Genomic DNA, 71679 nt, shown 5'->3' with positions numbered 1-71679 from the left:
TTCCTCTAGCGAATAGGAATTATCTGGTCTTGGGATGTCACGTCTTTCCAGTAAGTAGGCGAACTCTGTGGTCGACAACATTTTTTTTTCGTTCAGTGCATTAGAAGCTTGAAGGTTACCAAGAGATATAGAATACTGGCCCTCTGCTCAGCACTCGAGGCAAAGAAAAGGGGGTTAAGAAAATTCATAGCCCTTCTCATCACTCGTATAATATTCATCTCGACATGCGGCTCGCAATGGCAAATTATTTATAAAGGGAGATGAGGAAAGGAAGGAAGAAGAGAACGCAGCTCATTTCTCGCGCTGCCTATGAGCACACTTTTTTTTTGCTGCATTAGATATATCGAAGGTCAGAAGGTTACTCCAACTCAGAGATAGTGAAGATTACTCCCCTCTGTAATGGTGATTACCTTCAAGCAAGGCAAACGAGTGTTCTTTCCCATGGCTACTGAAAAGAATAAGTGACACACCTGACCGCTTTCTTTGTACTGCGTTAATATAGAACAATATATACTACTCCGCGTGAAGGGAATGATCTGTTTCGAACATTTGTTGGCCACGGCCCTATGATATAATTCCTTGTGATTTGAAAACCTCACAGCGCGAAGCACTGAACACACTTAACTGCAACTCACAGCCAAGGGCTACCTAACTATCCGAATGTTTTAACCACCGCTAGTTTTTTGCGGACGACCGAGGTTATCGATGGCGTCATAAGCTTGGCAGTTTCCGATCGAAATTGGCGATAGCATAGAGCGCGCAGAAGCACAGCAGGGCGGCGGTAATGAGGCACGCGGCGAGGAACGGCGAGCACGTTCCAGCTCTGGAGGCGTCCGCTTAGTCGCCGGTTTTGCTCTATTAAGCGTTCTGCCTTACCTCCGCTCATGTCAGGGCAGGGAATTTTGACCGCCATGCATTATACATCTGCACTATTGGTAAATGGGGTTTAACGTCCCGAAGCGACATGTGGGCTATTATAGACGCCGTAGTGTAAGGCTCCGCGCTTAGAACACATGGGGTTCTGTCACGTGCACTGACATCACAGAAGGGCGCTTTTTGATTTCGTATGCATCTAAATGGGACGGCCGCCACAGGCCCGCTAACACGGGATCAGCAGCCGAACAACCGCTGAGCCACGGCGGCGGTTCACATGACATATCTCCCCAAAAAGCTCAGACTTTTGATGCAGTACCTTTTCAGCCATTTCAGCCATATTGCGGCTTTGCCTTGTTTTGTCCGGGCAATGCGTTTTTTTTTGTCTGGAGCCGCACTGATGTTTCGTTTTTTTCCCTCTGTGCACCAAAAATAAACCGAATTTTTGCGAGTTTATCACGCGTGCACTGCCTTTTCCTGCGATCGATCGCTTGCAAAACCATGTGGGTGCAAAACCCGAGGCCTTGAGCTGTTAGCCAGTTGGCAATCTCTCACGGGCAGTGCGTCAGTAAGGCTCAGTTATTATCCTGTGGCCGAGAGCTGGATGGGACGAACAGGTCCTCGGTTATTTCGGAAGATGAAGGTCGAATCTAAGCAAGGCGGGCACTGAGTCGCCGATCCAACTAAAGGTTTCCGCCGTCACAATATACATATCCCCTACACTCTCCCAAATTCATAAGAGCGATGACAATGAGCAGGGCGCTTTGCCTGAGCTAAGTTGCGCTCTAAAGATTTTTGTCCTGAGTTGAAATCTTACATGCCAAGAAAGGTGCATCGGCTAGCACATGGTTTTGAGTTGAAGAAATAGAAAGAAAGTGAGCTGCACAGATTTTAGGGAGCGTTCTAATCCATCAGCATGTTACTCTGCGTATGGCACCGGGATTGCAAAGAAAAGCCCCAACAGTTAGCTATAAGAGGCATTAAAAGCGCTGACACCAAAATGTTTGAAACTTTTCCAGGAGTGCATGTCTAGAAGGTCACCAAACAAAAATTTGAATGCCTTGGTTTACTTGCGGCTGTTAAGGAAAGGGACTTAATAAAGGCTGTACTCCCTTTGGAGTTCACGGTTTCAATTAGACCGCCGTTTTCGCGGTTCTGACTCATTACATATCCTAAATGTTACCGATATATTGTTGTAAATGTAACAGTTGGATGTAGTCTATGATAATTTGCAGATAACAAGTAATGCTAATTTTATAGAAGAGTTGTTTACTTGGATGTTGATTATTATGAATCGTAAATTCGTCCTGTACGCATTACCGCCCTCTTTTATCCTGAGCCTACATCTAGGTCATTATTGAAACGTCATTTTGTATGCTTATTTATTATTATTGCCACGCGCCAAACGCGCCGCGAGGCCTCCGCGCTCAGTCGAAACGACGACGAAGCGGTGGTTGGCTCTCGGGGTGCTCTGGCTTTCCTCAAGTTCAGACGGTGAAGTATCTCGGTGTAATATACGACTCTACTCTCTCCTGGCGGCCACACATTGAGCAAGTTTCTGCAAAAGGAGTTCGGGCCATTGGCATCCTGCGCAGGCTTTGTAGTGCTAGGTCAGGCATGAGAAGGCATACGCTTCTGATGATTTATAAACTGTACGTCCGCCCAATTTTGGAGTTCGGGTGTGTTTTATTCTCAGGAGCTCCTGCCTATAAACTTCGCCCTCTTGTGCTTTTGGAGCGTGAGGCGTTGCGCCTTTGTCTGGGGCTTCCAAAATATGTCGCCAATGCTGTTCTGCACCTTGAGGCGCGAATGCCTTCGTTATCAGCTAGGTTTCGCCTTTTAACAGTTCAAACATTTTTAAAATTGTGCGACTCCCCTCTTCACGCTTCCAGTATAATATTTCTTAGTCAACCTTCCGCCTTTTTTAGTGCTGCCTGGTCTCGATTTCATACCCCGCAGATATGTTACGTGCAGTCCCTCCTTGATCGCATAAATATCCATTTCACTGATGTCCGCCAAATATATAACAACTCCTCATCTGTCCAGATTGAATTCGATGACATTTTCCCATCGAATGCAAAGCTGCAGCCCTTCCCGCTTCTTCAGGGTCTATTGCTGGACCACCTAAGGTCCTTTCCCTCTCATGTTCTTATTGCTACCGATGCCTCGCAGGATCGCGAAAAGGCAGGTGTGGGAATTTTTTCACCTTCACTGGATTGGTCTTTTTCTCTCCGTCTTCCTGACTTCACTCCAATTTTTCTGTCTGAATTATTAGCAGTAATCTTAGCCTTACGAAAATTAGAATCTACCGTTTCCCAGGTCGTGGTTATGACAGACTCTCTGTCCATTTGCTCTTCCTTATCCTCGCCCACTGACTCTCGGCCATTACGCCTCTTTAAGTTCCTGATTCCGCTGCATCTAAATTCGGTAAGGTTGCTTTGGGTACCAGGTCACATGGGCTTTCACTTAAATGAGGTTGCAGATTCCTTAGCAAGAGCCTCTCTCAGCGGCCCAATTGTTGCTGTCCTACCATCGTGTGCATATACAGCTGCGGTGAGGTTTCGCAGCTACACAATATTTCAGGAATTTGCTGCCTCGGCTCTTACATCGTCTCCCGAATATCAGCATCTTCTGCATCCTTGGAGTAGCAAAGACTGGCGCTCACGCAGACTAGAGGTCTCTTTCACGCGCTTGCGTTGCCGGGTTCCCCTTCTAAATTTCTACCTTCACAGATCTGGCCTGGCAGCTTCCCCACTGTGCCCTTTTTCTGCCGAACCTGAGACAATAGATCACTTCCTGCTGTTCTGCCGCCGCTTTTCTCATTTGAGGAAGCGTCTTTTGCAAATTCCATTTCATCAACTGGGCTTGCCTGTGTCTTCCGCGGTTGTTCTTTCCATTGGCGCTTCTTTGCTTGGACGAAGCGACAGGAGTGTGTGCTCTGCTGTGCAAAATTTTCTTCAAGAAACGCAGCGACTCCCATTCTAATTTCTTTTTCCTGATCTCTGTCAGTAAGACATTGCACCATTACAGGCATTGTGTACTATTATGCACATTAAGCAATTGTCCCGTCTTCGATCTCCAAGTTAACTGGACCCCTTTCCTTCCCTCTTCCAATCTATCAGACTACATACTATTTCCACTGCTTTTCCCGTCAAAAATTTCCTGTATCCAGTAATTAACCGCCTGTGTCTTGGCCACTCCCCCGTAGTGGGTATGTGCCAGCAACGTCTGAGGCCTTCCTTCCTTCCTTCCTTCCTTTCGGGTGCTCGTGGCCTCAGGCCTCAGGCCATCTCCTGGCGGGTGCCCTGACTGCTGTTCTGTTGACGTGGCTCAGCTACTCAGGCTTCGGGGCAGTGGCTAAGTACCTGGCGGTGTTGCGTTAGCTTGCTAAATTTCTCCTTCTTTTTGTCTGTGCCTGTTTGCTCCTGTTCTGGGGTGATTAGGTGCGGGACGAGAGCTTAATGTCGACTTCTTCTCCTGGCCAGGGGTTTTCCCCTTGGTCGGCATCTCTTCCTAAAGACCAGCTCCCACTTGATCTCTTTTTCCGCAGCGGTGTTTCAAGCATTCCAGTCGCATTAGTGCCTTCCGATGGAGGCGCTATCCGACTGATTAACCCGGAGGCAGTGCAGGCGGCCCTTCAGTCCACATCGAAGCACTTTATGCACATTACCGATGTCCGGCAGTTCGGCAGGGGTGGTGTTTTGTGCCGGTCGTCGGATAAAGACTGTATTGAAGATCTTCTAAAGTGCACGACCTTCGCCAGCCACCCGGTGAGCGCATTCATTCCGCCTCATCTAGCATGTTCCAAGGGCTTGGTCCGAGGGGTCGACTCTCGATTGAGCCCTGCGGAAACGCTTGAGAACCTCTCGCCTGCGGGAGTGATTGCTGTCCATCGATGCAGCAGGCTGGTTGACGGAGTAAAAATTTCTACGGAGTCCGTCATTGCCACATTTGCAGGATTATTTTGCCCTTCAGAGATTAAGGTGTGGCCATTGGTTTTTCGAGTAGATGCCTTTAACTCTCGGCCCCTTCAGTGTCAAAACTGCTGGCGATTTGGCCACAGCGGCAAAGCCTGCAAATCGGCCTTACGCTGCTGTGCCTGTGGGGAACGTCATTGCAGAGAGGAATGTCCTGAACAGCAAGAGAAGTGTTGTTTGTGTAGCGGTGCTCATCCTGCTGATTCGCCTGACTGTCCTGCACGAGCACAAGAAGTTCAGGTGCTCGAGCTTATAGACAAGCGCAGATGCACGCGGAGAGAGGCTTTTGCCGCAGTCAAGGAGAGAGCCTCAGCCTACTCTAGTGTGGCCGCCAAATGCCCACCCATAATGGATTCTAGTTTGTCCCAGGCTATTACAGCGGCAGTTGAGAAAGCTGTGGCAAATGCAATGGATCGCATTATGGAAACCGTGTCCACGTGCATTTCGCAGGTCATAGCTGCTCAGATGACCAATCTTCTGCAGGCGTCCACCACTCCGCTCTTGTCTTCTTTGGCTTCGGAAGCTACCCCTCCTTCTGTAGTAATCGATTCCGCTCCACAGGGCCAAAAACAATGTGAGCAACAAACTCAGCCCTCTCCTTCGAATAGCGTTATGGACGCATCCTCTATGGATTGTATTGATATGGAGTCTGATCTCCGCGCCCAGAAACGAAGTGGGTCTCCTCTGAATATTGCAGGTCCATCTTGCCCCCAGTCAAAGACAAAGAAAAGTAACGCAAGTCAAAACGCTAAGACCAGTATTCTAGAAAAGGCAGTCGCGGCTGCGGCACTTCCGCCAAGATAGGGTTCTTAAGTGTACTTCAGTGGAATTGTCGATCAATATTTTCAGCTTCAATAGATTTAAATTGCCTATGCAGTCAGCTTCTACCAGATTTAGTTGCTTTACAGGAAACATGGCTAACTCCAAATTTCAATTATCATCTCAAGGATTCTCATCCGTTCCGGCTTGACCGGTCATCACGAGGGGGAGGGTTGTTATTGCTCATATCTAAAAAGTTTTGCCACAGGGCATGCATTTCTTTTCAATATGCGGACAATGAATGTGAAATCCTTGCGGTTGACCTCAGTGTCCCAGGTCAAGAGCCCTTTACGGTAGCTAATGCATATTTCCCGTCTGGTGTGCGTGACACTCGGCCCCTTGACTCACTCATGTCTAGTAGCCGATCTCAGGTTCTATTACTTGGCGACTTCAATTCGCACCATGTGACTTGGGGGTTTAAAACAGACAGCTTTGGTTCTAGGCTATTTGATTGGGCTTCTGGCAACAACATGATCTGCAACAATTCCGGATTGCCTACGTTTGTTCGCAGTCAATGCCGCTCTGCCCTGGATTTAACTTTTTCCACCCCAGGAGTCTCCGTTATGTCTTGGGCGCCTGTTGACTGTGCAACAAACAGTGATCATCTACCGATTAGTTTCAAGTTTGCGTGTAAATTAACTCTTCCTGAGCGACATCAGCGCACGTTAATAAATTACAATTGCTTTAAAGACACTCTAAAATCAGCCCTCCAAATCACTTCAGACACTCGCGCTCAGATAAGTGCCGAAAGCAAGGCTGCACATCTATGTTCAGTACTGGACCATGCAAGGCAAAAGTCTGAATTTTTGGTTAAGAGAACAAAGGGTGCAATCGCGAACAATTAATGGAATTCTGAGTGCACGCGTGCATATAGACGACGGAAAGCAGCTTGGAAGAAACTTCTCATCAATCAATGCCCAAAAAATTGGCTGGATTATAAGTATGTTGCAGCAACATTTAAGCGCACTGTCGCCCGTGCAAAGGAGGAGTATAATACAAATCATTATGATTTCCTTTCCCAATCGGGAAGTAAACGAGCCATGTTTAATTTCATGAGGCGCAACAAGGTGATTCCTCCGACTGCCAACATTGAATCCCTCGTTCAGTCCCCTGCTTACATCGCAAAGGCCTTAGAAGATATTGCGTGTGGCCTAGAGCTTCGCTTTACATCTGCTTTACCTTCTCCTACTATATTCACATGCACCTCAAGTGATTTCACTGAGGTCTCTATGCCTGAGCTGTCGCAAATTGTTCTGCGCTTATCCCCAGCGGCTCCTGGCCCCGATAAGGTCACTTCATCTATGATCAAAATTTTGTTCAATGAATGTCCTGCAGGCCTGTTGGCTCTAATTAACCATTCTATTAAAGGTCCTTGGATACCGCATGAGTGGCGTCTTGCTGAAATAGTTCCATTGCTTAAAAAGCAAGGGGAGGGCTTAACTTTAGACAATATACGCCCTATTTCGTTAACATCGAACCTAGTGAAATTGGTGGAAAGGGTCCTTCTCGGCCGTGTCATGTCATTCATTTCAGAAAATGCTGTATTGAATCTATGTCAAATTGGTTTCAGGCCGGGTTGTTCAATTTGGTGTGCTCATACTGACCTTGAGAGTCGTATTAAATTAGCTCGCAATAGAAAACAGTTTGCTGCGCTTGTCACCTTGGATGTCAGTAAAGCATACAACAGCGTGGAGCACTCGACTCTATTACTAAGATTACAGGAACTCAACTTCCCAAGCTATTTTGTAGCCTGGATTTGTTTTTTTAGAAAATAGAGAATTTTACTGCTGCCAAAATGGTATTTCCTCAAGGAGATTTCCACAGACAAGGGGTGTTCCGCAAGGATCAGTTCTCTCACCTGTTCTTTTTAACATTTTTCTAAGCTCAATTCCATGCATTCAAAATGTGAAAACTTATGTGTACGCCGACGATATTGCATTTTTTGCATCAGCAGGTGACATTCACACTCTTTACCGAACCCTGCAAAATTACCTCAATGTTCTTGACAACTGGCTAGGAAGAATTCATCTGTCCCTTAATGTGAAGAAATGCGCATTGTTAGTATTTCCAGTTTCTGTTCCTGTAAACATCTGCCTGGTCTATAGAAATAACCTAATACCTCAAGTTCAGACGGTGAAGTATCTCGGTGTAATATACGACTCTACTCTCTCCTGGCGGCCACACATTGAGCAAGTTTCTGCAAAAGGAGTTCGGGCCATTGGCATTCTGCGCAGGCTTTGTAGTGCTAGGTCAGGCATGAGAAGGCATACGCTTCTGATGATTTATAAAATGTACGTCCGCCCAATTTTGGAGTTCGGGTGTGTTTTATTCTCAGGAGCTCCTGCCTATAAACTTCGCCCTCTTGTGCTTTTGGAGCGTGAGGCGTTGCGCCTTTGTCTGGGGCTTCCAAAATATGTCGCCAATGCTGTTCTGCACCTTGAGGCGCGAATGCCTTCGTTATCAGCTAGGTTTCGCCTTTTAACAGTTCAAACATTTTTAAAATTGTGCGACTCCCCTCTTCACGCTTCCAGTATAATATTTCTTAGTCAACCTTCCGCCTTTTTTAGTGCTGCCTGGTCTCGATTTCATACCCCGCAGATATGTTACGTGCAGTCCCTCCTTGATCGCATAAATATTCATTTCACTGATGTCCGCCAAATATATAACAACTCCTCATCTGTCCAGATTGAATTCGATGACATTTTCCCATCGAATGCAAAGCTGCAGCCCTTCCCGCTTCTTCAGGGTCTATTGCAGGACCACCTAAGGTCGTTTCCCTCTCATGTTCTTATTGCTACCGATGCCTCGCAGGATCGCGAAAAGGCAGGTGTGGGAACTTTTTCACCTTCACCGGATTGGTCTTTTTCTCTCCGTCTTCCTGACTTCACTCCAATTTTTCTGGCTGAATTATTAGCAGTAATCTTAGCCTTACAAAAATTAGAATCTACCGTTTCCCAGGTCGTGGTTATGACAGACTCTCTGTCCATTTGCTCTTCCTTATCCTCGCCCCCTGACTCTCGGCCATTACGCCTCTTTAAGTTCCTGATTCCGCTGCATCTAAATTCGGTAAGGTTGCTTTGGGTACCAGGTCACATGGGCTTTCACTTAAATGAGGTTGCAGATTCCTTAGCAAGAGCCTCTCTCAGCGGCCCAATTGTTGCTGTCCTACCATCGTGTGCATATACAGCTGCGGTGAGGTTTCGCAGCTACACAATATTTCAGGAATTTGCTGCCTCGGCTCTTACATCGTCTCCCGAATATCAGCATCTTCTGCATCCTTGGAGTAGCAAAAACTGGCGCTCACGCAGACTAGAGGTCTCTTTCACGCGCTTGCGTTGCCGGGTTCCCCTTCTAAATTTCTACCTTCACAGATCTGGCCTGGCAGCTTCCCCACTGTGCCCTTTTTGTGCCGAACCTGAGACAATAGATCACTTCCTGCTGTTCGGCCGCCGCTTTTCTCATTTGAGGAAGCGTCTTTTGCAAATTCCATTTCATCAACTGGGGCTTGCCTGTGTCTTCCTCGGTTGTTCTTTCCATTGGCGCTTCTTTGCTTGGACGAAGCGACAGGAGTGTGCGCTCTGCTGTGCAAAATTTTCTTCAAGAAACGCAGCGACTCCCATTCTAATTTCTTTTTCCTGATCTCAGTCAGTAAGACATTGCAACATTACAGGCATTGTGTACTATTATGCACATTAAGCAATTGTCCCTTCTTCGATCTCCAAGTTAACTGGACCCCTTTCCTTCCCTCTTCCAATCTATCAGACTACATACTATTTCCACTGCTTTTCCCGTCAAAAATTTCCTGTATCCAGTAATTAACCGCCTGTGTCTTGGCCACTCCCCCGTAGTGGGTATGTGCCAGCAACGTCTGAGGCCTTCCTTCCTTCCTTTCGACCTGGAACCTGGCTCTTAATTAAAAACTCTCAATCTTGGGTTCTCCCCGACGCCTACCTGCACAGCTCATCAGGTCGTGACACTGGTGGAGGTGCGACCGATGCTCCGTTCTCCTGCGGACGACTCGACGCGCCCGCCTCTTGTGACCACCCCTGTCCATCGTGCTAGCCGGAGGATCTGAGGCCTGTCCCCCGTGGTCTTCCCTCTTGCCGGCGCGCCCTCGACTTCCGCTCCGGTCATGGCGACGCCACTGCCCGCCGCGACTACGACTGTACCTTCAGCCAGCCCCACCTATCTCACTCTTCAGACCCCACGAACACTGAAGACCTTTCACGGTGACCAGTTCGAGGATGCCGAGGACTGGCTGGCTCATTACGAACGGGTTGCGGCTTTCAACTGCTGGGAAGACGCTACCAAGATGCGTAACGTGTACTTCAGCCTTGAAGACTCTGCCCGCACGTGGTTCGAGAACATTGAGGCTACCTTGTCTACGTGGGCGGACTTCCAACGTCAGCTCCTGACTACGTACGCCAACAGCGACCGCTGGGAGAGAGCGGAGCGTGCCGTGATCTCTCGATTTCAACTTCCAAATGAGGGTGTTGCAATGTACGTACAGGATGTGACGCGTCTTTGCCATCGCGCCGATCCAGCCATGAGTGAAGAAAAAAAGCTAAGGCACCTGATGCGCGGCGTAAAAGACCAGGTCTTTTCCGGCCTCGTTAAATAAAGCCCGGCCAACACCGTCGCGGATCTTTTGGCCGACGCCGTGCACATGGAGCAATTGCTGCAGCAGAGGTCCTATCAGTACACCCGGCAACTGCGTCCAGTGCCGACGCTGTCCACTTTGGACCGGCTCGACCACAGTTCCATCGGGAACAACTTCGTAGTTGACACTGTTCAGGCGGCGCAGGAATTTGTACGGACCGAAATACCAATGGATAAACTTTTCACACAACCCATTGCGGCGCACGGCCTTCCACACCCGCACGCATGATGTTGGACGCGATGCTCCCGTACGGCGATGTAGAGGTCCTCCTTGAAGCAGGCCACTTCGTGGAACAAGCAGAGCAAGCCCCTTCAGCAGGCCCGCTTACACATCAAGAACCAGCAATCCGCCGATGCCCGACACTCTAACCTTCGGCACAGGGACGTGCACTATGAACCGGGTGACAAGCTGTGGCTATGGACAGCCGTGCGCCGCAGTTGTGCGAAAAGCTTATCCATAGGTATTTCGGTCCGTACATTGTCCTGCGCCGGCTGAACAGCATCCACTACCAAGTTGTCCCCGATGAAACTGTGGTCATCGGCTTTCAGCATCAGTGGCCTGAATTCGTGCATGTAGTGCGCCTAAAACCGTACTTTTCGCGAGACTGAGCGCTGTATGCACGCTGTGTTTCGTACCTTTATCCCCTTACGTAACCCACTTGCGAACTTGACTCTCCTCACCTCTCAACTAGCGCGGATTGTATTTCACCTCACCCTTATTTTTCTTTTTTTTCCTCCTTCTCTCTCTGCACATAACCCATTCCACATCGAGAAGATGTTTGCTTTCACGGGGGTGAATAATGCCACGTACCTAATGCGCCGCGCGGCCTCCGCGCTTAGTCGAAACGACGACGAAACGGTGGTTAGCTCTCGAGGCGCTCTGGCTCTGTGACCTGGAACATAGCTCTCTAATTAAAAAGTCCCAGTCCTGGGTTCATCCCAACGCCTACCTGCCCGGCTCATCAGGTCGTGAATATATCTATTGTAATTTTGATCTTTTAGATTTTTCGGCTCTCCTTATTCACTTTGCCGTGGCCCAAATTGGCGCAGTGCTGTGGCATTCACCGGATTCGACTACAACTGCAGTACCACTGATACTGGTTGCAGGTAAATAACTTCACAGGGAAGTGGTCGGCGTTTTTATGCTGCAAGCTTGCTACACAGGATTTACAGAGCTGGCTTAGAGTTCCTGAGCGCCATCAATCGACGTGTGTTGACAGGTATAGAGTACAGTTTTGTGGCTGGGATTAGATGCGGCTCCTCGCTCTCATCAAAGATGAAGGAAGCACTCATGCGCGAGGCACGAGAATTTTGCTCGGCATGGTAAAATAAAATAGTTTCCCGTCTCTAAACCTATTGCATGGTCACATTCCTTGTCTTCGAGACGCAGTCTCTGCAGACGAATTGTCACCAAAATGCCGCCAACAAAGCTAAGGCCTCTTCTGAATACTTGTCCATAGCGTGAACCAGAAGAATTCAGATTCTTACGTAATGACTGCTTGATACAAAGGCAGATATGATAAGACGTATCAAGTCATGCTCTCTGAAATGGGAAGTATCGTGAGCAACCTTGGGTGCCTTTGAAATGGAAAGAAAGAGGAAATTTATTGCGCGACCGAGGCCCTGGTCGCTGAGAGGAAAACCCAGTGAAAACTATGAAACACCTGGGCCTCAGTTCAAGAAAAACACATCACGAGCTTTCATGCGATGCCGTAAAGCAACGAGCAACGAAGACACTTCTACACAAGCTCAATTTGTCACGTTCACTTGGGTGAGAAGACTTTCTTGTGGATGTGATGGAAAAATTTTATTTACAAAAGAGGGCTGGAGGCCTGTCCTCGTGGGCGGGGTCTTCAATGCCGCCTTTTGTGCTGCCCAGAAAACTAATACATCGGACTTGCGGGACCCGCCGCGGTGACTCAGTGGTTAGGGCGCTCGACTACTGATCCGGAGTTCCCGGCATCGAACCCGACTGCGCCGACTGCGTTTTTATGGAGGAAAAACGCTAAGGCGCCCGTGTGCTGTGCGATGTCAGTGCACGTTAAAGATCCCCAGGTGGTCGAAATTATTCCGGAGCCCTCCACTACGGCACCTCTTGCTTTCTTCTTTCACTCCCTCCTTTATCCCTTCCATTACGGCGCGGTTCAGGTGTCCAACAATATATGACAAAGATACTGAGCCATTTCCTTTCCCCAAAAACCAATTATTTTATCGAACTTTCGGGGAAGGCCCGTTCATTTTAAAGATGCTTCTGTGGTTATCTGAGAGAGCGCAGATGAACAATGGGAGCAGGCTGGTAGCGTTACAACAAGGAAGCAAGCGTCGGCGCCAGCGATTCTCAGTGGTGGCTCTGGTAATGCCTTCATTTCGTCCTCTTTAGGAACCCTCTCCTCTCCATGAACGTCCTTCATTCCACATTCGAGGAACCGTGCTCCAAGTCAGACTTTGCCACTGCGAAAGAATAAATGAAACAGTGACATATTCATTTGTCACACCTTTCCAAAGAACCAACTGCTCAAATAAAATAGAAACCAGAAACCGGCTTAGCACATTGATCAACCATAAGATACATTTAGAATAATGTGTACAGCTTCAGCTTATCGCATACCGGGTACCGCACCCCTCTAGTGCACAAGCGCAGGTAGCCCTGAGGGAGCCATAAAGCGCCATGTTCCCGTCAAAAGGGGTGCCCTGCCGCGTCCTGACCAATCAGCGCGAGCGCAGTGGCGGGGCGCAGTGCGGGGTGAGTGGCAGCGGTACGCATTTTGCTAAAATTATCTGTTACCTACAGTTTTTGTTAACGTAGAAACAGACAATAAAGTGAACATTTTTTGCAACCGAACGAGTGTTTTAGTTTAAAATCGATGCAGAGCAAGAGGCACACCCGAAGTGGTATGATGATCTTGTGGTGGGAAAGCGCTGGGCCTTAAAACTAGCCTCACAACTAAATTGACTGCCCAGTCGAGGCTCTAGTTGAATTGCACGCTGAGTGTGTAGTGAGTTGCAATGAGCGCAAAAAATATTTCGTTGAAGACGTGAGGATCGGCTCTTCGAAAAGAGGTTATAAGCATGCTTCTCAAATTATATTTTGTGTTCTCACCTAACCTCATTCCAAACTATTGCTTTGAGAGTGATACATACAGAGGCTTGCGATAATTAAAATGCGAATTCATGTTAACCTAGCCGTGTGACGGCACCGGTAACAATCTGAAATTTAATAACTTCCAGAGGTAGCCACCAATGGCAGCTTCATTGAAAAAATGTAAAAGTCGGGAAATATATAAAGGGAAAGTTGACTGCAGCATGAATAAGTTTACCTAACTTTCATAATTTCTGAGTGTCTCTGGACGATAAAACCTAGCGAAAATGCTCTGGTGCGGAGGCAGTCAAGACCGAAATACAAAATTTTTCCATCCTCTGCCAATGTAGGATTACAGCCACAGAAATATTAGGCTGGTTTTTGATTAGCGTTAGCTTGTGCATAACTTTATTTTAACCAACTTTCTGCGTCTCTTACAGTTGACACATCGATCTTGCTTTGAAAATATGTAGGAAAATACCGCTACTTCTAGTATGGTCATCAATGCAAGTTGTTATTTGAACAGAAAGGAAAATTATTTCCATTTTGACTCGTATGTCACAGGTGCTAAGCCAGGAATTACAGGGTTAAGAAAGGAGTCTCTATAGCTAGCAGCCTGCATTGATGGACAAAGCAGCTCGGGGTAATATCCTCATTTTAAGCTGAGTATTTGCTGAAGTAAACAATTAAAGGTTGGAAGGAGTGATCAAAGACGGGCCTGACTATCAGCATTGTAAGCAAGTAAAGGGGTATAACAAAAGATAATGGCCCTCTTATCCAGTGGCTTCATTCCCAAAGGCGATCGCATGAGCAAAATTTATCCTACCTTGAGCCAGTAGTTAAAAAAGGAGAAAGTAGGACAGGAGGAGTCGGAGGGCAGATCAGCTCCCATGCGGCCTATAGACGCTATTTTACTTCTGCCTTACATGTAGCGAAAGTTAAAATGTGACTGACAGTTAGGGATAGTAAAGATTAATGCTACTGTACTATGAAAACTACATGTCAATCTAGGCAGAAGAGTGCTGCTGGCCACGGCTAATTAAGAGAACATGAAACGTCGCATCTGGCCGCTTTGCTTTGCTGCTACGTTTTCCGGCGCGAGGAGAAAATATTTTTTTCAGAAATGTGTTGTTCACAGCCGGCAGCGTTGAAAATCGAGTGCTGTGCTGCGATTAAAAACCTCGCTGCGGTCAGAATTGAAATCGTTGACTGCAATTTGCTCTTTAGGACTGCGCAGGTATGCAAAAGCTTCAATTGCAGATTGTATTTTTCAGGCGGGCAAGTTCATCGGTGACATCATCAGCTTGACAGCTGCCTCTTAAACCTTGGCGGAAAGGATTTGTCGTCCTGAGTGAATGGGGCCTCACCACAAAGTGAACCCCCTCTCGTCCTCATGAAAGTCGGTCGTTGGATGTGCACTCCCGCGAGAAAACAGTTGGCGACTCAGTGCGGAATTGGCGATGGCATAGAACGCCCGGATGGACAGCAGGGCGGCGGTAATCAGGAACATGGCGAGGAACGCCGAGCGCGTTCGAGCTCTGGAGGTTGTCGCTTGGCCGCTGACTTTACTCTGGTTGCTCGCCATAGTGGTGCTGCTTGGGCTTGCGTCAGACGTAGTGAGAGACCCACTACCGCGCGTTGGGCTGCCATCGCTCTCTCGTAAGTCAAGGGTTTCTATTGAAATTTTAATTCTGCCGAAGCATATTTGAATCTGCCTAACTATCAAAAGTGAGTTTTTATATTTATATTTTAAATTAGGTTCATAATTTTTATTGTGAAGACCGATGTCCAGAGCATAATACATTCGGTGTCCTTAATTTAACACAGTCAAGCCTCTCATCATGAACTTCGAGAAAATGCGGAAAATGCTGCCTTTCTACTTAAGCGTTTTTCTGCCGGATTCTATAAGGTTGTTGTCATAGCCTTTTTGAAATAATATGCTTTGAATATTGAGCTCTAAGAGGCTTTAAGGCTCATAGAGTTTCATCCAATTGTTTTTTTTTTCAGTACCGCTCTGGACAGTTTCGGAAAAAAATTTTAAATCTAGATTTTTCTTGACCACGACAAAGCTTGCTCAAAGAGATTTGATTTCTTTTTGATCTTTTTACATTACATTTTGCTCTAAATGCTGCCTATCAGCGGCGGAATCACTCTTCTAGGCTACTATGTCGGCAATTTTTTTCTCAATGAAAACATGGTGATGCATGTGGACTGCATTAGTTGATGTATGGCGACCTCGTTACATGGTGGGTGCTTGCCGTGGTCTTCGTCTCGGCGCGAGCCCTTCTTCTGTGATCCCGCCCATCTCCGCTGCGCCTTGCTAATTTTGCCACTTCACGGATACAGTTTTGAGGTCGTGTGGTGCAACCACAGCACTCGCACGTGATGCGCCGCACCCCTACCGTCAGGCGGGAGCTCTGACCAGAGTTTGACTATGCGCCGAAGTGCGCAGGCTCTTGTCAGACGCTTACATAGCGCTGAGAGATTACGAGCAAACATTTGGCTGAGTAGAAATATCAACTGTCATACCCGGGTACATGGGGTAGTAACGGTGTACAAGAGGCGTATGTAAAGGTCCCTGAAAATATCTAGAGCGGCTGCACGACCACCATACTCTTTTCTGGGCAAAGTTATGAAATCCCAATCATGAAGGGTGCCCGACACATGATTTCTCCCCTACTATGCACCGCGTGTTTACAGGAGGCAATTACAGAAGGAGGCTAAAAGAGTTGGAGATGAAAGCTAATAAAGAAGGGTGGCTGCTTGGGCGAGTTAGTGTATCGTGACGAAAAGTAGCGCTCGATCAGACAGCAGAAAACCAAGAGCACACTACATGCACTAAGATGGTGTTCTTTTTGTTTTGTCCTGCCTGATTGAGCGCTACTTTTCGTCATTCTAAAGAAGATCTTTGCTCCGATTGGTTGCGAATATTGCCGCGCTAGGTAAAAATTAGTGTCAAGAACTCAATAGTAATGTTGATTAGTCTCAGAAGGGCACAAGTGTTCGCGATAAGCAGCGAAGCTTTGGATGCTGCGAGGGATAACTCTAGTTAGACCCGATACTAACCGCTGACCCCGGCCACGGCAGTGAAGTAAATATGGCAACAAGAATAATCTTTAGTTCCGTTTGCTGGTTTTCCTAAATCATTGAAAACGACTTACGAGTATCCCTGAAGAAGAATGTATACAACAGCTGTTGCCTGCCAATAGTCACTAATAAGGCGGGACTATTGAAGGCCACGTAAAAAGCTTTCAATTAAGCTGAGAACAGGGCAGCGGTCCATGGGTAGGAAAATTATTTTCCTAAATTTAAAAAGCAGGACGTAAACAGAATGAGACAACAGTAGGTATTGATATGCCAGTTTAAGTCATGAAGAAATGGGCTTGGGCAGGGCCTTTGGTGCGAAGGTAAAAAAATCATTGGTCATTTAGGGGAGTGGAATATACGTTTACATTTAAAGTCCACTTGAAGTTCCCGCAAAGCGACCGGTTCTGACACCAGCAGGTCATGATGAATTTTCGTCAACGCCGCATCCAAAACAGAAAAAAAGCAGTATTGATTGGGGTGCCCCATTTGGCCTCAGATTTTTTCACCATAGAGGACACGTACTATTAGAGACTGCCCTCGGAAAGTTTACAGAATGCCGAAGTGGGCTGGGTGTACAATTTCCGGCTAGAACAATCTACAGCTGCACATCAAAAATTCACCGCCAATTGATAGTTGGGTAATTCAACAGCATAATATACTAAGATATGTGCAAGGAACAACAAAATACCGGAAACTATCAACTTTAATGGCTACATAGCCACAATGGCCTCTATAAAGACCGCAACAAAATTGAAATAAGGATGGTTGTCACGCAGGGAAACATGATCTCTCTAATGCTATTCATCGCATGTTTTTAGGAGATATTCAGAGGCCGAGCCTGGGAACAGGTGGGAAAAGGCTTAATGAAGAACTTAGTAATCTGCAATTCCCTGATGGCGTTATCTTGCTAAGTCACTCACGTGATGAAATGCAAATCAGAATCATTGACTTCGACAAACAGCGCAGAACGCTGGATTTAAAACGTGACATGCAGCAAACTAAGGTAATGTCGAACAGTTCCGAACGGAACAAAAGTTGACAATTGGAAGAGAAACGGCTAAACTAAGAAGGGAATAAGTCAGCTTATGGCACGTGATAACCGTAAATCTGGACCACCTGGCTGAGCTAACTAGCAGAATAAGAATGCAGTGGAGTGCATTTGGCAAGTAGTCTAACTATTGGAATGGTGCCGCAGTTACTCTCACAATTGGAGTGGTACCGCAACTATTGGAATGTTGGCCGTTGAAACGCCACAAAAAGCGAAAATCGAAAGCTGGGTCATATCCCCTATTCTTTTTGACATTAATATGATAGGATTAACAAGCAAGCCCCAAGAAAGTGAAGAAGTCAAGCATGCTAGCTATACGCAGACGACGTCCTAATCTCGGTGACCAGGGTATCCTTATAAGAGCAACAAGACCTTCTGCAGAGAGCAGCACACACGGCCAAAGCATAAGCCGGACACTGCGAACTTGCGTACTTCCCAGAGAAATCCGAGGTGCACAGAGTTTGTAGACGACGGCATGATTTGCAAAACTCCATAGACACCTTCATAGGAAAAAAGAAGATCCCGGAAATATCGCAAGTTAAGATCGTTTGCATGTGAATACAAAGTAACCGTTGCATAGATCACAGAATACCACAGCTAGTAAGCACCACTGCGCAGATCACGACAATGATCGCACGCAGTTTGAACAGAAGACGAGGTATGAAGGAAGAGGACACATGCAGGCTATCACACGTGCTCATGGCTAGTAGGATTTTATATAGTGCCCCCTAAAAACACCGCTCGAACTGAAAAAAACAACAATTAAAGGAATTAAAGGAAACAACAATTAAAGGAAGCCTGCAAATGCGTTCTCGGACTGCTGGCAAACACCCCGTCGGAGAAATTCCTTGAACGAGGCGTAAACAGCACAGTGCAAAAATACATCGAGGCCCAACTTCCGGCGCAGAAATTGACTCATGCAGACACAAACGGGCATGAGCCCGCTGCATGTAGTGGGCATGAGGGATGATTGCAAAGAAATAAACAGCACTAAGAGTATAGCCAATGAGATAATAAAATCAGGGGGATAATTGAGACAGCTCGATTCTAAAAAAAAATTCATCCAGCACTACAAAACGACCTAAGAAAGGCAAGATCAGAATTCCTCCACAGTTCTTTCGCTGGTAGAAAACACGTTTTCTACGTCAAGGCGACCACATACAGAGAGCAATATGGCGTGGTAGCCAGCATGGTAGCCAGCAACATCCTCGAGGCTGAGAAAGTTGCAATTGCACTCGCCCTCTCCCAACACGGCGAAGAGACCACTACACAAATAATTAAGGACTCGAAACAAGCGTGCAAAAGGTACAGGAGCGGACGCATATCCACTGGGGACATGCATACTCAAGGCGAGAAAAATTACGTTTAGGAGGTACTTCATCAGGGTTGACACCAGGCCATGAGACTGTCGAAAGGTGCCAACGTGTAGGCACCTACGCGCGAGCATATGCCAACTGGAAGGCGCACATCGACGGGGAACTGGATACAGCCACTGGACGATATGTAGCCATTTTTGAACACCAACGAGCCCTCAGGTGTATCCACCCCCTCCCCAACAAAGATCTTATTAGACAGATGTCTGTTGCCCGGAGACGACAGTAGACTAATACATACCTCAGTTTGAGTCTACTCAGCAAATTGCATCCGGCAACATCTGAGACCAAATGCCCAATGCTTCAATATGTTGAATGGGCCTGTGAAAAACAGGGGCAGTGCCATTGAACAACACACACAACACACCAACACCGAAGCAGTGGGAGGCTGCGCTGCCCTGCGCGAAGCCTAAAGAAGAGTTCAAGCTGATGAACAAAGTTGCAAGACGGCAAAGGACACTAAGGTGTTACACTGTGGGTCCCACCTTCGCAGCAAGATCTCTTTAGAGCTATAAGTTTTTTTTTCACTCGTCAAATACTAATTTTGTTAAGACTCATTCCTTCCAGGAACAAATCATGAGCGGAACAACTTCGATCCTCACGTTGATCAAAGTGAAGCTGGTAATTTCCACGCGCACTCTCTTCAGTGTGGCAGTCAATCTGTTGCACTGAAATGTGATTTGCTGAACGTTTCTTGAAGCCCGGCTGGCGTCATAGTGTCTGGGCATTGTAGAGCTTTCTGGTGCATTATTAAGTACTTTTATTTTATTTTCTTGCATTCTATATTTCCTATGTGTGTCTTGACGCCTACTCCTGGCGAACGCCTTCCCTCCAAACTAGCAATGTGTTTTTAAATATTCATAAGAACTCTAGGATACATGCTATATTTTCCACCTTATATTTCCGCACAGCTTGGTTTTTCATCGTTTTTCGCGAGCAGTTATGCAGCTATGTTCTAGTGTTCCAGGCTAGAATACTACTGCCATGAATTTAATGACCGAAATTGTAAAAACGCTCCCATAACCCGATCGAAAGCAAAAAAACAAACCCTCGGCTCAGTGATAGAATTACATCATTCGACGTCTTCTTTAACGCCCTTTTTGTGCATTACTCTGTACTCAACGCACGAGTTCCAGAAGCTGGTATAACATTTATCACGGTATTCGTGGTCAGCTGGTCCTCAACGCTAAGGCTACCGTTAGCACATACTCTCGGCAAGAAAAGTGAGTTTACAAAGAAAGGAAGAAAGCGAGTTTACACCTCTATTGCAAGAATCATAAAACAACATAAAGAAAATGACGAATACCAGAGTGTCTACACCAACTATAGCTTCTCGACTGTGGTAACCGCTACTGCTAAGGGTAGTTTACGAACATAATAATTTAAATCGGCTGTTGTAGCCTGTTTATATTTTTATCTTGTCTCTTGTATACATCGCTTCGGTAGAGAGCTGGAAATAATATGCGTATGTTACAAACAGCGTTTCAAACTCGCAGGGCTTCATAGCCCTCGTAGCCGCACATTAGTGCAAGAAATTATGTATGTGCAGCCATGAATTGTTCATACCCGTCATGTCTCATGGGAGGCTGATGTCCACGTTTAGATAAAAGCATGTCAACACTTGCCATCTTCCTCATGAGCGCAAATATGTCTACTGCAGGACAAAAACCTATCAAATATCACCCCATTTGACCCTCTTGTGGGCCAGCGGCGGACACCTGACCTGGCTGAATTTATCTCTTCCACTTACTTTACTTTCTGCCGCCCTATGGAAGGCTTCTTTCCTTTGGAATAAATTGCGTTATACTCAAGGACAATCGATTGCCTTGCTCTCTCTTCATGTGCCCAGCATGTACCAATAGTTAAACTAAAGCATAAATACAAGCTGCAATAAATAGGGCTGCATTATGTAACTGCAAACGAAGGTGAAACGCCGACACATTACGTCGCTAAGACGAAAGAGACAAGGCAATAGTAATGCCAAGCCACGCAGCAGCGGACAATGAGAGCGCTACCTAGTGTGGAAATACGTATGTGGCCAAATTAGGTGCCGGAGCTAACGCGTGGCTGAGCTTGAAGAAAAGCAGCCGCCAGAGTATCCAGGTAGACCATGCGCGCTGCCAATCTCGCACCTCGAAGAATGGTAATGGGCTCACGGGGTGGCACGTCCAGTAGTGCAGAATATGTTCAATACCCGAGTGTGGCTGCGTCGATCTTTGAGCCATGCTATATTATGGGGTTCCTTGCTTACACTTTCATGCTTTTACTAGTTTTCCATGATAAGAGAGAAATTTTTTTTGAATCCCATATATTCTTTCAAATATTTCAAAATCACATTGATCGCACTGCCATGGGTGTTATTATTGAATTCGGCGAGCTTGCAATGTAATTCCCCTTCGAGCAGAACATTATCTTTTGTATGTGTATAGAATACCTATGTAAACATTGTCTTCTGTCAACGAAGAAGGCTAAATCTGTTCTATCACCAGCGTATTCTTTCAGCAGGTTTAATTCAACCACCTCAACGTCTCACAGGTCCCAAAGCGACTCAGGCTATGAGGGACGCATTAGTGAAGGGCTCCGGAAATTTCAACTACCTGGGGTTCTTTAACGTGCACTGACATTGCACAGTACACGGGCCTCTAGAATTTTGCCTATATCGAAATGAGACCACCGCGGCCGGGATCGGACCTGCGTCTTTCGGCTCAGCAGCCGTGTGCCATACCCACCGAGCCACCGCGGCGGCACAATTCCAAAGCTTTTAAAGACGAGAATGAGAAGTGATTGAAGGCGATTATCATGGCTTTGTGGCGATTAGAGTGAATTCAGCCGTATCTTTTGCTAGTACTTCCAGGCAGCAGCCGATCGCTGTACAGATGGCACTACTCTTCCAGTGGCATGGTGGTGGCCACAGGTGTTCCTTGTGTTTCTTGCAATTATAATTCATATTTACGAACATGTGCTATGAATATTCGGCAAAATATTTACAACCAGTCCAATCAGAGTGTTTTGTTTGAAAACTGTACCGAGTGCAGTGCGGTACTAACCCTGAAGCAAGTATACGCTTAAACAGGCAAGAAGCCTAGTACTTCCAGGAAGTACCTATTCTTTGTGACGTTAGTGCACCGCAGCGGAAGATAATGGATGCGAAGTAAGTGGCGGACAGAATTTAAACACGAAAATGGGCCTTCTACGACGTGCTTAATGCGGGCTTCCTGATACATTCCAGTCAACTTCGATTTTATATGAAGTAATGGCCGATCTACGTCTCTTGTTTGTTTTCTCTTTATCTTCCTAACCGTTTTTGCCCATGTGCTGTAGAGAGAGCTAGTTGCATGTTGTATTTATTGTGTATGCTTTCAATTTTTCATGCAAGACATCGAAATGTCCTGACATTAAATGTCAGATGGGCTTGCTGAGCATTAAATGTCAGATGGGCGAATGCACATACAATAATCTTGTCGGCAACAAACTGGGTATCAAAGGTAAAATGAATGAGCTTTATATAAAAGGCTGTCGTTTAACCGACAAACCCAAATTCCCACTTTTATCAAACCATCATTTTATCGACCAGCTCAAATGCATCGAATCGCTGCTTCCGTCAAGATCATCCCGAGTAGCAGCTCATTTCAGTCTGATCCAGAATCATGGACGTGACCTGTACCTTCGTAATAGCCCTGTCCTGCGTAAAAAAGGAACACCTCCTATCAGTAAAATATTCGCAATCACATCTACCCCTGCAGCTTTCTGCTACCTCCTGCTGGATTTGCATCTGATGGGGATTCGCTTCGTTAGGGTTAGTGACCACTGGTTTTATCTTATTCAAATCTGAGGCCGTGCGCATTACCATTACTTCTTCAGATTTTCGCTCGGTTAATATTAACTCGTAGCTGCACACAACCCTTTCGGCGAATTTCTCCTCTATGGGAGAGCAATAGCAAGGTAAATATTCTATTCTTTGTTGCTAAGAGGATAGTCATAGGCCTCGAACCGTGCCCCGACAATATAGGCCAAGCGCATTATTCTCTAATAATTTTTGGCTAGCGATTTCATCCTCACAGAATTGACATCACGCTAGATAGAGGCGTTCCCGTGCCACTTTCCTCGGCTCTCTGCATGCTGTAAACCGTTATCCTCTTTCTGGGCTTTCTAAATTTCAACTAAATGTCCTAAAATATATATTTTGCTATCAAAACACACTCATTGGGTTGTAATCATGAGTTGTATTTCTGCCCTCAGTAACCTAGCACTGCAATTTCAATAGAAAAAGGAGTTTAAAAATTATCTTTATTAACCCTTGTCGTTGCAGACACAATTTTGAATTGAAATGAAAAGTTTATTCGGCCATGTTTACAATATGCCCCCGGGGAGAGGCAAAAGGAGGAAGACAGAGCATGCCTCCTGACGAGGCCTACACCCTGGCTTACACATCAGGACACTGGTGACTAAATGGCAAATAACATTTACAATATTAAAAATCACTTCTCAAGAAAAGAACAGCATACTTTAGGGTAGCAAACCTGATCACAAAGACAAAAGATAAAGATAGTACTAAAATCTAAACAAAAAACAGAAACATGACATCGTTACGCCCGAACTGTCTAAGGACAAAAATCCAACAAAGATTATAACTAGAAAGACGAAAATCATTTGCAAAATTGATAACAGACACTGGAGGATAAATATACAGGCAACGGAAAAATACACATTGATAAAAAAGAACAGTACCAACTAAACTCAAGTAATCGCAAAATTACAAAGCAGGAAAGAACACTTTAAATTTCTTCTTAAAGGAGATAGAGCCGGTAGCTACTCGAGCCATTTCCACTAAACATGGGTGAGCATTACATAAGGCTGCAATTTGGTTAGTTATATTTTGTTCCGTAATTCGTTCTGGATCTTGTAGTAGATAGGGAAGCCAAGCAGAATTCGTATTGAATGTTTCTAGAAAGGTACATATTCTGGAAAGATATGAAATCCTCTTTAATTTTTTAAAACGTGTGAATCGCTAAGCTAAAGTTGTAACAGTCAAGGAAACTTCATGCATGAAAAGTTTTGAAGACATTTGTTTCATCAGTTGGACTTGTACACAAGGCACGTAAGGTTCTTTTCTGGAGAGCAAATATTTTATGTGAATCAGTTTTATTGCAGGTATACCGCATAATAGATTGCAATATGATAGATGACAGTGAACCAGAGCAAAATATAATTGCTTTTTAACCTGCTGGGGGAGAAGGTGTCTTATTCGATAAATCACACAAAGATCTTGCCATTTTCAATCTTATGTTGTTCACCTGATCGGTCCATTCTAGATCACTGCGGAAATACACACCAAGAAACCGAATGCTATGCACTCATGTGCATTCGTTTATCTTCTTCACATGTGTATGCGGAGCTCATTCGTAACATGTTCGCATAGGAAAATATTAATTTCGAGGCATCTGTACATGATGTTAGCCATCACACTAGAATATTTGTGTGATGCATGGCATGGAGATTTAGGAGACAATTGTCATTTTTAATTTCAAAAATTCGCTTGTGTTTATCAGCCAACAGCAAAGATCGCAAAGTCCATCTCTAAATGACATTTTAAAAACATCACTTTAAATGGATTTGTCGAGGAGACGTTTCGTACTCCACGGAAATATTTCTGTCATGTATGGCTGTCACAGTTGACACACCGGCCAGCAAGCTGCAAAAGGTGTATGACCTCAGGGTGCCGAAAGCAGCAATCGAACTTTTTTCCAAATAAGCGCAGTAATGCAACTTCACTTGCCGCCATTTATATGCTGGCTTCGCTTACCAAAAGTTTTACTGTTTTTTTTAATCTACATGAACAATAAAGCAGTGGTTGGTGTGGCATAGCGGCTCCGGCTGCTTTTTTCACCAATTCATAAAAACCACTGGGTCCGACGATGCACAGTTTAACATTACACAAACACCAACAGTACACAACATATAAAACAAAGTACAAGCGTCAGGAGAAGTAATAATAATGAACAAACATAAACGCTGTGAATGTTAACAGAACAGTAAACAATACAATATACATATGAATATATATGAATGAATGAAAACAAGGTTGTTTGCAGTATACACACCAAAAGTGAATAAAAAATTATTGAAGCACTCACTCACAAGAAATAAAAGCTTTTTTTGCAGCAGTCACAGCTAAAGCAAAAAAAAACAAAAATATTGAAGCACTCACGGAGAGGTAAGAGCTCTAACACTGAGTAATGAAATTCTACTAAACTAGTATTTCCCAAAGGTGCAGCTATATTTAAGGAATGATGTCAACGCCACAAGTGCTCCCATTTAGCAGTGCATACGTCGGCCAGGGCCCTAATATCTTTTGTAGGCTTAAGGGCCTTTTGTCAAGACCGCTCAAGTCTCTTTTCAATGGCGAGCTGAAGTGGTCATGCACTCGGCAATCCCCTAATGGGAGAGCCACATCCTCATTTTCTTGGCCACACCACACCGTGGGCTGTCTGCGCGGTAAATGCAATGAAGAAAGTGCTTCGTGTAAGCCGCTCCTAAACGCAAGCGGCGATGGAGCGTTTATAAACATCTGCTAATAGGTAATGAAATATTAAACCGTGGCAATGGATGGATGAAAAGAAGATCAGAACATCTCTGGTTTGGCTACAACTACATCTTTTCGTTTTTTATTACGCATTTGTTTCAAAAAACGACGCAGTGCACCTCTCTATAACGGAGGGCCAGAAGTGATGGAATAAGGAAATGCCCGGGTATCCATTGGAAAACTATAACATGCGGCTTTTTGGTAGCCTTGGCAAAATTTTTAAGAACTTTGTATAGCAATCTAGCTTTCCATGATATGAAACTAGCGCTGTTAAAAGATTTCAGTGTGGCGATTGGGAGTCGCTTAAGATTACCCCCATACGCGGTTCTCGCACCGATGAGGTGAACTGGAGAGACAAATAATTATCATAAATCTCAGCAGTAGTTGATTCTGCATATCCTTTTAAACGAACACTCGCCAAAGTCATAAAAGAAAAAAATAACCGTAAGAGAATTGACGTTTCGGCACCACTACGGGTGCCTTGTTCACAATGGGATGAAAAACGAGACGGGCTGCTGCTTATGTAGGGAAAACGTTGCGTATCGTGCGGATGTATATCTCGGGTAGATTGCCCTGCGTCCTGTTAATCGCTTGGCTTGTCATTTGTATGTGAAGGGATTCCTTGAGCAGACGAGTAGATAATGATTTTTCTTTCTCAAGTATGCGCGTGGAATCCCAGTCAATCAAGTGGCCCGTGTTTTGCTGGTGTTCGGCGAGAGCGTTAGAAGTCACTTTTTTGTTTTTGACGTCACGCTGGTGTTCTTTGAATCGTCTCCTGAAGTCCCCTGTTTCGCCTATATAGGCTGCACCGCATTCTTTGCAAGGAATTTTGTAAACTACCCCAGGGTAGCTGGTCTTTTCAAGCGGGTCCTTTGCTCGTACAAAATGGTTTCTGAGCTTGCTGGATGGAACATGGGCAACTTAGATGTCGTAGTCAGCCAGTATCCGGCATAACGTCTCGCTGACCCCAGGGGCATATGGGATGGCTGCACGTTTTTTCTTATTGGCTGCTTTTGCTTCGGCTTGAGGGGCCGCAGCGTGTCGTTCTTGTGATTGTAGCACTTGACGCGGGTATCCGTTCTTTGAAAGCTCCTTTCTTATGCGGCGGACTTCACGAGTTCTTTTGCATGGGCTTGAACAAAGCTTGAAGGCCCGATTGTAAAGCGCCGCGGCAACGGAGCGTTTCTGCCCTATTGGGTGCGCAGAATGAAAATTCAGGTACTTCCCTGTGTGGGTAGGCTTCCTGTACACGCTCGTCGTGATGCCGTTTGCTGTTCGTTCGATGAGGACGTCGAGGAAAGGGAGGCGCCCATTGCTCTCTTCTTCCATCGTGAACTGAACGCTCTCTTGAAATGAGTTCAGGTTCCGTAGAAATTTTTCCGCATCCTGTCGTCGGATGATGCAGAAACAGTCGTCGACGTACCGCAGGAAAAACCTAGGTGGCGGGTCGAACGATGCAAGCGCACGACTCTCTATCGTTTCTAGGGCCAGGTTGGAGCAGACTACGGAAATACAGGCTCCCATTGCTGTGCCGAAGATCTGCTTGTACATCGTCTTGTTGAACACAAAGTATGTGTTTGACAAGCAGAATTTTAGGAGCCGGCACAAGTCGTCTGTCTCTACGGGCATACGTTCTGGCAGAGACAAGTCGTTCTTCAGGGCATTCCTGCAACACTCGACTGCGAAGTCCACCGGCACGCAAGTAAACATGGACCTCACGTCGAACGACACCATAATGTGATCATCGCCAAAAGTCGCCGTCTTCAGTTTGTCAATGAAATGTGCCGAGTCTTTGACGTGCGTAGGCGTGTTTCCTGCCAAAGGCGCCAGTATCCGGTGGAGGTATCCCGACAAATTGTTCAGTGGTGACCGTGTGAAGTCAACAATCGGGCGAAGTGGTACCTCCTTCTTGTGTATCTTGGGCACCCCGTATATAGCTGGCGCCGAGCCGTTGTGACAAAGCAGGCGATTGTAAAGATAGCCGTTGTCGGGGGGGGGGGGGGGGGACGAACTTGAAAACATCACTAAGAAGTTTTTGCAGCTCGGACTCGATTTTCTTTGTAGGGTCTCGCGCCAGCTTGGCGTACGCCGTTGTGTCCTCCAGAAGGGCGTACATTTTTCGCACATAGTCGGTGCGGTCTTAAACGACAGTGGCGTTACCCTTATCAGCAGGCAAGATGACGATGTCTTTGTTCTTCTGCAGCCTGGTCAATGCTGTTTGCTCTGCGGGTGTGATAGTGCGAGTCTTGCTTTTAGCAAGCTTAGAAAGAGCTCCAATAGCACTTGAGCGTGCTTCGCTTTGTAAGCTGGGGGCGACCTTGCGTATAGCCTCTTCAACAGCGCAGGTCATGTTAACAGCATTTGGAGGAGCGCCAGTATTGAAGTTGAGGCCTCGGAGAAGTAGGCTGCGTTCATGCGGATCAAGCGTGTGCGAAGACAGGTTGCATATACTCGCTGTCACCGCGGCCTCAGGCGGACTGGCCAACAACTGCTTGAACTTGGCATTTTGTGCCATATGTTTCAATTCTTGATTCTTGGCGCCCTCACTGTTGGCATGCAGAAGAACATCAAAGAAGTCCGCGGGAATGAGCTTTTCCAGGAACTGTTGGGCGCAATAAATGTCATTCTCCAGGCGTTTGATTGTGCATTTTGTCTCGAGGATCCTTGCCTGCAGTAGTCGCTTTTCAGCTTGAGCAATACTTCTCCGAGGCCTCAACTTCAATACTGGCGCTCCTCCAAATGCTGTTAACATGACCTGCGCTGTTGAAGAGGCTATACGCAAGGTCGCCCCCAGCTTACAAAGCGAAGCACGCTCAAGGGCCATTGGAGCTCTTTCTAAGCTTGCTAAAAGCAAGACTCGCACTATCACACCCGCAGAGCAAACAGCATTGACCAGGCTGCAGAAGAACAAAGACATCGTCATCTTGCCTGCTGACAAGGGTAACGCCACTGTCGTTTTAGACCGCACCGACTATGTGCGAAAAATGTACGCCCTTCTGGAGGACACAACGACGTACGCCAAGCTGTCGCGAGACCCTACAAAGAAAATCGGGTCCGAGCTGCAAAAACTTCTTAGTGATGTTTTCAAGTTCGTCCCCCCCCCCCCCCCCCGACAAAGGCTATCTTTACAATCGCCTGCTTTGTCACAACGGCTCGGCGCCAGCTATATACGGGGTGCCCAAGATACACAAGAAGGAGGTACCACTTCGCCCGATTGTTGACTTCACACGGTCACCACTGAACAAGTTGTCGGGATACCTCCACCGGATACTGGCGCCTTTGGCAGGAAACACGCCTACGCACGTCAAAGACTCGGCACATTTCATTGACAAACTGAAGACTGCGACTTTTGGCGATGATCACATTATGGTGTCGTTCGACGTGAGGTCCATGTTTACTTGCGTGCCGGTGGACTTCGCAGTCGAGTGTTGCAGGAATGCCCTGAAGACCGACTTGTCTCTGCCAGAACGTACGCCCGTAGAGACCGACGACTTGTGCCGGCTCCTAAAATTCTGCTTGTCAAACACATACTTTGCGTTCAACAAGACGATGTACAAGCAGATCTTCGGCACAGCAATGGGAGCCTCTATTTCCGTAGTCTGCTCCAACCTGGCCCTAGAAACGATATAGAGTCGTGCGCTTGCATCGTTCGACCCGCCACCTAGGTTTTTCCTGCGGTACGTCGACGACTGTTTCTGCATCATCCGACGACAGGATGCAGAAAAATTTCTACGGCACCTGAACTCATTTCAAGAAAGCGTTCAGTTCACGATGGAAGAAGAGAGCAATGGGCGCCTCCCTTTCCTCGACGTCCTCATCGAACGAACAGCAAACGGCATCACGACGAGCGTGTACAGGAAGCCTACCCACACAGGGAAGTACCTGAATTTTCATTCTGCGCAACCAATAGGGCAGAAACGCTCCGTTGCCGCGGCGCTTTACAATCGTGCCTTCAAGCTTTGTTCAAGCCCATGCAAAAGAACTCGTGAAGTCCGCCGCATAAGAAAGGAGCTTTCAAAGAACGGATACCCGCGTCAAGTGATACAATCACAAGAACGACACGCTGCGGCCCCTCAAGCCGAAGCAAAAGCAGCCAATAAGAAAAAACGTGCAGCCATCCCATTTGCCCCTGGGGTCAGCGAGACGTTATGCCGGATACTGGCTGACTACGACATCCAAGTTGCCCATGTCCCATCCAGCAAGCTCAGAAACCATTTGGTACGAGCAAAGGACCCGCTTGAAAAGACCAGCTACCCTGGGGTAGTTTACAAAATTCCTTGCAAAGAATGCGGTGCAGCCTATATAGGCGAAACAGGGGACTTCAGGAGACAATTCAAAGAACACCAGCGTGACGTCAAAAACAAAAAAAAGTGACTTCTAACGCTCTCGCCGAACACCAGCAAAACACGGGCCACTTGATTGACTGGGATTCCACGCGCATACTTGAGAAAGAAAAATCATTATCTACTCGTCTGCTCAAGGAATCCCTTCACATACAAATGACAAGCCAAGCGATTAACAGGACGCAGGGCAATCTACCCGAGATATACATCCGCACGATACGCAACGTTTTCCCTACATAAGCAGCAGCCCGTCTCGTTTTTCATCCCATTGTGAACAAGGCACCCGTAGTGGTGCCGAAACGTCAATTCTCTTACGGTTATTTTTTTCTTTTATGACTTTGGCGAGTGTTCGTTTAAAAGGATAGGCTGAATTTCCCTCGCCAGACGGGTTTCCGCCGAACCCTCAACTAAGTAGTTGATTCTGTTCGGTGAGCCAGTTTACACTCCCGTCGCTCATACAGGTGCGGAATCACAAATGCACACCCTGGTTAATTTTCAAAACTGGAACCATCGGTATGCACATGTATGCAACCGGGATACCGCATGTGTATCTGGGAAAGTGCAAGTGGCAAAGTGTGTATTGATACACGGCATCATCTAGAAGTGCACTGACTTTTCTGAAATTCGTTTCTAAGGCTGAAAGAGGGACAGTGGTTCTTTTAACCTTCTTAGTTGAGATGCCAAGAGCGATTCTAACCTAGATCGGACGTTTTTTCTCACATTCTCACCACATAAAAAATGATTTCGTTAATCTGCTATATTTTTCATCTTCTTGTCTTGGTACTAATACTAATAAAGCATGTTGGAAATGGCGCTTAAGAGCCCAAAGTTTTCAAGCCATTTCACATTGTCCTGCATGGGCTATGGCAACCGTCAATCACACAGCTGCTTTTCATAAAACGTTTTTGCTTTTCTAGGCGTGCGCGGCTTCGACTTCGGAAGAACCAATGTGTAGATTAATTTGTTTTTTCAAACGTTGTGTGTTTTGTAGTAAACTACTGATTTTACTAACAATTACGTCTAATGGGCAGCTTTCAAAAATACGTTTCGATGTAATACCAACAAATCGCGGTATATTTTTATCGATTGCTCTTATAGTATCAATATATAAGACTAATATACTGTGAAGGGTTGCGCAATGAAGGTTAACGTAACTCTGCCCATCCACACTGTCTAAGTTGCCTGCATATATCGTGGAGAGGCGTGGTCGTTTGGTAGTCGAACGAAATTCCAATTTTTTTCTAATTCATGACAGAAACATGCAAGCCAAATGTACGGATCTCAAAGCACGTCACATGCCCATCCCACAAATACATACGCTGTCTCATAGTGATTGATATTTCTCACAACTTCGAAGTAGGCGAGTGTACGCTAATACGTGACCGCAATATTGCGCTTTGTTGATATTTTTCTTTTTTGGCTGTCTCTGCACACTCTCGTCTGCAAACTAATTTAATGTTCTCGCCAGACGTGCGCCTTGATTAGATTCCATTACGAATGAAAATTTTCTGACAGGTGTTCCATCATTGATTCCCACTGTTTCTTGGATATTGAATTGAAAAGTGCCAGGAGCAGACAAAATATACGAATCGCAAATTCTGTACGTCACATGTTCATCCCACAAATACATTCGCTGCCACATAGTAATAGACGTTTCTCATTATTTCAGAGTAGCCGGGTGTTGGTACCCCATGAGCGTAATATTGCGTTATGCTGGTATTTTTGTTCTTTGGCTCTCTCTGCTCTCCACATTTGTGCCTTGATTAAAATCGACTGAGGATAAAAATTACCTGCCGCGTGTCTACCTTTTATTTCTGTTATTTCGTGAACATTCAATTCAAAAGCGGCCTACTTCGTCCCCATAAACGGTATATAAACTCTACCTCGAAAATATTGGTGCCACATCATCACGTTAGTCCAACTGCGCTTTTCTGCGAAGCTCAAGTATTTAGACGGTAAGTAAATGACTGCTTTCGTTCATCTCTAAATGGATCAGTTTGTTTAGTGTGATAAAAGCATATAATCCCGCTTAGGTGGTTTCCTCATCCTTGGCGAGAAAGTAATTCTTGGTGATCCGTGGCCGCTAGAAAGCAAAATTTTCTGATGAAATGCAGCCGACTGTCCTTAAACTTTTTTCTCCCTTCACTGCAGAGATTGTTTACCCGAACAGTGTGTGAATTTATTCAATTTCACTGCATTTTTTTCTGGTCTCCTTCTCAACAAAGATACGTGCACGGCTCATGTAAAGCGTAAGGTGGGGCCAACTTGTAACACAAATAAAATTCTTCGTCACAGTCGTCATAGCTGTGATTCCCAAATGTGTGTAAACCTCTTCACATTAATCTCTAAATACAGATTTCTCCAGGCAGTTTTACCAGATCAATATCAATTTAATCCAAGCTACAACAATGTATAAACACACAGTGAGGATATTTGTTAATCACTTCCACTCCTCTTGCAGTTGGAATAAAATGGTACTTGTAATTTAGACGTTGATTTGTAATTCGCGTTCCTTAATGATAACTTAGATGAGGCGAAATAATAATAGTAGTGACTGAAGCAAGACCAACGCAGCTGCAGTTTTTAGACTCGGTCAGTTGCAAAAGATATATACATTTATGAAGGGCAGTTAAATGGTCTTCCAGGCTGGAACATCTGGCAATTACAGAACCGCCAAGTGTACAAGCCGGTGTTTTCACTAGTAACGATATTATAATTTTTCAAGAGATAATTTTGTACTTATTGCAGGCCCCCAATGTGTACGCCAAATAAAGAAGCACAACAACTAAGCAAATAAAAAATTGGTTTTTCTAATTTTTGTTTGCAGTCGCTTCCATCATGCTTGCTTTGAAATAAACAGCAATGAAAATATAGACGACAGCAGTGTTTTGTTTATGTGCCTTGTACGAAACACTAATTGTTAGTCGATGAAGGATTAAGCTTGCCGGTGTCAAGATAATTGCCGATTATAGGTAACAGGGTTAGCCTACGGGGTACGTAACACAGAACACTTACGTTATACCTTAATAAAAAATTCGTCAGATTGTTTCTTTTAAGAAATTTCGATGGAGCCGAACAACTGACGGAAGGACTAACATAGATCGGCTAGACAATACTAATAGAGGCGATTGTCCAGCGTAAATTTTTCTCTAGGGCTCAGTGTCTCGAATACAAGTTTCTAGCATACAAAGCAACAGAAAAGTCCTTCTACACGGTGCTGCATATATTAGTGGGTACTTATCCGGCTCTTATGTTTCGACAAGGGAAGGGGGGGGGGGGGCAACAGCGCCGCCAGTGGACGAGTGCGGTAGCGCGTGGTTACCATCCGCGAGCACAGAATCTCACATCTGGGACAGCAGTTGCTCAAACTAATAATGGAACAGGAAGTCCAATTCGTCCTCTAGAGACTGCCACTAAAGAGATGGCGGATGGAACTGAGGTTGTTAGTATATTTGAGATGGGTTAGGCATGAACGTTTGGGAAATGACCACAACGAATGGAGAGGATTGTTTTTCGTTTTTCTCGAATATTTGGGTCAAGGCTGTGTCAAGCAGGCATCGCGAACGCAAGTAGAAACGGACGAGTTTATGCTTTTTGAACAAAGTGCCTCTTTTTCTCACATAATTAAGAGAATTCTCGGATGCCATTTTCATATATTAGGGGGTTGCATTGCTTACATTAGCCTTTTAATTGCCTCGCAGTAAGTTCTGGGCCGCGCAGCTGTTGTACCAACCGAAGTGCCGACGAGAAATCGTAGGAACGTGCGCAATTTCGATTTGTTACGTTCTTGAACATGCGCAGTTTATAGATGCTATGCAGTAAAAGCTTTTGAATCTATGATCAGAGTGACGTATTTGCTGTAAAAATCACTGAAAAAAATCATCGATGGTGATAAATTACTAATACATTTCTGGTGAGCTATAAGAGGTATCTTCTACATTTTTACCTGGACGTTCAAAGCGTACACGTCTTGACAAGCATAACCAATCTCGCGGAAGCAAAAGTGGTTATGCCATAGACCACCTGTTACCGGGCTGGTTTTATCTCATCATACACATTCTCTTGTTCCCATGTTGCTTCCCGTGGCTGATATACATGGTCTGTATTGCTATATGATCGGTCCTCGTTTAAATAGAAGGGCAGTGGTTATTGCGGCACTGTCCTCTGCAATCCTCTGCCTAGTGTTCGTTGTTATGTTTAGCGTAAGCTGTGTAAGTTATGTAAGTTTAACGTAAGCTATGTTACCGAAGTTATGTTTAACTTGAGCCCACTAGCCCACTTGGCATCTTATTTGCAAATGCTACATTCTCTTCACAGCAACCATATACGTTAAGCGAATTTTAAAACTCGAGATTTTGCTCATTACTGCTCTGAACCGCAGTAGAGGAAACGGGAAGAATGAATTAATGGGCTGCTCAGAACAATATTCATAAACCTATATCGACGCGAAACTATACAAGGAAGGTATTTCACCTGTCTGAATCTTCATCACAGAAACATTAGAAACCTTTAACGAGTGATGTATTGCGCGCCTTTGCTCTTGAGCGATGACAGAATGCTCCTGGCACTAATAACCCCTTGAGCACGAAATTTTGCTAACTGCTGCGGATCGCATTGCCATAATCCCAATCTCATAATTTAGCATGACTCAGCTGCATTGCACCCAACCAGACTACTCACTACACGCTCTTAATGATTCGTAATGGAGCATTCATCGCGATTTAGCTGCATCTTTCTTTTTCCTGATATACATGCTAAGCACGAAGCGTTTAAGATGGAGATAAGTGATATGAATAAACACAGCGCTTTTTTAACTTTGCCTCTGCTCCACGTTTCATAGTCAAGCGCAAGATGCATTAAAATAAAGGATATAATTTTCAATAAAATTCTTTGTTTCTTCTTGCCTTTACATCCGTGTCTTGAAAGTAAATACGCTGCGAAGCAAAATGATGAACTTTTTAAATGTTGAAAGCTTCTTTCCTGCTTTCTTGCCGCTGTCTAAATCAAAGCTGTAGATCTCGCTATCTTTTATCATCATGTTCAAGAAAAGACGATCTTGCAGGTGGAGACATGTCACGCCTCTTCGGAATGAATCTTCTGGTTCTGGTGGCCGTTATGATTGGTACGTTAAAGTATAATTTAATTTGTTTTCCTACCCATTTAATTAAGCCTGGTATAAAGGTAATAATGCACGAAGTTCGCGGAAGGCTTCACTCGGAAATTACAGCAATAGTGTAGAAAGGTAGACAAAACCTAACGTGCGGTTTCGCCCTGTGGTGCTCTTACATTTGTTATATATCCATGCAACTAAAAGACATGTAATATGATTGACTAAGGTGTCAAGCGCCTATGGACAATATTCTTACAATAGCAATTTACTGGCTTCCTTTTTGTTCGCGAACATTTGTTTCGATTAATGTTTCGGTTTATGGGGCTTAACATCCCAAAGCGACTGAGGCTAAGAGAGATGCCGTAGTAGTTTTTCTGAGTATTTTTGGCGGCCTGGGGTTCTTTACCGCACTGACGTCGTACAGCACACAGGCCTCTGGCATTTCGCCTCCATCGAAATACGCCCGCGGGCGCCGTAATGAAAGCCGCGTCTTTCGGTAGTAAGCCGGGTACCATAACTACTAAGCCACCACGGCGACCCATGAATAAAAAAAGAACCCTCTAATTATAATTTACATGTTTTGAAAGCGCTGGAGTGTTCAAAATGTGACAGTTTCCCTGCATTGTCTAATTGTTGCTAACACAATCGTGAAATGCAGTGCTCCTGTGGTTGATAAGAAATTTCTTTTTTCCCTTGTATCAATCGTCGGCTGAAGGCGTCCACATGCCAGGAATGTTAACAAGTGTCAGCAACTGTTGTTCACTGCTTAAAAAGTAGAGGAATAGAATTTTTACTTTCGCCCTTAAGCCTTCGGCGCCCACGAGAGGCAAGGTGTTGAACCAAAAAAGGAATCAGCCAACACAAGTCACAGACTGATTTTTCGCACTGCACAAAATCTAGATCGCACGTTTTTGAAACCCAATCGCGAGGCGGACCGTACAAGACGTAAACAACGTTTGGTAAATTATTGATCGGACATGGACCTCAGCATAGGCCGTACAGGTCGAAAATACCTAGTTCATTACAAGAAACAGAAAGCTATGCAGCTTCGTGTTCCCGCTGCCACATCACAACCGAAGCTGAATTACCTCAGCAGCCTGTTCCTTCGTTTTTGCAAATTTCACAGAAAGCGCTCCTCGAGCCATGAAGAGATGAACAGGCAGTCTTTGGAGCGGAGGCGGCACGTGCTACTGGCGTACGGTACTGAGCGCACAAATTTGGTCAAGAAATTTTGTGCAGTGCCTTTTTTTTCGCGCAGTTGACAAAGAAAGGAAGCGCATAAAAAAACTGTAGACCTATGCTCACCGGCTTTGTTAATTAACCAGTAAAAGCTGTCATACATTTCGTTTATACATTAAGTAAATCCCACCTTTTCAATCTCTGCACTTTTCCAATTTCTTTCTGCTGTAAACGAGGAGCAGATTTCCTTCTCTCTAATTTGCCACCTGGTGGAAGCAGCTGGCAAAGGAGAGGGTTAAGTAGATAGACATGGGAGAGGCCTTTGTCCTGCAGTGGGTGTAGTCAGGCTGATGATGATGATAAGTTGTAGCCAGTGAACTCGTTGCTACTTTTGCAGGTGACGCTCATTTATTTAAAATAAATAATTAAATAAATACGCGCGGGTAGTAGACACTGCTAAAGCAAACGGAGGATTAACTACGGCCAGGCTTAGCCAGACTTTGAGCAACAATAGTCCCCTCCTTTTAATCATTAACGATACATTTTCCTGTCTTCGGTCCTTTACGCCGCCACATAAAAGTGCCTTTCCCCAATGGCTTAGCTTTTCTGCTGTCCGGAGTAAAATACGTGCAAGTTTCTAAGCGGTGAATTCCTTTCAACTGTCTTCGTGGAATAGATTGTTTCTCTTCAGAAATCCACTCTGTAAACGTTTGTGCTGTTGGTGAATGTCACTTTCTAAACAGCGCCCATCCTTAGTAGTAAACAAAAACATTAAATTCAGACATTGAAAATATTAACTTGCTTTCGAATTATGAAGCCCATCAGGTGGGACAGTAAATTATTCACGGAGTGCATGGGCGCAGAGAATGATCGTACATGCGTGGAGGTGTGATCAATAAAAATGATGACGATTTAAGCTTTTTGGAGGGTTTTTATTGCGATATGTTTAGACGAGTGTGTTTCCAATCAGTCACAGCCAGGGATCGTAAAAAACAGCTACGAAATATAACTAAAATAAACTACACACTTTTGCTGGCTGGTATAAAAGGAGCACTATCTGTGCTGCCAACGTTTTTTGTTAAAAAAGGGGTTCACGCATGAAAATACCCGATAAAAATATTTTCAATCATTTTAACAGCAGCCGCGAGTGTCGAGGCGTCAGTCGAGCAAGGCAGGCAATTCCCGCCGATATGCAACTACCTGCTCAGCACAGATCTCCAGCTGCTGTGGGTTCAGTTTGGCATATATTTACGCAACGTGCTGAAATAATTCTTGCAAGAAATTGTGTCCAAAACATTTTTATGCGTGAAAACATGAACACTTTGTAGGTGACGCGTTTGCGCTGGGGATATTATTCCAGCAGCGCTACAGAACCAACCGGAATAAAACTAATGCGCTTTCGGTCGATTTTTGCAGCGGCTTTGATCATGTCACCGAATACCGCCGAGGCATTCGCGGTACCTGGAGGCGTGTTGGACACCATCAGCAACACCTTAGGAAGAAGCGCGGAAGACATGGACAGCAAGAAGTGAAGCACTCCGTTGGCTGAACGCATGCGTGTAATGCATCATAATCCTCTTGTCTTGCTTCGAATAAACAGCCGTGTGAAGCCTGGATACATTTCCTTCATGTGTCTTGAATTTATAATTGAAAAAGGTGCAACCACTCAGTGACATTCAGTTAGGCCATCAAACCTTTCATATTTAGTATACTAGACCCGTTGATTGCGCATTTTCACATTATATTGACGACACTGAAGGTACCAGTGGTGTGCGGTCCTAAATACCGCATATTTGCTGATGACTGTGGACCCGCAAAAGGCAAAAGTTCTGTTGCGGTGATATTGAGAAAGGCAATTCGGACCTTTTGTGAGACTAACCGAAACGCTGCTCTAAGAAACAGCCCAGCCTAGAAAGGAACACAAAAAAAAACCCTTTGAGATTGATCTCTTGCTTGCAACCGCACAAGCTGGGATATCAATCTAGATGGTTCACTGCACTAAGGAAGTTACAAAATGCCAGCACTGTGTAGATACAGTTCTAAGGCACAGAATGAGATCTTCAGGTTTCGTATTATCCTCATGCTTCGTATTAAATGATCAGGCTTCGTATTATACACAATGCAGGATTGATTTAGGTTAACAAATTAAACCAAATTTCTTTTATATAAACGTGCGAGAAATATGCAGAACCACATGTCTGTGTAAAATTCTTTATAAAACGAAAGAATAATTTGCAGACTTTATCTTCTCTCATCACATTGCCTTCTTATGAAAGTGAGCGGTTTTTTCCCACCACATAAATGTGGTTGCCGAATGTTGAAATAAATACAGTGTTCTTTTAAAGCCAGGATACAGCTAAAGCTTTTTCCTGGTTTTCTCTTCGGATCATGTGTGTAAATACCAATTTACATTTTTATACGGTGGAGGAACGGCCCGCTCAGGAGTGGCTGAGCGCCAAATAGTAGTCACTTGCGATGAAGGCTAGTTAGGTGGGAATACTGTAATGAACATAACCCAGGCGTACTGAAACCCTTACTTTCGGAATAGTAGATCGCACAAAAGTAGCGCAAACACGACGTGGAGAAAAACTATCTCTGCGAAATTCTGCCCGCGACCGGGTTGTTTGTTATAAAAGTCTCGAATCGTTTTGAGTATTAGAAAAACAATCTCTGCGAAATTCTGCCCGCGACCGGGTTGTTTGTTACAAAAGTCTCGAAACGTTTTCAGTAGTAAGCTGGGTAACTTATTTATGTAGTTAACTTCTTAACCTCTACAGTCAGGCACCTAGTTAAAATTAGAGATTTGTAGCCGGTCGTTAGTTATAGCGATATCAGTTTTTCGAATTTAGAAAACGCGATTGCCCTTGGTTCCACAAAATCTGGCTTTTTAGACTAGTTACGCGCACTGGAAAGTTTGCTTTGCCTGCATGCTTTTCGAAAGCGTATGTAATTTAGCATGACACTGTAAAATTTTGTCCAGTCACAGCACCGAGGATAATGGTTTTTTCGGAACTTTAAAATCTAATATGGCTATTTCTACGACCGGCTACAAACCTCTAATAGCAACCATGTCTACCTGTGAAATTTAAAAAGTTAATCTTCAGAAATTAGTTAACCAGCTTATTATGTAAAACAATAAACCGGCTTTCCGGTGTGCGCCAACACTGGTAAGTGCCGAAATACCCCAGCCGCAATCGTGACTGGCCACTAGGAGGTGGTATTCACGGGCGGTGATAACTGCCTGCCAGTCGCCACAGACGCGCGTCTCTTGCCTGTGTTGTTAAGAACCGCATTTTGGCGCACTTTGGATAGCTGAGGTCGGTGGCCTTAGTAACTGTGCGGCGCCATGACTCCCTTTAGATGGAATCCGTGCCACGTTCCTGTGGGCTGAGAAAGTGCCTCATGCGTCAAGAGATTCCGGCCAACATTGCAGGGCCACTTCTCTGCGTGGAAATGTAATGCAGCGTCCTTGTAATTCCCCAATGGTTGTGGCTGCCATTCACCATGCACTGTGCAAAAGCATTTGGGGGGATATGGCAGCTGCTGATCAGGATCACACAGGATGAACGGTGCCGGTTCATTTGCAAGACGGGAAGCAGAAGAAGCCATTTTGAGTGGGAGCACATAATCATGTAGGGCATCCTGAAACGCGAGCACCATGCCACGCTTGTGCTTGTGAGTCGCCGTGGAGACCAGCACTGGAATGTTTGCCGCGGTAGCCTTTGACAGCTTGCGGGATGAAGGAACATTTTTTCTTCTTTGGTGGTTGTGTTTTTCCCGGCGTAATGCGTGGTTTCCTACCAGAGCTTAAATATTTGCGGATCTCTTCTTATTAATCTGGTAGTAGGCGGTCCGGAGAGACGCGTCCACATCTTCGGGGATGAGATCGCTTTCTCGCTTCGAGGCGTGGGACTGCTTCCTCTGCTAGAAGCATGCTCCGGCTGGGAAGACGCGCTGAAGGCAAACGATGCTTCTCTATACTTGAGTGCACTGCCGCACGTGGGCGCACGGAAAGGAGCGGTACAGTTGCTCTTGTTTCCGTCTCCTCTTTCGCAGCCCACGGTGACTGGGAAAATCACGTCGGCCACTGGCTTCGCAAAGCAGGGGTCGATTTTTCAAAAGTTTGAAAAGATTGGCTGTCGGGAATTTCAAACGAGGACGTGAAGCGGCTTGTGTCTTGATGTCTTGGCAGCTGTGCATACTGCGGTCGTCGCAGTGGGCCGTATGGAACTTTGTGGTGGGCAGCCATGCCAGGAAAGTGACACCTCTTCTTCTTCCAGCTTTCAACGCATAGACGTGAAATGGACATGTCGACGGAAAAGAAAAGAAATTACGGCAACGCTCACGACGAGACCAAGAAAAAAACACCTATAGGAATGGTTTTCGCAGCCTTTCATTTTAAATTCCAGGCTCACAACTACTTTTCGGTACTGTTCTCTGGGACTGCTTCAGAGCTGAGGCCATCATATTCTTGGTTGCATGTGCGTGTGCCATCTATAGCTGACACTTTACACAGCTGAATTCTTGATTTTTTATTGATGTTTGTCGGCTAGCTATATTTACCATTGAGCATTCTTTGCTTAATAATGCTGGAAACTCAAACACTGATTCTTTTGTAAATTGCTGAGAAAGCATACAAAGAAAAAAAGAAATATGAATTGGCTAAGCTAATCCAGGATATGCAAAGAGAAAGCTGTCGGCGTTAATTGCGTTCATTGGCGTTGGCGTTGAGACGCTGGCGATTTTGAGGAGAGAAAATGCGCATGCGCTATGCTCTTTGCGGCTGCGCCGCGGTGGAGCGGCCGGTCACCTTGGGAGAAGGAGCAGTGGAAGAAGACGCGGCTGGAGGCCGCGTGTATAGCAAGCGGCATCTTCAGAGCCTACGGGACGCTGCTTCTACCGACTCCGAGGTCATTTCCTGGCGTGAGGCTGCCCGTCTACGTAAGAATGAAGCGCGGACAGCTAAGGGTGTGTCGGAGACGCCCGAGGTACGCGAAGAGCGTCTCGCCAAGCGTCTTCACCTTGCACCAGCCCCGTCTTCTTCTTCCATTGCGCATTCTCCCAAGACGAGCGGCCGTTCCAAGGCTTACATCCTCCGTCGCGGCGCAGCCGCTAAGAGCATAGTGCATGCGCAGTGAGGCGCATAGCTAAGTGATGACGTCAGCATGGCGCTGCGCGGAGACCAGCAACGCGACGGCGCGCCGACCGGAGCACCACGCATGTGCAGTGAGGCGCATTGGTAAGTGGTGACGTCACGCGCGGCGCTGCTTAGTGACCGGCGAGGCGACGGCGCGCGGCGAACACCTGTAACTTTGCTCAGCTGATTGCCATGGTCACGGCGCATGCGCAGAAGTGACTAGCGCGGACCGCCTGAAATGCTGCTGACTAGCCAAGTGTAGCTTTCGAAGTTGAAGTTGAAGTTGAAGTTTATTCCTTTCTTACAAAGGAGGAGCCGGGACTAAAAGCTGTGGCGACAGCTTGACAATGGTACCGGCTCCTTTACATACCCGGCAGTACAGGAGGAAAAGCGACGGCTATACGTACAACAAACATACATACATACAAAGCAAAAGTAAATAAATCAACACTTCGCAGGCCACCTATGCACATCATGCAAAAATGACAAAATAAAATGCGATGCGATGAAAAGTTCATAGATAATCATACAAAGAATGGTGCATAATAATCAGAAAGATTTCATCTGAAATTCTCAAGGAAAAGAATTCTCCCGGCAGTATTCCCGAATTTCGTGTTTTGATTTTCGGGTTATGTCAAAATTTTCTTTGTTTAATCTGTTCAGCAGAATTGGAAGGTTACAACATAAGGATTGATTCACATAATAGGCTCTTGGTGTGGGGTAAACCAAATTTCTCTGTGTCTTGTGTCACGGCAGCTGGCGTTTTCTCTGAGTTGTGCAAGCAAAATGATGAGGTTGTCGGGGTGTTTTAGGTGAGATTTGTAACATGATAGTAGTCTATAAGTATATAACGCAAATACTGGAAGGATTTCATACTTTACAAAAATATTCCTGGTGGAAGAAAAGAGTGGTACATTGGCAATAAATCTCACTGCTTTTTTTTTCTGAAGCAGATGTATCTTGTAAAGATTTGTTATGCCTGTTGTGCCCCACACTATGTTACAATATTGCAAATGAGAAAGTACTAACGCATTGCAAAGTATGATCTTTACCCTTATTGGAAGAATGTGCCTAAACCGCGCAAGTATACCAAGGGCTGAGGCGACCTTTGAACGTATGTATTCAATATGTGTATTCCAAGTTAAATTGCTTGAAAAGGACTCAACCAGCTCTATAGGCTGGCTATTGAATACGGCTTTGATAGGTCGCGATATTTTCTTTCCCTTAGGACGGAACAACATAATTTTAGTCTTCACTGGATTTATTCGCAGATAATTTGCTTCTGCCCATAAACTGAGTTGAATAAGTGCATTGTTTGTTTGTTTTTCGACGTCTGTTTCGGAAGTACATGTGATAAAGAAAGATGTGTCATCAGCGTATGATACTACCTGAGCGCTGCTTGTGCTGTAGCAAATATTTATATAAATTAAGAACAGTAATGGCCCAAGTATGCTTCCTTGAGGCACTCCAGATGTTATAGGGAGAGTAGAAGAAGTTGCTTTGTTTATATCTACATACTGAGCTCTGTGTGATAAGTAGGATTCTAATAAAGTTTGCGCTACACCACGTACACCATACCTATTTAATTTAAAAAGAAGGACATCATGATTGATGAGGTAAAATGCCTTAGTAAAATCGATATAAATACCAATAGCGAGTTTATTTTCTCTAAATGCTTGTATTATAATTTCTTTTTGTGTTAGAAGTGCCGTTTCAGTAGACCTATGCTTCCTAAAGCCATGCTGAAAGTCAAGGAATAAGCGATTGTAATCAAAATATGAAGTTATTCTGGTATGGATTATTTTCTCAATGCCCTTAGAAAGCACGGGAAGTAGGGAAATCGGTCGATAGTTATTGAGTAAATTTTTATCTCCACGCTTAAATATTGGCACCACTCGGGCAATCTGCATTTCCTTAGGGAAAATTCCAGTGGATAAAATTAAGTTGAATATGTAGGTAATAACAGGGCACAGGACGTCGAGAACATACTTGACAGGCAGTATTTGCATACCATTCGAGTCCTGTGATTTGCTATTTTTGATGTTATTTATGCAAGCGAAAACTTCGGCTGAATCAGTTGGGGCTAAAACGAGGGACTGCGTACTATCGTTTCCTTGTACGTACTGAGCGTAATTTCGGCAGATACTCACATTCTGGTTAATTACACTACTTTGTTCAATAAAGAAACGGTTAAAAGCATCTCCCAAAGAAGTACCAGAGAGGTGCTTTCCGTCATGCGTAAGGGCATCAAGTGTAGATGCATTAATGCTGGGATCCAACAAGTTCAAATTGCGCGATACAATATCTGGACGTTGTGCGTATTCATCACGGAACATGTTTATTAAGAAAGGATATTTAGCCTGCTTTAGTTTAGATGTAACATTATTTCGATAGGTCTTAAACTGTGCAAGTATTGTTAAATCTTTTGTTCTTACAAATTTGGCAAATAACGCATTTTTATGCTTAATCACATTCAACAGCTCTCGCGTTAACCAGGGTTTTCGCGCTTTCTTCGGTTTCTTCACTTGCACCAACGGAAAATGTAAGTGGTATATATCTTTAAATATGCTTATAAATTTTGAATATGCAGTATTACTATCACTCCATGTGTAGACGGAGTTCCATGTTTGCTGTTCAACTGCGCACCGGAATGACTCAAGGTGAGCAGGATTAATTACTTGGCGATAAGTAGTTTGCTCTCTATTCCACTTGATCGGAAAGGGCCTATCTACCAATAGAAAAATTCCCAGATGGTCGCTCATGCTAGTATACGTAGTTGCAGCGAGTATTGTGTCAGTGCTAATATTAGTAATAAATACATCCAATAAAGTAGAGCTTTGTTCTGTGATCCGTGTTGGATAAGTGATAACATTGGACAGCCCATATGCAGAAAGACTAAGGCTGAGTTCATTTTGGTTAGGCGTAGGTATAAGCATGTTCACGTTCAGGTCTCCACCCAAAAAGATATTCACTTTCTGTTCAACAATATATTCGAAAACTACGTCTAAGAAGGCCAAACATCGGCTAAAAGTACCAGACGGTGGCCTGTACACCACGCAAAACAGATTATCAAGATGGCGTAGAGTAAGCACCTCAAAATCAGGTGTGACAGCACAGAAACGTTCTTCAGTATCACAGATAACATTCTCTTTTACAAGAATAGAGACACCGCCACCTTTCTTGTCCTGACGATTGCGAAAGAAACATTGATAACCAGGTGATTGAAATACAGCCGATTCATCTTCATACCATGTTTCAGTAAGCATTAACACCGTGAATGATGCCCCGAAAAGATCTAGCAAAGCATTCATTTCACTTTCTTTATTTTTTAAAGAGCGAACGTTCTGGTGAAAAAAGGATAGGGCTGGCTTTTTGGTCAGAACCAACTTCTGAATTTCTTGCGGCAGAAAACCCATAATTGTTGGACAACAAAGCTAGATAAGTGCAAGCACCTTACGCTATCTTGGACAGGTCATCCACGCGGGTGATAGGGATGACATGTGTGGTATCAGATTTGCGAACAAGGATTGTTCCATTCTTGACCCACGCGTATTTTCAACCCTGCGCTCTTTTCGCTGCATTTGCAGCACCGAAGAGACATTTCATGGCTGGGCACAGGTGCTCGTTTACAAAGATGTCGTTGTTCGGTTCTAACGCCAGGTCATTTGCCGTAAGCCTGCACTTTCTAGCTTTTTCCAGGAAAGAGTTACGCTGAGCTCTGCGTGTAAATTGCACAGTTATGTTAGGGGAGGCAGCATTTCCGACAGTTTGAACACGATGGCAAACCTCAATGTCAGCGTCCGCCAGAGGCGTGCCAATTTCTTGAGCCAGTTTTTTCGTTAGTTCTTGCAAGTTTTCATTTTCTATTTGTGGCACTCCTTTAATTTCAATGTTGAAACACCGTGAGTGCTGCTCGGTCTGCATAAGTCGGGACTCTTGTTCCTTTACCTGTGCACACAGAGCCTGACGTTCCTATAGCAGCGTTCTTATTGCTTCTTTCAGATCGTTGTTCTCTGTTTCAACTCTATTAACAGAATCTGTTATTTCTTCATAGCTTTTGTTAATAAAGCCCATGCTGGTCTTAATTTCTCTGATATCTTTCCTGAGGTCTCGCTCGATACTTTCTCTCATATCGCGAAACTCTTGTTTTATTTCACGCTTCAAGTCTTCAAACATTTTCTGAAGCTCTTTGGTCATTTCTCAGATTTTGACAAACAAAATGCAAACCAGCTCCAAGGCAAGACGCGCAACAAAGTGCTTGGCAGCAATATGGTAGCGGATTCACACTGAATAGTTTTACATGCAGTAAATGAAAACTTCTGGTAGCAAACCTGCAAAATATGGACAGAAGATATAGCACGGCCGTTGTCTCCGCTACCGCAGCTGCCAAGTGACGCTGGACGAAACTGTCGCAGAATATGAAGCCTCAGTCAATGTGACGTCACGCCGGGGCATCCAATGGCTGATGGCCTCCTTCCCAGACGGCAGTGATGGTGCAGTCATGTGCTGCACTCGGCAACAAAGTCTGGCCACGGGAGCTGAAAGCCCTCCTGCAGAAAGCGATGCTGCAAAATATGGGCAGAAGATATAGCACGGCCGTTGTCTCCGCTACCGCAGCTGCCAAGTGAAAAGTGCTGAAAAGTGGTTCACTTTTCCCCGCAAAACCACTCGCTGGCTGCTCGCCAAAATTTTGCCTACTAATATAAGGTTTTGGTAATGTCCTTGTGTGGGTATATGGGATTTAGCAATGGCGCATTAGCCTTTACAACCTCTGCTCGCTAAAAAAGAATCACCCGCACTGTAAAAACGTGAAGGATGACTGACAAGAAATACAAGAGAACAGTGAGCTGTATGTCAAACATATGTGGGCTCGCCCAACTCTGTTTCCTCTAGATGAATCAAAACAACGAACTCAGAAATGTAGTTTTCTAAGAAATATTACGGCGTGCCTGCCTTCCTTCACACTTGCAGTGCGAAAAAGAGTATAAGTATAGAGTATTAAGCTGAGTGTTCAAAGGCTCGAGAAAAAATGGGGGGCGGGAGACACTCAACGGAGTATAGACACTTAAATTTGGGGCCATGCTTTTTTTTTGATAGCGTTATTTATTGCCTCTGGGCTTAAAAGGAGTAGGGAAAAAAGAGAAAGAATAGAGTGGGTCGGTGTGAAATGAAGTAGAAAAGGTGAGCAGATCTAATGAAGGCTAGGAGGAAGCGGTGATTCGCCTCCTGCGTCCAAGCAATATATGAGGGTGGGTTGCCCGGCTGGAGACCCGCTGCTGCCAGGCAGCGAATTCTGGTTGGCATCAGCGCCAGGTAACCCACATCAAGTGGTGAATGCCAGCCTCAGTATCTTGCGAGTTGCAGACAGGACACGCTAGGTGGGGATATAAGAAGCAAAATTGATGCCACGTCCGAGTTACGGCAGGAGTGAGGGCAACTCTGACCCGGATCCTCCGGAGCACAACCTCCTCTTCACGGGTAAGACCGTGGGGGAGGGTTGTCGCACACTGAGGAACGGGAAAACATGTGCGGCGCTGGAAATGTTTCTTTCTTGGGAGGAGGAGGGTGGCATCATCCATACTGAGGAATTGAGGCTTTGGTGTGGGTAGGGTCTCCAAGCCGGTTGCTGAATCTGGAGTGCTTAGTGAATTTAGCAGGTCACGTGGGGTCCACTCAATTCGAAAGGCTTGCGGGTTGTGAGCCGCCAGACCATGAATATTCTGGCAGATTCCTGGGCTGCGGCTCACGCGTCGGAGTACACGTGTTGCTTGAAGGGCGTCAGTGCGGATGATAATGTGGGCGTTTGGGAGCAAGGTAACTACATGCGGCTACAGAGCGAAGCTCGTCTTATATAGCAACCAGCGCAGCACAGAAGGAAGAAGGGGGTTCCGCGAATCGAAACCTGGCCTTCTTGTTAAGAGCAGGCGTGAAGGGACAGTGAACTGCTGTCGTTGTTTCACAGCCTTGGGTACTGGCATCAACATAAATAATAATTGAGCCGCGGGGTAGGTGACTATCTTTTTCCGCGATTCACTCGCGAAGGGACGATGCCGCAGAAGATGAGGTTGGTTGACGTAGAGCGGTAGGTTTGTTGTCGCTCAACTGCAAGGTCCCATGGAGGAAGGACTGAGGGTGGCGGCGATAGTATGGTGTGTGATGAAGCAATGCTCCGGATGGCTTGCGCTGAATGCAAAAGGGTGGCCTTAAGGCAACGAGCATCACGGTGGTGCTGCACAAGCTCATCAAGGGTATTTAGCTGAGAATTTTCTTGAAGTGCCACGATCGCTGTCATGCGTGAAAGGCAAGTGATAGTTCTCATAGCCTCCCGATTGACGGCTTCCAGACAATCCCACTGATTCGACAGGGTGGCTAGCGCACAAAATAGACGTACACAAAGGGCATTCAGACAGGACACACACTAGACATGCAACCGAATTTTACTTTGTAAAAGACGTATATATGCGAATTTTGTCTTCCATTCTTCTTAACTTGCGCCGCTGGTGCCGCCTACAGTTGCAGTTGCTTCAGAGCGTGATAATGAAACATCCAAAACAGCCACGTGCTACAAAAAGGGATGACATTATTAAAGTGATAAGGCTGGGATGCAGATGTGAATATTCAAGAAAGATGTATATGCGATATAAACCCAGGGAAAATATATAAAGTGAGCAAACAAAAAGCGAAAACGCAACGGTGACGCTGAACGAAGCTTGCAAAAGGCAAGATAAAGGCTAAAACGGACCTGTGTATAGGCAGGCCAGGATATAACAGATAAATCACAAAATCAGTGAAACCAAGAAGAATAAAAACCAAAAGACGTCTAAGGCCACCCCACCTCGTAGAAAGAAGTGAAAACAGGAAATGTGAAAAGGACATACAAAGATACGAGACAACTACTGATGCAAGTACACAGGTGCAGGCCAAAAGGCCGACGATAATATTGCTCTTCAAGGCAGGGGAATTTAAGCCCGCCGAAAACAGAACTAAGGCTAAGTGGTACAAGAAATCAAGCACCAGCTGAGTGGCTGGGAGCAAAAGTAGTAGAAGTTCATAACCTATGGGGGGCTGCGTTTCCAGCCTGTTTGATGTAAAGGGCCTCTAGGATTTCTCTGCCCTCCCTTATGCTCATCTTACCTATAGCAGCGGTTTCTTTCCATTTTGGAGTACAAGCTAGTTTGTGAGGGCATTTTTTTTTTGCTACGTTCAGCCAAGTGGCCATCTATCGCAACGCCTGAAACCTTTAGCTGGTGCTCCTGCAGTGTTTCATTTTAGGGAACGACCTGTTTGTCCTAGGCAGCATTTGCCGCAGAGCAGGGAATTTTTGTACACAACGCCCTTCTGACATTTCACGAGTTTCGTTCGGTGCTTCTTGCTGCAGGCATTCTTATTCTTGCCGTCGTTCAGTTGCAATTCTAGCGTGTATCCTGTATGAATTCCTTTTGTGTACGTTCACTGTGTGCGCTAGCCACCATGTCGAATTATAGCAACCAACTAGCCTAATTAAAACCCTTGGCAGTTACGATCCCCCTGAGCTCTGGTAAAGTGTTGGAACTGTACTTGGTAAATGAGGCGCGGTTGCAAAACCGCTTTCGCCAAATGTCGTGCGACATGGGAGCGAGCGCCGCTGGTTATGGGAGCAATACCTCTAATTAGGCCCAAAGTCTGCAACGCCTGTTTTGTAGCCTGAGAAATGCAGGCAGTGCCCGTTCCGGACTGATGTATCGACAAACCCAGAATTTTCAATGTAGAAGATTCTTCAACTCGGGTTCCAGATAGCTGGAGAAGGATTGGCGTGGCAGCGAGTTTACGGCGTCCTCAGCGGTTGGTCACTGACGTGAACGTTGTTTTACTCACGGAAAGCTGTCGGCCGGCAGACATAGCATAATTGGAGGTAATATCTAAGGCTGACTGTAGGGCCGCAGCTTGAGTTAGCAGGTCATGGTGAGTGCTCCATACCGTGATATTATCGGCGTACAGTAAGAAGTTAACGTCAGGGACGTCATGCAAGCGTCATGCAATACGAAGAAAGGCAATAATGAACAGCGTTGGTAACAGTACTGAGTCTTGGCGTAGACCACGAACAAAGACAAATGATACTATGGCGTCACCACTGAGACGTATGGCAAATCGTCTGCCTTCAAAGAAGGATTTTATAAAATTGCATACTCGAAAAGGGAAATGCAGCAGAATACTAAATGGCAGCATGACTTAAGTTATCGCAAGCCTTTTCGATATCCATGAAAAGAATGATACGTACACTATGGCTGCGAGTTGATGACAGAACTTGCGACGCCAAGACAGCCAAAACATATTTAGTGCAGATGAATGAATGGAAGCCAGTTTGGGTGGGGTGGTAAAAACCGTGGGGCTGGGACGTCAGTGTGGTTAAATGTAAGGCTCGGTGCAGAAAAAGTGCGATATATTCGTTGCTTCATTGATTTAATTCGATTCAGTGCTGCAGCCAGCTTCCGTCAAGAGACGTAATGACAGCGCATGCAGAAGCACCGGTTAGTAATGCAGTTTTTATACCTCACGTGACCCCTACCACACTTTGACATCGCAGTCATCGGTCGGCTGTTGAAACCAAAACAGCACGAGAAAGAAATTGGATTATAAATTATTTACCGGGTTTGAGAGAATACCACGCGCTAATCCATTTATATTAATGCCTTAGGCGTCATTACAGAGAAGAAAACACGCACCCAAAAGCTAAACGTACAAACTATTTTAAGCGCCGCCTTTAAGGGTCTGACGCGATAGCATTTGTAAGTCCCGTCAATGGTTCCTCTCGCCTACCGAGGCACGAACACTGTTTCCTCTTTTACAATTATAATCACGTGAAGGACGACATAGCATAGATATCAAGCCCCGCTTTAACCAAGCATTATGAACGTACCTGTAGCGTGTCCGATTCGTCACCCAAGGGTCGGTGGATCAATTCCCAACTAATTACCAGAACTTCGCACAGTAGGCTCCCTACAGCTGATGTCAAACATATCCTCTTTTACAGCCGCACACGGTGTTCCTTAGTGGGTATTCTGTGTTGTATCACTGCACGCTATCTCTAATACTGTAATGTGGTGAAAAGAACTCGCAGCTGTCACTTGCACTGGCGTTACATAGTTGCACCTGGTTCGACATGGGACGAGGCATAAATGCATACCCTCTGCTGATTAGCGCCAAAAGCATTTTTCAGCGTTGCTTTCTTGCAACCACTGGCAGTAAGGTAAACACTCTCCAAGCCCGTCGAAAGATTCTTACCAGGCGTCCGGAACGGATGATATCGTTTAGGGAAACCCGGCCTTGGGCAGTTTCCCCACACGATGTTTCTCGTGCAAATTCTCTAGTGAGCGATCTGTAAGCGAAACCTAAGTAATTGAACTAAGCACTCAGCAAAAGGAAACATTTCCTTCTTTTGAAGATTCTCATTTCTGGCGAACGTCCATTAATCATCAATCTCTTGGTTCTTTATTTGCCTTCCTCTTTTCCAGGCTCCTATCTTGATTTTATTCGTCTCATTATCGGGCTGTCTCCCCATCCATTATCTTTCTCACCCCCATGGAATGTGCACCTACCACAATCATCAAGTTTTTCCGGCCACAATTCGTGTAGCACTCTCGAGAGGAAACAATATGCCAGGCGCCTGGCTTGGCTCGCAGGGCCTGGAAGCTTCTAGCGGCGAAACTTCGAAGATGGACAAAAAATCTCGAAATAAGAGTTAATGCAACGAAATTGCTTATATAAAGGATAGTGACAACAGTACTCTTAAGAATAGAGAACATCGCAGATCTATCCTTAAATAACGGGGAATTACCACAACCACCACCAAAAGCGAGAAGACAGAATGTATTTGGCCGATAAATGTACTGTCCAGAACAGACAACACTGGACCTTTCTGTCTAGCATAGTGAATAAAAAGCCGACGGAGATAAAGACTCATTTTTCTGTTCTACGCTCCACCAGGACTTCAGTTCATGGCAGAGGTTCGATTTGAATGTGAACCTCCACGCACTACTGGCCACAGCCTTCGCAATAAATATATTAGGAACATTGTACCAGTTATTTAAGCAAATATCTAGGAGAATTAAAAAGAAAAAGCTTTCTGGGACATTGAGATGGCTTCTGAGGCATTGTAATAGCACAGGTCATCAGGAAAGTGATGAATGACGTTAACCAGTAAGCAGGTGAACTAATTTTTTATAATTAACTTTTTAACGATTTGTTTTGGCGCCTGATCGCAACTACAAACTTGTGGCTGACCGTTGAAAACCGCTTTATAATTTAATTTCTAATAATTATAAAATGCGTGTATCACGGGTTCTATAACACAAGGTATTTTCGCTGTCGCGCACCCTTTACGAAAAGGAGGCGTCCACATCACGCCTCAATGCGACGTTAATTCTTTTTCGTCACTCCGTGGCGCATGTCTCACTTGGCCGTCTCTCTCCTGCGCTGGCTGAACCGCCGAGAGCGTGTAGTCTGCAGCGATGCAGACGAAGACCGAACGCTAAACCCTTAATGGACCAAATAGTTTTTTTCTCTCTCTCTCTCAGGTGCTGCAGCATTACCGTTCCGGCTTTCGTTATCATTAAATTCTCTTCGACAAATGCGGCAAGTTAAGATTGATTCCAGCCTACTTGGTCTTTTCTAGCACGTTCAAAGGAGATGCGAGTTGACGAATTCCCAAGTTTTATCAAGAAATTCGATCCATACCTTCAAACGTCGTCCTCATGTTTATGGTTTCCCCTGCTTTGCAGCCGACAATGGCTAGCGCTGCAATGCAGATGATTGCTTCGCGGAGCATGACTGTATAGCGGACGACTACCCGCAACTGGTGTGGTCCCAGGACGTCCATCTACATTCCATGCAATCGTTAGTGGTTCGTCACAGTTTAACCAGTTCCACGGATTACAAACGAGAGATGCTATCGTGTATGGCATCATTGAGTAGTGAGCATTTGGCGATTATCGCACAGTTGCGTATAGGCCATCCAAGGTGCAGTATCGCGATAAGCAAGAGCCAGTGTAGTAGCCAAGTACCTGGAATGTAAGGGAGCGAAGCTCTTGCGCCGAGAGCAGCGCATTTTCTCATCTTTTGAGTCCAGAATACAGTTAGGATTCCACTTTGTATTCGCAGAAGCTGCCACATGAAATGGAGTTTACGCACGATAGCGTAATTTTGGTCTGTGACTTCTCGAAAGGCATGTATTTTGGAAAGCGAATTGTTGCCCCGAATATGTAACATGTTCGTCATTCAGCTGAAGTGAGCGGTATGTTTTGAAAAAAAAAATTAAACCTACTTCAGGAGAAAAATAAAGACGGATAGCAAATGTTTTATGCAATCGGTACCAGTTCTACAAAACATTTTCTTTGCACTTTTTCCGAGGTTGTTGCAATGTGTAATGCTTTGTGTTCTTTTGTCCTGAGTTAAATAGATTAACAGAAGTAATTTCCTGAAATTTTTCAGTCATATCAGAGTTCAAAGCATCACGAAGGCTACCGCTGCAAAATCACGGTATAATATCGTAAAGGAAAATGGAACATAACTGAGTACCGAGCAGCTGCACAGCGCGGAGGAATAGTGTAAGGTGATTTTGAGACAGATAGTAGAAATCTTGATACTTTTCTCAGCTTCTTTGCACAGAAGGTGACGTTAAAAAATGGGGTGGTTTAGCTCCGGTTAAACCTGGAGTGACGCGATAGCTACAGCTGGCCGAGTGGAACTTGGTAACATGAGCAACCACGTGATCAGCCAATGCGCCGCGCCGCCAGCAGCTGCTCCGCGCCACGTGACCAACCAAGGGACAGCTGCAACGAGGCGGCGCAGCCACAGGATGGCGGAGCCGCCACACTGAAGGCTCAAAATGCTACCGTGATGTAGCTATCGCTACAACAACGGAGAAATGGATAAGCAAATTAACCAAGCATACACGATATCACGTACCCGGTAATGTTTACACCCAAGTACGAGGGCTTTTACGGCAGCCAGGTAGGCAAGCTAACAGGAATTCAAACCAGTTATTGAAAAACTTGTGCTCGCGAACGAAAAACAAATCAATGGCTGCGAAACAAGTTAACTCGGCAGGCGACAACATCAGATTACCGGTCGCTCTCATCCGTAGTCTATTGTATGGTGACTTCGCACTTTCCAACAAGCGGTCGTTCAATGCATTGAACTGTACCTAGAGAAAGAGAGAGATCCGATGAGAACTGGCGTATTCAGCATGGCACAAAATTGCAAAAATTATGGCGCGTGATCAGTCGCAGGGCTTCCGGAGTGGTCTGGTTGCATCTAGCGAGCAAATAGAAATAACCAGCCTCGCAAGAAAAAAACAGTCATCGGGCCGCATGCCCATCAAAAGGAAATAAGAAAGTACACACACACTTATACCAAAGCCCCGCGCCGACTGTATGCTTGAAAGGAAAAAAAAACATTGGCGGTGGTTTAGCTCTAGTTAAACCTGGAGTGACGCGATAGCTACAGCTGGCCGACAAGAACTAGCTCAGATAAACTGCAAAGTCAGTCTTTCGCTGCTCCGTTTCACTGGGCGTTCCTTCTTCATCTTCGTCCCACTTGACACGGCGCATACGCACAGCTGTGGCAGCTCTGTTTCGCCGGCGCGCCTCGCCGCCGGCAGCAGCAGCTGCTCCTCACCCCGTAACTGGTGACGTGACCAACCAAGTATCGAACCACGTGATAAGCGAAGGCGCCGCGCCGGCGGCTGCTGCTCCGCACCCCGTGACCAACCACGTGACAGCATGCCGGCACAGCCACGGTGTGGCGGTGCAGCCACAGGGTGGCGGCGCCGCCGCGCTGTACTATGTGCCACGTGATAAACCACGTTACCAATCTGCTCCGCACCACGTGACCAACCACGTGGCAGCGTGGCGGCGCAGCCACAGGGTGGCAGCGCCGCCACGCTGAAGGCTCGAAATGATACCGTAATGTAGCTGTCGCTACAAAAATAGTGTTAGGGGTATGGAGTATCCGAAAGCTTAAACAAGAGCGGCATCGACAGCGGCATCGCACTCACTTAAATTACCATAATGGTGGAATAAGTCACCTCGTTACCCTGCGGCCCTGCATAGTCTGCCCACCGAGGTAGGGTAATTTAGGCACCTGCACTGCCTCCTCCCGCAGGACAGTCTCCGCACGGGCTTTGATAGGTCACTTTCTTGTCACTAAGGTGACCGGTGTCCTACACGAAGAAATGTTCGCCGAAAGATGAGTCTGTGTTGTCTACAGTACAAGCGACCGACAGGATTACACTTGCCGAACGAGCAAGAGCAGGTCGTGCATTGGCAAAATTTGCATTCACACTACCAAACACCTAACAGTACCGCGCGTTGATTTGAGGTTTGCCATCGTATGTCGATACTTCCAACAAGAATAATATACCATAGTAGTTTGCCCTTATCAAACATGACTTGAAAGCTTTTACTTGTACCATGACATTTTCGACGCCATGTCAGTGTGCAGTCCAAAACCATGACTACAACGCCCTCATTATATCGAGAGCATGAACAAATTTCTGCTCGTTGTCTGTACGCATCACTGAAACTGCAGCCGGCTCTTTGAAATCAAGACGGGGTCGAAATGTATGATGAAACCAGTTCTTTTGTTGTTTTGTTGTGGAAAGAGCTCAAGCGCAACTTCGCTGACAAGTGGAACACTATCAATGCGGCGTTATTGAACATTCCGAGGGTTATTTCTGCCTGCAAAGATTGTTACGATGAGCTCAAGAGCCCTCATATTTTGGAAGTCAGGGTAGCTATTAAATAGAGCCCACAGCCATAAAATCGATGCCGATTTCAGGGTAAGACCAACAAGGTAATGAATGCTTATTGTTAATGAAAACAGCAGCACGCTTTCTTAAAACCTGATTAAAAAAAGCCAGACAAGCGTTACTCCTGAACCAGCGTATCGCTGCTTGAGTGCAACCAGATGCCTTAGTGGCTGTGCGAGTATATCGCAATAACCTGTGAAAATGATGTATGAAATGCAGGTGCCCAAGCAACGGCCACCGCTGATCGCACTGCGTTCCGTCTCAGTAAGAATCGCGGTCAGAATATAAGCTGTGAAGCTCAGTGTAGGTTAAGCACCGCTGTAGAGTACCTTATGCCAACGTTACCACCTGAAGAATCAGAACAAGTGGAGCACGGTGCAGGGTTTTACGAGAGGGAATCAAATTTGGAGCTATGTTCGAGGATTAGTGTTTCAGACGTTATACAGCGGGACACCATTGTAATGTCGTTATGTCTTTATGTGCAACCATCAGAACTGCTATCAACCATTCTTCCACGGAATATAATTTTCCTAGTCTTCTTGGTTCTGCGGTGATCTACTGATATGGAATATATTGCCTGTGGTTCCTTTTCCATAAATCGATGTTCTAACCTTATTATTCCTAACAAACTTATGCTCCACGCAACGAACGTATGTGGGCGGGTGAAACACTGAATGAAGTTTCAAGGCTTTGAGTATGCTTGACCATGAGTTCAGTCATTCTCGACGCTTTCTTCCATCAGGCTAGTCGTTAACGTAGCTGAGACACCGTTATCAGAGCCATCGGCAGATGCGTCCGCAGCTGCAAGCGAAGTAATGTCGTCGCTATTGGGTGAGACGCCTTCCGTTGCAACCGTTTCCTTGAGTATGCGCGTCACCTTTGTAGACGGGGTCGTGGTGGTGATGCTGGAATGTATGTCAGACGGGCTCTCGCTGGACATGAGCAGGAACATGATGAGCAGCACAGTAAGGGTAATAAGGAGCACCACCACGCCGACCGCACAAGGTTTGCCAACGTTCGGCTCATTCGCCGACTCTCGCATGTAAGAGGGGGGTAGGCGGCGCCGGTCCTCAGGCCACTGAAAGAAGGATGCAGAAGGAAAGTATTCGATCAGCCTTAATTCTAATGAGTGGTATATTGGAAATTTTCTAGACTGATTGCACAGACAAAGAGGTTTGCTTTAACAATGTGCACATGTGGTCGCGATGCGACTTTGAACTCCACGTGGGCAAAGCTGTTCGCTGTCCATCACAAAAAAAGTGACAGCTACAGCCTTCACTCTACCCCGCCCTCTTTCCAACCAGCATGGCCCTTTGCGGGTAAAATAAGCACAGATGGCTCCTGCAGCGGCAACTTTCGTTGAGAATTTGAGGGTCTTATGCATGCTTCTACACCCGTGAATGGAAGCACATGCGGCGCGGACTCAATAAATTTGGCTCCATTCCATACATCAGCCTTAACTCCTGTACACCTGCCCCGAACCAGAAAACCTGGATAAAATCCGGCTCTTTACAGCCTGACGCATACTCCGTACACATACCTCACACTGTGACTTTTCTTTTGCTCGCTTACTGGTAATTCTGTGCCAGAAAGGCGATTACCGACTGGGAGACCCGTTCCGTTCATCACTCCACAGTATTCCCATATGAATATATGGGCGCCCATAACGAACGTCGAGCGCCAAGCCATTTTCAAGCAATGAGCAAATTCATCCCATATCATGAGAGCCCTGGATCGAAAAAGGGGTTCATCCATCATGTCTCGTGACTTGATAAATACACTCAGGTGCGAGCAAAGCCGTTCACAAGACAGTCACGGCTCGAGTTTTCCGCCATCCCTGGACCTCCTAGTTCCCAGATGCGGATAATAAAGGAAGGTGCCGTTTAGACGCAAAGCAGCTGCGCTAGTCTCGTCATGTGTTGCCCGGAAAGTGAATGTGTCATGTTTCACTTTCCCATCCAAGTTTTATCATTATTTAGAAAGTTTGGTGGTCACTAATAGAGAAGTACACCTAAGCATGTTATATGTGAGTTTATTGATAATAAAAACCAGATGGATGCAGTAATACGAGGTTCTTCAAGACATTCGCGCATGAACAATTAAGGCGTACGTTGAGTATGGTATTTCTATCAATCCACACATTACTATGCACTCTGGAAAGCTCCTGGCTACCGCCGCTAAGTGTGGGGTCCATGTCGCTTCTAGAGGAAAAGTGATGTTTTAAAGCGAAAGTTTTACTACTCCAGCCAGCGAGGCATTTCGGCTCGTCGCGCACTTCAGCCGTATGAGCGGGTCCACGAACGACCGTGAGCCACCGTTGCCTAGCAGCATCGCAGCCGCGCTCCAACAGATGGCGCCGCCGTCGACGCCACTGCCCTCGCCGCTCGCTCCACCAGATGTGCTCCGCTGAGGTAGAGAGAGTATATATATATATATATATATATATATATATATATATATATATATATATATAGAAGGTCTTAACGAAAAGCCTGGTACCCTTTCTTTTATTCACGACCTCAAAACAAAATAATACTACATTTCTCGTTAATTGGCTAACTCAGATATACCTTTTATAACTCCTAGTGTATATCCCAGGCAATCATACCCCTCCTTACTTACACTATCCTGCCTCGTGCAGTATTGATAAGCTTTTGACGTTCTTTCCTTACATTTTCCGACAATTTGAAATCTTTGCACACAGCTAACCCAGCCCTCCTCCCCTACAAACAAGTATTCCCGGCGAGGTCGGTTCAACGACCCACCCACGGAGAGGGGTGCACCGTTCAGTGAAACCCAGACCCCGTGAGTAAGTTCTGTGCTCGTTAACGTAGCCCACTCCTTCCTTAACGTTCTAGCCCTCGGCTCACCGGAAATTAGTGAGACCCCAAAAGGCGCCTGGTTTGGCCTGTTCGTCACTGCCAGTGTCATTTGCGCAGCGGCTCCTCTTCGGCCACGCATCTGCAGCGGCGCCCTTTGTGTTTGTGCAATTTGTTTGTGTGTTTTGTTTGCACGTTTTGCTTTCGTACTCCTGTGGTTGCCGTGCTGCCCATGTCCCCCACACCGTCTTCCTCTCCCTTTCTCTCGTTTCGCCATCTCCTTTTGTAGCCCGCCCTTCCTTACTATACTAGCTTTCCCCCTTTTTTTCTTTTATTTCTATTTTTTTGCTTCCTCCCCCAATATTGTCCCTGTCTGCTCCCCGCACCCCCATCTTTATTTTTAATTTTTTTTCAATTTTTTGAACCGTTGTTGCTATATATATATATATATATATATATATATATATATATATATATATATATATATATATATATATATATATATATATATAATGCGCTTCGCCTCAGTGTATTGTACACGCTGGCATTGGGCGTGGAGGCTAGCCCTCCAGTGAACAAGGCCCGTGTCCTCCCACTTTCCATCCTTCCAACATCCACTGAACAAGTGCATTGTAGTCGTTATGGAGAGCGCGAAAGAGACGCAACAACGACAGAACGAAGCGAGGAAGAGACAACGCGCTCAAGAGACGCCAGAAGAACGCGCCGCACGACTCGAAAAGCGTCGTAACGAAGATGTGGCTAGAAGAAGTCGTGCCACGTCCCGCAGTGACTCTTCAATTGCGGAAGAGACCGGTTTGAGTTCCCGAGAGCGTCGGAATGAGACGCTGCGTAGACGACGTGCCGACGAAACGAAGCTTTCGCAATTCAGCTAGGGTTAACCAGAGCTAAACCGCAGCCAATTTTTTTTTTTTTTTTTGCAGTGAGCGATCGCAGAAATAAGAAAGTATCTTTTTACAGCATTTACGCTCCAGGGGTTGTTTGATTAAAAATAAGCGGTTTTGAAGGAAAGGAAGTGGCGCAGTAACTGCCTCGATCACTTCTCGGTGGGCACTTTAACAACACCGTGAAAGATCTTCGATTGACTTAAAAGGCAGTAGCGACTCTATGCCTTTCCGAATAAATGCTCAGAATGGATATAATGTTCAACCAAATGTGATTTGAGATGGAGGTAGCAACAACTTTATTTCAAATAACTATAATTTGAATGGTGGAGCACGAGTTGGGTCCTCCGTCGAAGTTTCTACTGGGAGCTGCTGCCGCTCGGACGCTGATGATCAGGCTGCACTGGTTGCAGAGGTTTGAGCTAGACAATGTCTCGTACCATTGCTCATAATTTGGGTTTGGTTGTTTCGATATTTTATTCGTTTCTTTGACATGCCCAAACTATTCGCTATAGGCCTCGCCCGTTACTAGCGTTTCCTTCATGACATGTTGCGCATAATGGTAAAACAAGCAACGAGACCGCTTTTTATAAGGGTTGATAACTCTATATAATCAAAAAGTAAGGTCAAAGAACCAGGCGCAAGAGGCCTGCTAGGGGTTTGGCAATGTAAGCTGCATGCTCCTGGACGTGAACTAGTAAGCAGCAAAGCTGCTTTGAAATAAAATTTATTTTGTTTTTCTGAGTATTTGTGTGCATGAATTTTGACTTTTCTAGGCGGAGAGATATTATTTTCGCTTATTCTGCCTTTGCAAGAAGAATGCCTGCTTTTTTCTCCTTATCATTATTCCATTTTTAGACCACTCCTGTTGTTTAATTTTGCGGTTTGTAATTTTGCCATTGGTAAACATGAGGTGACATGACGGCGAGGGGCCACACAGATGGCTTGGAGGACTGAGCCGGTCAGCTGCTTTTCGCGTTTACGTCTTAGCGTCGGGTCACGTGGTCGGTTCGGTCCCGTTTAGAGCTCGCTTGGGCAACATCACGGCGTTGGCTCCGCGACCTGCGGTGCTGCGACGCAAACACAGCGGATTTGCCGGGTATGGTGCACTAAAGAATTGCCCTGCAGTGTTGTGATTATTTTTATAGATCTAAGCTTTTTTTTTCCAGTGCGGGTACCACTAGAGATAGAGCACTGGAACTTCATATCTTGCATACGTTCGCGATGCAAAGGCATTGCAGGGTTAAGTGGTATCATCGGCGAACTCACTGCGCTCATTTCTGCCGTAGTAAAAGCCATGCGCAGCAGCCTCCGACTTCAGTGTTTTGTGCTGCGCCCGCACACACACACACACACAGACGCACACACGCGCACGCGACCCCCCCCCCCCCCTCCCACGGACACACACACCGACATGGAACCTCCTTACTTTCCTTGGTGAAAGGCGGATTCTAGACTTTTGTATTGAGAGGGACACACTATATCAGACAATGGCTAACTACGTCGTCGACTTCGAACACATATGTCGCTGCGAAACAACCCCTGGCCGTTGTTAGTCTCCTAAAGAAATAAATGCTTCCGGGGTTCTCAAAAGAACCTTTCTCCGACTGTGATATAACAGACCACTGAAAGCTGTACCGTCGCTTACTATTTAATAATGCACTGTACAGTAAGAATGCGGGACAGTGAGAAAGTGTCATCTGTAGCTGCGTGACTCAGGTGAGTGGTGTCGGCCCTGAGGCCCTGTGAACAGCCTGCCTAAGGAGTGCGTCATGGCTGGTTATGTGTTACAAGGGCGTGGAATATCTGGGTAGAAAGAAAAATTCGTTGGAGGCATTTAGATATCTCTTAACGGCGGGAAGGCGAAATGAGTTTGCGGCTCATTGCACTCATTTGAATTTGCCGCGCTTGAATTCATTTCACGAAAGAGAAGAGCAGCTGGCGTGAGCGTGGCAGAGGTCACGTGACATACCAAGGTCACATGACCTAAGTGTTACGTACGGAGGCGAGTATGAGCCATTAAAGGCTATCGCCTTAAAATGGATGCTCTTAGAGGAAATAGCCGATGCGTACGTAATACTCTCCTGACAAATTCAATTTGGGGAAGAGAGCTTGAAATACTGTACATATTTGCTCCGAAAAAAATCAGTGCAAAAATACAAACTCTAGATATGAGTCCTATGCACGACATAATCATTTGAATCATGGACCATTCCTTCCTTCCTTTTCTATCTATGATGCTTGCACTTCTGCTACGTCCACGTGATACCGCCTACATGCCTTACAAATACAGTACCCACATTAAAGCCGGGTTTCTTCACTGGGCTTGTGCCGACTGTTGAGCAAAAACCGGAACCCTTATGCGGGATACACACCGCACTGAAACTGAACGGCAGAAGACACTGCCGACTGGCGCATCTGTGCTTTGGTTACAAGCTAATTATTGTGTTAAGCACGGTATACTTTAATTCCATATCCAGGCAATCTCTCTCTAAAACTGTCCAGAAATTGCGGCAATATGGACGCCCAATTAGGAATGATCCATCTAGCAGAAGAATTTTTTTGAGAGATGGCAGTAGGTGCGAGCAAAACGTGTTAGGTAGTGCCTTAGCGTGATAGAACCGACAGCGGCAGGGAGCATGCAGCCTTCGCGGTCACGGGGATGAGCCTGGCGGGCTATGGACAGAATGGCATGTGCATTTGTTCGTCCGCCATTAACTGTAGCAGTCCTGCGCATACCGGCACAAGCTGCTTTTGTAGTCGTTACCCTCATACAATGGCACATGCCGGCACAAGCAACGCCAACACAACGGTCGAAGAAGTTTAAGGCAGAACGCGGATAACAGGTGCCGCCAGCAGTGCTGGCAGCTTTTTTTTTTTAGAGTATTTATTCGACAAGGCTGGACCACTCCCAATAAGTACAAAGATTTGCGTGCCTAATGACGGAATAGAGAAGAATTCAATTCTACTAAGAGCTTTTAGCAGACGCACATGAAGTTAAGAAGGTGGCAAGGCGACCGAAGATGTCATTAACGCCGCATTAGAAAGGCTGTAGAGGCCACCGTAGCAGGCTGTGTAGCGATTAAAAGGGACTGACTAGCACCGTCTAGGACCCGTCCTAGAATTTCTTACGCTTTGCGTGTAAAGGTTTCCATGGTGGCACCTACGCTAGTTGCGATAACATTGATATTGAAGTTTTTTTTATTTTGTCTCGGTAAAGCGTTTTTGATAAAGCGTTTTTGTTAGTCTTTTCAGAGGTGGGATGCCTGATTCTCCATCGGGAACAAAATGACTAATGGCGAGGAACGCCAGTGAGTGTCCTTTTTAGAGAAGCTGCAAGCCCCAAGGCGATATTCTTAATTCCGCCGACCTAAAAGGGCAGTAACGCTGTTCCTCACCTGTGGTGGAGGTGGGGCCGGTGGTGCCGTCAAGTACAAGTGGCTGTGCTCCTTGTTTACGGGTCGAGGCACTGTCGCCTTCGGCTGCGCTCCAGCGTCCGCAAGATTAGGCACCGGTATCTCTCGAGGCAGCGGTTTAAGGCTGGCTCGACGCTCGGCTGGTTTCGCCACTGGCTCGTAGATAGAACCGCGTCGAGACTTCGGAGGCTCCTGGATCAACAGCTGCGGCTGGTGCGGGCCGGCGTCTGGAGCACCGGCATTCGGCGCCGGTGGCCTCGGAAGCTGCAGCGCTTCATCCGCTTTGGACATGGAGCGGCTCTTCCGGCGGAGGTCGAGAGCGGGGGAAGGAGTCCCGGCAGCATTTTGTCGTTGTACATTGTTTTTGCCCAACACAGCAGGGTCGGGCTTGGTACCTACCGAAGGATTCATCTTTTCGTCTTCCTCGCCACAGCCCGCGCATACGAGGGCTATCTTTTGGCCGGTAGTGCTCGAATGGTTGTAAGAAAACAACGTGCATGCGGACAGAATGGGGAAAGAAGAGGTGAACGAAATTTTAATGGCTGACAAGCAGCTGTTTCTATGACGCTGTTGCGCTGCATGATTCTTCATCTCAATCTGTACTTATGCCGCTCTGGGTTCGCGCCATCGAATTTATGTGCGTCAATGGGGGACGTTGAATCGTTAGATCATTTCATCCTCTCCTGCCGGCGGTTTGCACGGAAGAGAATTCGGTTTCTGCAAAATCCTCTCGCTCAATTAGGGCTGCCGTTTACTCTTCCCGGCCTCCTCTCCTTCGGTGCAACCGTCAAAGGGCATGACATTTGGCAGGTGTGTCACTTTCTTCACAGGCACGTCATCGCAAACGGGAGATGTTTGTTTAACTTTCCGTTGCCTTTACTTTTCTCTCAAGATTAATTAATTCATGTTATTCATTTAAAATTTGTTTATTTACGCTTCGCTTCCTCGACATTCATTCAGGTGTCCTCAAGTTCTCTCAAAATTCATTATTTGTATTCACAGATTCCTCTATAGTTATTAGCCGCTTGAGATAATCTTGGATGAATTTTCTCCTGTTTGGATCTCCACCAAACCCTGGCCAGTCCCCCGCTGTGGGTATGTGGCGTCGCTTTTGAGGCAACAACAACAACAAGCAACTGTGCATTTACTGCCATTTTTGGCGGTATTATGCTTTGCGACTATTTGGACTTGGGCAGTAGCGTTCCTTGTTTCGAGGCCTTGGATCCCTCGGTGGTCACCTCAGTGTCTCGTTCTGTGTGTTGTAACGGATACATTCAGGGTTACAAAAATGAATATTTAAAGATTTCTTGAAAATATGCTCTGAGAGATACGTGCAATTTGCCTCTGCACATAAGGGATGCCGCCAGATGGACACAAAACAGGTAATATTTTTTACCGTCAAGCACCCAATTCACTAAAATCGGTTAATGAACTATATTGTCACTGTAGTAAATGGGCACTCTAAAATTAGGAACCCAAAAGCAGTGGTCTTCCTATGCAGTCACATTTGATGGAATGCTTCTAGCTCACGCGTGCTCAGAGATACACACGCCGAAAATATCGGTTCAATCCGCTTCATTTCGCATGCAAGGCGGTGACGAGTGGCGAAAAATTCTTTCCGGCGTGTAGCGCCGCTTTGTCTGATTACAAGGTAGAGTGACCAGTGAAGATGAAGGCTGTTTTTCTTTCACTCTCGGCTGTAGAAACAGAGCACCACCTCTACATTTCTGACATAAGCATTCATGCTAGCCGCAATGGCTAATAAGCTAATTATTACATTTTAGTTAATTCGGTGCCTGTGATGATGACATCATCTCGCACTGTGTCCTCCTGGCCGCATAGCTTGTGTGCAGAGATGGGTTTCAAGTACCGCTCGGTGCCTAATTTACATATATCTCTAAAGCGTAATAACGATCATCTTTTATATTGTAAATGATAAATTCTTGTCATGGTCATCATCTTTCAGCCCTTCGTTCTAAAGCTTCTAATTTTTCGGTGTTAGCACTGCCTCAGCCGTGGCCATGCAAAGAGCCAAATGAGTTAAAATACAGCAAGGCTTTGCAGTGTTGCGAGCGACAGCGAATTTTAGACGCGAACGAAGGGGGGCCAAGACAGCAGAGCGCATGGCTAAGGCCGAAAATGGAGGGGCACGTTAGGAGTCTAAAGGAGCGAAAGCGCGTAGGACGCTGCTGAACTTGAATAAAAGGAGGTGCTGGCGGTGCCTCCTCGCGCTACAAAAGCATCCGAAGTTGACAAGCGCGTTGTCAAACTCAGAGTAGAGAAGCCGAGAAAGGTGACAACCCGCCCAGTATTAAAGGGGTGTGGCCGATGCATAAATCCTACGACCACAATATTTAAGCCGGCCTAGAAAATTCGATCAACCTCCTGAAATGCATTTCTCGCTTCATGTGCTCAAGACGACATAGACTTGAAGTTTAATTTCCTGTCTCATTCATCAGTTTTTTTCGCCAATTTGCGCTCAACAAAAGACGCAGGAGCGGGTTGGGAAAGCTGCGGCGTTTCTGGACGAAAGGACGAAGGTAGAAACAAATATCTTGGTTGAACTTTTGGAAGAGCAATTGGCGCAGCAGTGTGTCGAGCGGAATCAAGACAGATATCTTCCCGGTAGTATGGGGAGAGGTGGTTAGAATTTTTTGGATCGGGTAAAATTGGGACGTAACGTGGGTTTCAGTGTTGTTTGACGACTTATGTGGGTCTAGAAGTTTTTTTAAATGCGGAATGTTGGTTCGTTATCAGAACGCCATGCTCTCACTGGCTGACTCAGTGGGTACAGAGTTGACTGTAACGGGGTGACACAACCTTAAAACGGAGTGATGACCCTTGAACGGTCTGGTATAAGGCTGACGACTGATCGCAGGACCATGCTCCACCAACACCCACCACATTTGCCTTATTACTCGAAGGATCAAATTATTATTCTTTTGTAGTATCTCCAAAGTTGGAAATGTATGACTTTGTGCAGTGCGAAGCAGAGCTAACAACTTTTTGTTTGTTTTTGACAAAGGTGCAGATATATCTTCAGCAGACTTTTACCTGTTGCTCAACGTCATCTCCGCACACGTGAGGGCAGAAAAAAGTTTCATTGGTTTAGTGTTTATCCTAAACATAATATATCAGTATAAAGGAAGCTGGACCTTTCGCAGAGTCTGTCAGCCATCTTCGTTGCGTTGTGGTAACCACAGAGCGCCTTTAGTTGTGGATCGAAGCCCTCGAAAGCTGAAACACATTTTAAAGCAGTGTTTGTTGTTTGAAGGCATAAAAGTTAATTATTATATTGATGGAAAGAGGTCTACTGACCTAGCTATCTCCAGAAGAGGACAATGGTGATGCCCTGTGCAAAAGAAGCATCGGACGCGGAACTGTTCATCGAGAGGACTTTGCTGGGAGGGGAAAAATTCTGGTTTGTCTGAACGAAATTCCAACACCTCAGACGGGATGGTGGATGTCGGCTTTGACTGCCAGGGAAAGACAGCTCAGAGAACACCCTGCAGCAGAGAGAGGGGAGGGGGGAAGCATGCCACCGAATCAAAGCCAGTTTCGAGTGAAGATCTGATAGAGGGTTACCACACATAGGAATAGAGCACGCCTGCTGCACCTGGGATAGCCCTTTCACGCCATGTTGAAGGTGGCATCACGCACGCAGAGGAGTTAACGCGATGACCATATCAGGTAATCATGTTAAATAGGACTGGCTTTTGTTAACTGACCCGGCCAAGGACGAAAGATTCAACACAAATCGACATTCAGTGATAAACATATCTTCGTCATTTTAGTGCAATTTGAGACCCTTCCCGTGTAAAGAAGAAGCTATGGAATGGTAGGAAAAAGCTCTATATCACAAAATCCACAGCGATTCTGTGACACGATGGCGGACAGCCAATTTGTCTACTTGTCGCGTGCAGTACTTGTTAAGATCGTGGCACTGTATAGTGCGCTGCAAATAATGGACACGTCCAGTGGTATTTCGCATAAAGGGTACGGACTCCGAGCAAGGCGGACGCTGAGGAAGGGACGAAACTGCTGGGTTCCACCATCCAGTGTGCGATATGCGCCCCATCAGTCTAGCTGTTGAAAGCGATGGGTATATGTTAATGACCAGGACACCTGAGCGGAACTAGATGGCACTTGGTTGCTTCTTTTGCTATCGTCCGGGGCTGAAATGCTGCCCGACAATGTGTTATCGGCTAGCATATGCTGTTGAGTGCCTGAGAAAGGAGGGGTCGGGAAGGGAAAGCCGTTTTAAGTGGCAATGCAGATATCCTAGCGAGCATTCTCATCCGCCATGTTACTGGGCGCATAGGTCCGGGAGTGGAGAAAAAGCTCCAAGAATAAGATATCACAGTAATTAAGAGTGGCGGCACGAAAAGCTTCGCCCATCATTGATGCCCTGAGGCAATTAATCTCGCTTTAAAAAAAAAAGCTTTTCAAGTTTTTTTCGATAATTCTAATCTTGAAGGTCGGCAAACCAAAAGTGCAATGAAATGCTCACCTGCGATTGCTAAGAAAAGGGATTTAATCTACATTTTATTTTCAGTTACTCCACGATTTCAACAGAAAATATGCGAAATGTGCAGCGCCATCTTTTGCTTGCACCTTAATTAGTCCCGACATGTTGGTTCGGTCGAGAAAACGAAACTGGTGCCCAGCGTTGGGTACATTTAATTGTAAAAGGCCGGCTGCGCTTCGAGTGAAGGATGCTTGATTTTACCAGTAGTGTGTCCTCGCTATGCACTCAGCTATGGTACTACAACGCGTTCGGTTAAAGGAGGTGTGTTTCACCATCACCTTTATTATTGTTTCTACTTTCTGCGAATGTTTTCATGGGCTCCACTGCAATTCGAGGTATGCAAAATTCATTTGCCTGTTAATAGCCATACCTTCCTGGCCTGACCTTTCAGAAAGCATTACAGGTGATGTTTTCATATTACTGTATAGCGCGCAAGTGTAGATGTTTGTAATGAAAATGAGGAGCCCATTTCCTCTATTTGTGAGCCCTATGGCAGTGAATGTTTTTAGTGCACTAGCATTTAAACCCCTGATCTCAGATTTCGACGCTGTTTGTCTGCCCGAAGCCACAGGCAGGTGGTCCATCACCCACGGTGGGCAGGCTGCGGGCAAATTGCAGCATGCTTAATAGCCAACTACACAAAAAGCACTGGGGTAGGACTTTCTATGGCCGCGAATGTGTTTCAAACCCGCGGCTGTGCGAACAGATCAGCTTCGCTGGCCACTGAATTAAACCAGTTCAACATCGCCACAGCGGAACATCCCTAGTTTTATACTACCAGTTTCTGGCGCTGTGCTTTTTTTTATCGCTGTCTTCATCAACTTATATTCATGCGCATTGGATCCAGAGCCCATCGCTTTCGCCTTGCCCTCTTAAACCTAGCCGAAGTCACGTGAAAAACGCCGTACGAACGCACCTATTGCATTAGGCGTAATCACGCTAAATCGCCCGTCATTTTTTTTTCAGCTGGCATGCGGTGGTGCTATCAACCGTACAGTACAGCTTTAAGGAACAACTTTCAGTAATCTAGCGGCCATGATCATCTGCAGTCAAAGCACCTCAGCTACATGACCTCGATGAATGAATTTGTGGCTTACAACGCGGTAAAAGACAGCCATGCGCCGATTATTCCTCACTCAACAACGTGCGGACTTGATTTTTACCGTGGTGAGATATAGTTAGCAGAACTGGCAGCACTTGTCATGACTGCGTAAGGTGCCACTTAAATATTGTTTGGCACTAATGCCGTGGCACTGCCACGTGTGGGTGCCTGGAGGTGCAACCGTCGGAGTAGCTCAGGAGGAGGCACCTGGACTGCAAAAGTGCCCTATCCGCTGCGACCCGACAGTGGCCGGTGCGAACGGAGGCTTCGCCCACACACGCAGACACACGCCACGATGAATTTTTCTTACTAAACTGGTGAAGTAGTAAAAAAGGTGTTTTATTACGGGCATACAAGGCGATACAGAGAACGGCATAGAACACAAAGCGCCGTTGGCCATTGGAGAGCTGTATGGTGAAACGTAGAAGAAAGTCAATCGTCTATTTTTTATCATCCAGGTCCCTCTGATTGGTGCGCAACAAGCCCCACACACTACCATGCCTCATGAGAATGTCAAGACGAACCAGGTGCGAAGTGAGTCCAACACGTGTGCTCCTGTGTCATACCCGACAAACGACAGTGGTAGGCGGCCCTGACGGGCGACAACCAGGACCAACAAACATGGTTCATCCAGCTATTGCGCAAGTCAGCTGCTGCTAGCGGAGCCCTGGATTAGGGGCACCGACCATCAAGCTCCTCCTTTAGGATAAAAGTTTTTGTTGTCTCCCCCTCCTTTGTTGAGTAAGAAAATATCAGAGTTTTAGTCGAGTGTTAGCTCGATAGCGGACCTAATGGAAATTACGTCAGCGTCCGTCAACAACTTTTACCGTCGAGAGTTTTAGCATAGGCTTCCGCATCTCCTTTTCATAGAGACGAAAAAAGCCCTTGAAAACGATTTGCTGTGCCATGAATTTGCCAGAATATTATATCTGATAGTCTTTCACAGCCAATCAATACAGCCACGCTTAATTACGCCAGTAAAATTCAACGCCTCGGCAATTACAATTCTGATATAAGTAATGCAAGCATAGTGGCGTCATTGAGTTAAGAAAATGCTAAATACAAACCACTCCAGCATAGGTACTTTAGTGCTCGAAATAGTTTTGCAAATCTATTATAAATTACCATGGTAAATTGTTACATCGAAAACTGTGTAACACGGATATAAGGACTTGCGCTTCCAATTTCTTCCTACAACTCTGTCGCCTTAGCGACACCCAGTAGACGCGAAGCATATAAATGTCCATTAGTAATGGGACTGTACTGTGGTGTCGCAGAGTGACGACCGCGCGCTCTACGGCCGCGCAGATTGCGAGCATTGGGCGGAGATCGAATAAAATAGTCACCGACGGAACGATTTTCGAGTCAGTAAAACAAACACTGCGATTTTATTAACCTACATTAAGAAAGTTGAGGTAGGCAGGGGAAAAGCTCTCATGTAAAGACGAGCTACTTAATCAAGCTATATATCAGTGCCAGTAGGTGTAGAGTTTATCATCAATACCGCAAATATGGAGTCGATTTCAATGACACACACATACAGCATGTCAGAAATAAAACACTAAACAGAGTATAGCAAGAAATATGAATAGAAGCACTTTAAATTAATGTTAGTTGCACAAATACTCAAGACAGAGACAGAACGCTTAGAGCCATTTTTAAGGGACATTTTGGACTGATATCTTCGTAACAGACAAAGCGGTGGTGAAGTTTATCTACTGTCACATTACTGGTCTTAATGCGAATGAAAGTTTCCTTGGCGCCATGTGTCTGGAGAAACGAGCAGTTAAGATTTAGATTACGCATGTAAGAGCTTATTAGTTGGTTTTCGACCATATTTATAATCAGCAGTTGAAACAGTCAAGCTTGTTTAATGTGAAATTTCTTTCGTGTGCCACGCAATGTGAGCAATTAATCGCACCAGTTATTTTTTACAGGCTACCGTTCAGACTACAGCAAGCACATGGGTTGCCCGCCATGGAGGAGATGCTGGTCCGAAAAAAATGGCGGTAGGTGTTCGTTATCAGCTTGCGGCAGAATGCCGCTAGTGGAAGGTAAGGCTGCGGTGGTCGGTAGCCTGGTCCGACTCGAGCAGGAGGCAGCAGCCGCAGGAGCCGAACAGATCGTGAAGCGCGGCAAGGCGCTGCCTGCGTTTGCGACGGTTCATGTAGAGTGCGACCTTTATGACAAAGACACTACAATCACTTACACCACGCCGGGCAAGGGGGGCAGGCCGGCGAAGTAGACAAGCGGACCGTCGCCTGGGCCCACACTGAAGAGGCCATTGGCCAGGGCGAGCAGAGCGCCGTGCTCGAGGGTGCTCCCAGCGGGCAGCATGTGCGGTGCAAGTGCCAGCATGTTGCACAGAGCACTGCCGCTGCGCACCAGCAAAAGGGCGGGCAGAGCAGGTCGACCAGTGCCCAGGTCACGCAGGGCCCACAGAACGGCCGGCAGCGCGGGCCAGCTGGAACCTGCAACGAGGGCTACGCACAGTGGCCAAGGCAGCGCTGCCAGCAGCCGGAAAAGCTCGCGGCGGTGCGAAGCCCACACCAGGCCCGCTACCAGGACTGCGTGCAGCCCCAGGCCCAATGCGGCGACTCCTACAGACCACGTCGCCACCTGTGCCACGTCGGCAGACAGCGCCAGTGACAGGGCGCCTAGAGGGCACGCCCTGCACAAAATGGGGCCAGCGGGTGGTTTGTGAGCAAAGACCGTGTTGATCGAAGGAGGCCGTAAGCCTACCATGACAGTAGGCTGTTTAGCAGGCGCGCAAGCGAGTCGCCAGCGTCTGCGAGTAGCGACCGCAACGCTGGGTTCCGTTGTCGTGCCAGGGCGCAACCCAGCAGAGCCGAGGCAGCTGCTACCCCCAGCAGGTTGCCACTGGCTCCGGACACTGCGCAGGGGGAAGCACTGTACGCGTGCATTCGTCGTACCCGTTGGATAATTACCTCGCGTTCCTCCCAAACGTCGGGACAACTCCGTCTGGTTGGCTGGGCTGAGATTCTGCGATCAGAATGCGGCGTCAGGGCCCGCATGATGGACACTGTGGAAATACAGACTCACCGAAAACACGAAAGCCTGAAGCAGGTTGTCGGGAACCAGGTTTCTGCGCGGAAAAGCGGCTCGGTGCTGCGCTCGTCTAGTCCGCGGCCTTACCTGAACCAGTCGAGGGGCTCGGCCGCAGCGTTGCGCTCGGAGGACGACCGGCCGGCGAGGCTAGCTAGAAGCAGGCCCGTCAGACCAGCGGACAATTGCAGGAAGAGCACGAGGACCAGCAGCCTGCCCGGCCTGCGACCACCGCCGGCCGTCATCATTCGGCATGCTAGCAGCGGAAGTATGCCTGCTCCCGAGATGCGCAAGAGCAGCTCGCCTGCGAGGAGCGACAGCACTGATGAGGGCGGGACCTGCACGCTCGTACACCTTACCTGGCACAGCGAGCGGGCGATGCATGGCGCGGGGCGCCAGCAGCCTGATGAGCAGGCCGGACCCGGTCGCCAGCACAGGTGGCAGCAGTAGTCGGATAAGCCGCTGGCGGGCGCTGCGTCGGGGAGGCTTGTGCGTAGGACACAACGTTAGGATACCGGAGGAAGCCATCTTAAGAGGCACCGCTGATGCCTCTGTCCATGCGCAACGTGTCCAGCGCAGGCCAGTTATCTTGGTTGACCACGCTTTTTTTTTTCACGGAGGCCCTCTCATTTCTTCCGCGCAGTGTTCCATTTGGACAGAAGATAGATAAGTTTATTTGTGAGAAACGTAGAGAGGTCGGCTCGAAGTCTCATTATCTAACCGGCTACTCTGCTCTGGGGAAGAGGAGGAAGAGGGCTATGATCAGTAATGAAAATATCCCAAACCTCTTCTC

The 71679-nt window shown here is 46.1% G+C and overlaps 2 protein-coding genes and 1 long non-coding RNA gene across 3 annotated transcripts; 1 reads left to right on the top strand and 2 right to left on the bottom strand.

Moving 5' to 3' along the window:
- The first annotated feature begins 31748 nt into the window (after positions 1–31748).
- LOC144123130 (uncharacterized) lies at positions 31749–37725 on the top strand. The gene is made up of 3 exons (XR_013313014.1): positions 31749–31796; positions 34904–34963; positions 37547–37725. It is a non-coding gene; the product is annotated as an uncharacterized LOC144123130 (long non-coding RNA).
- A 17880-nt stretch (positions 37726–55605) lies between these two features.
- LOC144123129 (uncharacterized) lies at positions 55606–62668 on the bottom strand. The gene is made up of 2 exons (XM_077656028.1): positions 62173–62668; positions 55606–56131 (listed from the first exon to the last, which is right to left on the bottom strand). Exons 1-2 carry the CDS (start codon positions 62599–62601, stop codon positions 55766–55768), a joined length of 795 nt encoding a protein of 264 aa, XP_077512154.1. The 5' UTR covers positions 62602–62668; the 3' UTR covers positions 55606–55765.
- Positions 62669–69719: 7051 nt separating this feature from the next.
- LOC144123880 (uncharacterized) lies at positions 69720–71414 on the bottom strand. The gene is made up of 7 exons (XM_077656601.1): positions 71246–71414; positions 70977–71190; positions 70884–70926; positions 70769–70823; positions 70563–70713; positions 70030–70491; positions 69720–69967 (listed from the first exon to the last, which is right to left on the bottom strand). Exons 1-7 carry the CDS (start codon positions 71412–71414, stop codon positions 69865–69867), a joined length of 1197 nt encoding a protein of 398 aa, XP_077512727.1. The 3' UTR covers positions 69720–69864.
- Between the last annotated feature and the right edge of the window lie 265 nt (positions 71415–71679).

Source organism: Amblyomma americanum, chromosome 3 (assembly GCF_052857255.1).
Source record: "Amblyomma americanum isolate KBUSLIRL-KWMA chromosome 3, ASM5285725v1, whole genome shotgun sequence".
NCBI lineage: Eukaryota > Metazoa > Arthropoda > Arachnida > Ixodida > Ixodidae > Amblyomma > Amblyomma americanum.
Note: the sequence above shows the minus strand (reverse complement) of the source record. Positions and strands in the feature narration are given on the sequence as shown.

Bases quoted from the DNA above. Each gene is read 5' to 3' on its own strand.
- LOC144123880 (XM_077656601.1), bottom strand. From the start codon at position 71,414: ATGGCTTCCTCCGGTATCCTAACGTTGTGTCCTACGCACAAGCCTCCC. The intron at 71,191-71,245 runs GTAAGGTGTACG...CGCTCCTCGCAG, and splicing joins TCGCCCGCTCGCTGTGCCAG to GCGAGCTGCTCTTGCGCATC. The intron at 70,824-70,883 runs GTGAGTCTGTAT...TTCTGATCGCAG, and splicing joins TTCAGGCTTTCGTGTTTTCG to AATCTCAGCCCAGCCAACCA.
- LOC144123129 (XM_077656028.1), bottom strand. From the start codon at position 62,601: ATGAATCCTTCGGTAGGTACCAAGCCCGACCCTGCTGTGTTGGGCAAA. The intron at 56,132-62,172 runs GTGAGGAACAGC...TCCTTCTTTCAG, and splicing joins CGGCCCCACCTCCACCACAG to TGGCCTGAGGACCGGCGCCG.